Genomic DNA, 71,041 nt, shown 5'->3' on the forward strand with positions numbered 1-71,041 from the left:
TGATTGAATGACAAATTGCACATGGATCAAAAACATTAACACACATTTAAATATCTTGCAAACACAAAAGACAGTGTTGGGGTCACCACATTAGGCTTTATTTGGACTGTTAGAATGTTTACAGATTTAGTTTTTTTATGCCTGTCAATGTATATGTAATTAACTGTGTGTGTGTGTGTGTGTGTGTGTGTGTGTGTGTGTGTGTGTGTGTGTGTGTGTGTGTGTGTGATTCTTGTGTGGTTGAGTGTGGGGCATTTATGTGTGATTCTTTTGCTCTGGAAAAGATATGTCTGCTTGTATTTATCCCCTGAACACAGTAATTACAGCATAACATGATGTAAAAAACTTCTCCCAAACCACTCAGATGGCTTTGTCCTTTATTTCTACTTTAGCACCTTTAATGTAAATACTGACTTTGTGAAGACAGAGAGAGATAGAGAGAGAGAGACTGAAAATCAATAGAAAATAAAACAAAATAAAACCTACAATTTCTTTCGTAAATATTCAATAATCATACACCTCTCCTCTTGGACACTTATGGGTGTCTTTGGTTTGAATGAGAACTACTAGATCAATCAAATTACAAATGATATTGTATGTGTATTTATGTATATGTGTTTGTGTCAGCTGGTCCTACATGGATTGCTTTGGCTTTTGTAAAGGAATCTTCACCCTTAACAACCGGATATGTAGCCGTTTCAGTAGATCCAGTAATGATAATGACCACAGAGGTTTGATGATGCCTCTGTGTGTGTGTTTATGTGTACACTGAAGGCCCTTCTTTCATTCTGTGGATTCTAATTCTATGGTGTAGAGCGTTAAAGTTCCTCACTAGCATATCCAGCGGACAAAACGCTCAAAGAATGAGGGTTTGTTCAACATGGCGTAATCATCTCCTCTAAAGATGGCAGACGAGTCCCCTAGCGACACCTTCTGCAGCACCTCCTCATCTGTGTCTTTTCCCAGGGCAATCACTGTCGGAACGCCTTCTGCTCGCCTCATGGCAGACACGCCCTCTTCTAGCTGCTCGCTGGCTGTGATGCCATCAGTGATGAATACAAAGGTCAGCTCAGCGGTGGCACGAGCCTTTTTATCCTGCTACAAACACAACATGCAATGTTACACTTTTTTGCTCTCTTACCATCAGCTAGATGAGAGGATTGATAACTCACTCATATCTGTGTGTTGAAATGGAGATTGAGCCAGAAGGCAATTAGCTTAGCTTAGCATTAAGGCAGGAGGCAGGATAAAAAAATACCTAAATATTAAAATCACAAATTGACACTGTTATTTCTGTTTGTGTACAGATAAAACAAATGAGTTGATTAGAGGCGTATTTCTGAGAACCAGGCTATTTGTTTTCCCTGCTTCCAATCTTTATGATAAACAAAGCTCCTGGCTTCAGCTCCATACTTAAAGAAATAGTTCGACATTTTGGGATATACGCTTATTTTCTTTCTTGTCGATAGTTATGTAGATGAGAAGATTGATACAACTGGGCTAGCTTAAACAGCTAGCTTGACTCTGTCCAAAGGTAAAACTTCCACCAACTCATTAATTAACATGTTATATATCTCATTTGTTTAATCTGCATGAAAACAAAGTATATAATGTTGTGGTTTTTCGTGGTGGGTCATATGCTGGCCTAAATCTTGGTTGGTAGCTTTGAAGTCACTGCATCTGGTCCCACACATAACCCCTGTTTAAAAACATATTGATTTTACACTTCAGTTTTTGTACAAATTAAACAAACAAGAAACATGAAAGTGAGCATTTAAGTTGCTGGTAAATAGATTGTGTCACTTTTGGACAGAGCCTGGTTAGCTGTTTCCTCTTTCTTCCAGTCTTGATGCAAAGCGAAGCTTATTTTTCTGCTGGCTGTAGCTTAATTTTTTACAGTACAGACATTCAGTCGATCTTCTCATCTTATCAAGAAATCAAATTTCCAAAAATGTTGAATTATTCCTATACATGTTTCTGTTCCTGCCTACAAATCAAAAACAGGTGTATGTGTTTGTTACCTTTGGAATCACCAGATTGTTGACAGCATGGATGATGGCGCTGCCCAGAGCAGAAGAGGAATCCATATAGGACATAGATGCCAGCGAATCCGAGATCACTGTGAGATTGTGTGTGAGAGGGAACTCCACCTTCTGTTCTGTAGTGCTGCCATACTGCAGCAGAGCCAAGCGGGCATTCTTCTTGTCTGAATCGTTGTTTGCCAGGGTGAGGCGGCGAGCCACATTCTCAATGAACTCTTTGGCCCTGCGGTGGTTCTCCAGTCCCATCCTCTCAGAACCATCCAACAGGAACACCACATCCACTGGTCGCTGAACACAGCTAGCCACAGCAGGCTCTGGAACAGACACACACATACATAAAGTTGGTTAAACATGGTGTTCAGCAAGTTACAGCTGGAACACAGATGCTCAGAGGTCAAAGCCAAAAAAAGATATACAGTAACACTGTGTGCTTCAATACATGCTAGTTGCAATCCAATACAGCTGTCTGTCTTTAGTTTGCGCTAGTTTTATTATCTTGAGACATCATTAAAACATGAATACATTTTATACAAAACAACATAGTTCACATCAGCAAGTTGCAGTCAGATGCTAACATTTGGTTAAAACTGCTCCTTTTCCTCTAGTCATCCTACTTAACAAGCCAAGCCACATGCAAAAACATGCACCAATCAAGGGCGTTACATACACTAGTTCTTTCAAGTCAATTGACCAAACATCCACATATACCAACGTCTGACTCATATACAGTATACTGTGACATGTATAAAACCAGATATTTTCCACATGTAATGGCCTTTTCACCAACATGAGTCATTCACAGAGTACAAGAAAAAAAAGAACAGGCCGTAACCATGGATATGTGCAAAACAGCAAAAGAAACGTCATCAGAGTGATTTAGCGAGCTTGTGATTCACAGTGGAAATGAGGCCTCATCAAAGAGCCACTGTACACCAAACAGGAGCAACACGAATGGCTCTACAGACCAATCTGCCTCCAACAAATGGATGACATTTGCTTTCCATGTGAATGGAAAACATCCCTCCACTAACGTGGAAATGATATGTATCATAATGTCTAACAGACATACTTTTCTGAGAAATAGCTCCATGTACATTAATTCAGAAATATTCTACGAAGAGAGAGAGCATCCTGAATCAACATTTTGAATTTTGACCCATCACATATTGTAACCATACATAAGGCTGCACTGAACTGATAGCACAGGACCAGCTTGATATCATGCGATTCTTTTGCATTAGCCCAGGTGTATATTGCACCGGTAGAGTAAAAAATGCCCACAGTTTTAATGAAATCTGTTCTAATTCCAGCAGTAAGCTCATTAGTTATTGGCGTCCATAATGGCGAGGTAGCATGGTTAGCATATTAGCATTAGCAGAGTCCTAAGGCCTTCTCTGGGTCTCCCAGAATGTCTCCATAGACATATTTGAAGGAGTTGATGAATAGCTGGGTCCATTGCTGCCTGTCCGCTCCCTGGGCGAGTTTGGCTCTCTGGGCTGTGTACGCCATGGTTGCAACGCCAACTCCATACTGCTGCTCACTCAGGCCGTTCAGCAGGCTGGCCACACCCTCCAAAGAGGTGGGGACCAATGAGTGGCTGCCTTCCTCAGCCAGTGGCTTCCAGGGGGGAGGGGCTTGCCCCGCAGTTACGCCCCCTCCTGAAACAAGTGGGCGGAATAACATTGTGGGCAGGGCCCCCAGAAACGACGCATGAACACAGCCAACAAAAATGCCGGAGGTACACAAAGTTGCACTAAATTGCAACATGGGCTCATGTGTTGGGTTTACAGGCATATTAAATAATTGCACCATAGCTAAGTAAGTAAAATGATGCAACTGTAAAAAAGTATGTTTTACCTCAGTTTAAGCCACAACGCGTTTAATCCTTAACATAGCTTAAAGGCGTCATTATGCTTCAAACAAACCAGTTGGTACGAAGCTTTGCCCGAACAGAGTGCCAGAGTGTTAATGCCTGTTCTGAATGACCACACTCAAAACCAGTGCGAAAAGCCTGCTGTCATAGAGTCTGGTGCTTTTTTAGATTCTGTTTGAAAATTATACAAGCACTTCCTTTGAAGCATATTGACACCTTAATAATGCTGGTAACCTGGGCCTAACTGCTGAAAAAGCATGTAAAATCTAAAAATAAAAGAGGACACTAAGTGATACGTAACATTTTAAAATCTTACCTGATTTACAAGGGAGATCTGGGCATATGATGACAGGATCTATGCAAAGATAAAAAAAAATGTCAGAGAAAAAGGACCTAAACAGCTCCACATAGTTCCCTAGATGAACATACTCCCTTAAAAAGTGTACCTGGGCAGAGCACGGTTTCAATTTTGTCAATGAACTCCTCAGCTACCAGGTCTGCAAAGCGCCTCATGCCCAGCACCCTGCCATCCTTCTGGCAAGCAATGCTCTTCAGGCTCTCATTCTCCTCGATCTGGTCAAACATGTCTCCGATTCCAATGGCACTCACATCAACACTGGGATCACTGCTCACATGCACAAGTACACACAAATACAAGCAATGAGATAAAATACTTTTCTCCTCCACATATTCTAAATATCAAAAAATACAGTCCCATTGCCAGGCACCTGCAGAGGTAGGTGAGCAGCGAGTCATCATCTCTGGGGTCGAAGCGTCCGTCAGTGATGACAACTACAGTGACGTTGGCTTTGGCTCTGCGGCTGTCCCTGATCAGGTTGTCGTAGGCATACTTCAAAGCAGATGGAGTCCATGTTCCTCCAGCGATCCACTCCAAACGCTTCACTGCATCCTGTATAGTGGAGAAGACAATGATGTAGTACAGTAATAGATGATGTGAGGTACTGAGTGTAGCTTCTATAATTTTTTACAAAGGTCAGACTGCAGCCATTTTGAATATTTGGATTGGTTCTGTACAAAATAGTTATGGCTGTGGACGGTGCCAAAGTAACTTTAGAATATATCTTGTACTATATAATGTGTTTATAAGACTTGAACTCATGAATGGAGGCTTCAGGGAGACCCAGCATTTACCAGATTATGTAGTTAACTATGTTGTTATGAAGTTATTATGTATCTTTGAAATGTCAATAAATATCCTTCTGGAGTATTAGGATCCATCCATTTGGTTTCATAGGGAATCTATAAAAAGATAAATTTGTATACTGTGTCCAGCAGCAAGCTTATAGGTTATTGGCATCCATAAAGACATAAATGGCAACATAGCATGGTTAGCATATTAGCATTAGCAGAATTCTAGCTTCACAGCTACCGTTATTCTTTCCCCCACCTGTTTTGCGCTGGAAAAAAAAGCAGCTGTATGCTCTTTCAGGTTGTTTGCCATTTTGTTATGTTCAAAATGGCCGCTTCCTATTATGAGTTGGGTCAATATGAACTATCAGCTGTGGGTTAATACATATTTGGTGCTCTGTGGAGTATTTAAGGCAGTATGCGGGAGTGACTTAATGTGAGTTTTTTGTTTTTTTTGACAACATGGATTACATATATAATCTGCAGCCTTTTTCTTTAATGTGGTTCTACCATCTGTTGCATCCCAGACCATATGTATTTGTATGTCACAAAGATATAGACAGAGGGACATGTACACAAATGCAAGCATGAAGAGAATCATCTACCTCATATGTGACAACAGTACATCTGATCTAACAGCCCATCAGCCTCGATTAATTAAGAAAAATCTGGACAAAAGAACAGTCTGTGCTCACCCTAAAAATACACTTGAAAGTTGCAATGCACATGTGTTTGTGTCTGTCTGTGTGTGAGACCTTGAAAGCAGACATTGAATCAATCTTGGGGTCGTTGAGCCGGATGGCCTGGAAGGTTCCACTGTGACTGTACTGAACAACTCCCACTCTTGTGCCTGGGAACACAAGAGATCGTGTTTACACCAAGTTGGCAGTCATCTTGTAAAGTTGTTTCATTGCACAGACTAGCTGTTAAGTAATTAAAGAAGCAAGAGAACATGTGCATCAACAAATACATGTCTACCTGTATCTGACTGGGGGTCTTTGGCAAGGGAACCCAGTCTGTTGATGGTGTTGATGACAAAGTTCTTCTCCAGGGTGAAGTTAGTCAGACCCACTGACTCTGAGCTGTCAATCACAAACACAATGTCCAGGGCTCCGCAGCGTTTCTCACAGTCTGCACACAAAAACACACACTTTGAAAACCTGACAACCTATCAGAGCGTGTTAAGATCATAAATGGCAACACTGTGGTAGCTAAACTCACCGCAGCAGCCACACGTTTCCCTGATGTAGTTCATGACATCACATTCCTGCAAGAAGAAACATTATCGTTAATTCATCATAACATCACTGTTTTTCTGTTGATGTGTCAGTGATAAAAGAGTGGTTATATAAAATGTTCTCACAGTGAGGCCGGGATCTCCCTCAGGTCCAGGATCTCCCTGTAGAGGAAGAAAACACATAAAATCACATCGTGCCTCTCAGCTTTTGTCCGGTTTGGGACTGCCGTCAGATAATGCTAATTGGTAATAAGTAAACATGAAAACATCAGTTTAGGTTTGTTTTTCCTTGCCGGATGCAAATGGATGTTTACTTCTTCACTATGTCGGTGACTAGGAAAGCACCTGTATGTGGGATTTTCATTGCAGTATACTTACGTCACGTCCAGAGTCTCCTCTTGGTCCTCTTTGGCCAGGTTCCCCTTGAGTCCCTGGTTCACCCTGTTGTAAGCAGAAAAAAATTGCAGTGTGTTACTGCACTGTAAAAACACATTTTGCTCATGACAGCATGCATCCAGCTACGTTACTTACTCCCTCTCCCGGAGTTCCTTTATTTCCAGGGTCACCCTTTTGACCACAGTCTCCTCTGCCGCCACGAGGTCCACGGTTGCCCTTATTTCCTCTGTCACCCTGTACAACAGAGTAAAAGTCTTGTCAGCCAAGTGTTTCACTCTGGCTAGCAAATGGTACGGAGACGAATTTCATGTGTACGTTACCGATGGTCCTCTTGGCCCAGGATAACTAAAGCCAGGTCTTCCAGGATCACCCTGAATGGAGACAATAGAAACAGTCAAGACAAAGAACTGCAGCTAGATACCTGAAAAAAGTCCAAGGAAGAGGCTTACACACTAACACATACAAAGAGATACATACCTTTGGTCCAGGCTGTCCTGGTTCTCCTCTTGGTCCAGCATCACCAGGGTCTCCTCTGGTACCCTATAATACAAGCATTGTTAATGTAAGCTAGATGAGGTAATGTAGATGAGGCACTTTTTTATGCCCAAATGTGACCTACATTTTTCCCAGGCTCTCCTGCTGTCCCCGGTGGCCCCCTGGGCCCTGGCAGGCCATTATCTCCCTGATCAGAGAAGAGAAAGTTGACAGTAGGTGCAACAAAAGGGGGTGGATTAAATAGTTTAAGGGTGTATGGTGTTTATATAAACATATGCAAATTAAAAATAATAATACTCCTCACTTTTGCTCCTTTCTTTCCTTCTTCACCTGGAAGCCCTCTCAAGCCCTCTGGCCCCATTTCACCCTGAAACGTAAAATCAGCATTGAGCCCCCTAGTGGTGGAACAACGTATCTCAATGAAAGACACATTTCAAAGTTCATAAAACTTGAATGTTTCACACTTGCATGATTGCATACATTAACTCATACCTTTTCTCCCTTAACTCCATCTGGCCCTTGACCACCCTTTTGCCCAGGTTCTCCTCTTCTCCCCTAGAACACAAGAACAGTTAGAGAACCAACAAATCAAAGCCAATGGAGGTGAAGCATGTTGGGGAACATTAGGTAATGGGGGAATAAGGTGTTCTTACCGGCTCGCCTCTGCCTCCTGGAAGTCCTTGGGCTCCCTAAGAAAAGCATCACGCAGGTGAGCTACATGATGCATGAAATGAGTGTGTGTTTAAGTGTATTTCTGTCTGTGGCGACGAAACTTACTTTGTTTCCTTTTTGTCCAGGGAGGCCAGGTGATCCAGAACCTCCCCTCTCTCCCTGTGGAAGAAGCACAGCGTTTAGTCTTTCAACAATCCTCAAACCTAATCTTTGTCCCAGGAAAGAACAGCTATCCCAGTCCCTGTGTTCAGGTTCACCTTTGGTCCAGGCTCTCCAGACAGGCCAGGGGGGCCAGGTCTTCCAGGACGACCGGGATCACCCTGAAGGCAGGACACAAGCCCACACGCACAAACACATACACACACACACACACACACACACACAAATCAGGCAGAGTTTAATCACAGGTTTGAATGGCTGATGGATTTTAAAGACAAGACCATCTACCTTCTCTCCATCGGTTCCAGGAGGACCACGTTCACCGACGTCTCCGGGGTAGCCGTCAGGACCCTACAAAGCATCAAACATGCACCATGAATAGGCCATAACATAACGCAACATGGATGAACTGATCTTTTTAAATGTCATACTCTGTCGCCTGGGTCTCCTTTGCAGCCGGGAGCGCCAATTCGTCCAATTTTACCCTGGGAAAGAGAAGATAAAGGAAAAAATTGTATTACAAAAGAAAAACTACAGCTTCACTTCGAAATCATCGAAAGACATCCACTATTTTATAATACAGTCACTTTCAGTGAGTCAGTAATCATTCTAGAAATCATTTTGTTCCCTAACATGTACACCAAAACTTGCTTCTCAAAATTCTGCCTTAAACAGCACCCACCTTCTGTCCATCTGTCCCATTGCGTCCTGGGATGCCAGCCACGCCCTAATGACAAAGAGAAGAGACAATTAGAGTAGATAGACCAACCATTTAATAAAATGAATGATAATAGATCATTTCTAATTTGGTCAGACAAAAAAAGTCCTACCTTTTTCCCCTGAGTTCCTATCTCTCCCTGTAGGCGGATAGAACAACCATTTTATGTGTGATTATAATCTCAGCAATTTATTGAAATTGTCACTATTTAAGACAGTTTTAAGTCATGCAATGATGAAGTTGAGACACACAAAGGAAAGTAATGCCTCACCTTTTCGCCTGTTTGCCCTGGCTCTCCCTATAGAGAGAAAAGGAAGGTCATTTATTACAATATAGACACAAATTAAAATCATTTGTCATTCTGTAATTCAGTGAATAATGAATAATGTTGAGGTCGATATTCAGTGTCCTACTTTGGTACCAGGTTGACCAATGGGACCCTCGATACCGGGGTCTCCTGGGCGACCTCTTCCACCTTTCAGACCTGGTTCGCCGTTGTCTCCTTTAGCTCCCTGCAGTCAACGAGTTAAAAGGAGCAAATATCTGAGAGGATGAAAGTGACTAGGGTGCAAAATTCTGTTTCTGTATATGTGTGTGTGCCACTCACTTTTTGTCCTCGGTGGCCTTTTGGACCGGGAGGCCCATCCGTCTCCAGACAGTCCACACTGTAACACTGTGTAGTACAGGAAATTAAGACAAATAGTCAGTATTGGTACAATGGGTACAAATAGTATAATCTCTCCGATCATAAGTTGAGCGTGCATTCTTACCTCTACAAATGCCAAATGTTGCTGTGAAGACAAAAATAACAAGGTGTGAGCAGAAGAGGCATTGATCATCTTTTATGTTTCTCTGTGGGCGTGTTTGTGTGTTACCATTGTCTTGATGATGCGGTTAATGGTGTCTTCTTGTATGATGGCCCTGCCCTGGCTTAGATCCACAGCCATAAAGTCCCTCCTGTAGACCGTCGCAGGAGAGTTGGCGATCTCCCTGAGCCCCGTCTCTTCAATGTTCTTCGATGCCGCCACGACAAACATCCGGATGCCCTCGTCACGAGCTTTCTCTGCTGCCACTTTGATTCCCCCGCACGGTCTTCCGGTCACATGGCCGTCTGTGATGACCACAGCAAATCGGAGGGCCTTGGGGTATGTGGGTGAGCGCAGCATTTCCTGGGTCATGTTGGTGAGGGCGCAGTCGGTGTAGGTACCCTTACCCAGGTAACTGATCCCCTTGAGACCCTGGAAAGAATGTGATTTGTTAATTGGATAACCAATTAGGGAAAGAATGCAACTGCCCAGGGACCCTAGACCCTCAGGAGCCCTGAGGGTATCAGGCTCAATCTGTGTTTTTTAGTTAGTGCTAATTTAACTAATTGCTTATTATAAATTTAAACAATATAAGACTAGAGGTAGATTCTGCATTTTACCTTATCTTCAGTTGCTGCGTCTTAATCAAGTTTTAAAGGAACAGTTTACAGGCAAAGATTTAGCTAAGAAGATCGATACCACTTCTACGTCTGTGGTAAATATGCTTCAGGGTCTTGGCCAATCAGAAGACAGAATAACGTTTAATAGTACAAAGCTACCACACAGGAGTCACAGAACTACAATATAGGGCTTTAAATGCAATATAATAGGGCTCCTTTAACTGACTGAAATAACAGACATGCAATAAAGGTCCTAATTGAATCAAGATCCTTGCAATTGCACAGTACGCATCTTAAACCACCAAGCCACAATGACTATACATCTTGCAGTTACCTGCAGTTTTTTTGCTCTATAGTACACAAGAAACCACTTTTAATCTCTTTACGTTGTGGGGACCCAAAGGGAATTTTTGCCCCTGGGCCCCAAAGCAGATTAACACAGCCCTGCAAGACATTGGTGTTAGTGTTAGCTAAAAAAACACCCATGTCATCAGTGATCAGTGGGGCAGCCTTCTTCCATGTGAAACTTCCACTGGGCGTGGACCAGAACTTTACACATAATATCTAGGATAAATATCAAATACCTCTAATTCATAACTTGGTTAGGTACATAAAACACCCAAATGAAATCTTAACAAACTATTTAATCTCCAACTTGATGGTTACCTGTTAAATTTTTGTACGCGTGTGTGTGGGTGGACACTCACTGTGATGAAATCGTTCTTTGATGCAAGGCGACTGAACACTTGCTGTGTCTGGGAGAAGTGTAGTCCACCAATCTTCCAGTTGATCCGCACAGCACCTTTTAATTCAGCATCTTCTAATTTCTGTGCAAATTGCTCAGTGAATTCCTACAACAACAAGACACAACACATTATTTAACATTTCTAATAATCACTTCGAAATGATGACACTATAAAACAAGTCTATTCTGAGTTGAGGTATTAAAACTGCAGATAAACAGGGGAACCTTGATGCTCTCCACCAGCGACCCAGGGGGCGGCTCCTGCATGGCAATGGTCTCAGATGTATCTATGGTGAAGTACACATCTATGGGACATTCATGCTTCTCTGGAGGGAAAAGACACACACAACAAAAACACATATAAAACCTCCATGGAAAATTTCTATGCAATCAACTGTTCCATGTTATGTCACCAAAACTGTGTTCACATATTTACACAACATGTTACTGTGGCTGAGAAGCAACAAGGGTTCACTTTTATGGCACTCACTCTGGCACTCTGTTGTCTGTCCGTGAGTGAGGGCTCCAAAAAGAAGACAGAGCACGATGACCTCTAATCCCAGCATCTTTCTCTGCTCCTGTCTGACACATAAAGGCACAAGACACACAACTGAGCCCACAACATCTGTATGTTAATTTCTCACTTCGTCTCTCAAAATCAGTACAGTGAAAATAGAATTTGTGGTAAATCTACAAAACAAAAAATACAGGAAAATCACAGGAATGTAAACACGTACTGTACGTGCCGATTTTGGACCCTAAATCAAGAAACAAGGAAACTTTTTTGAATAACCAGCATTGTAATAACACTTTTCTGAGATGTAATCAACCTAATAATATATTGATTGATCATCATTCCACATTATATATGATTTTTGTCATGTAGTGTTGGCTGATGCTAAAATCTAGATGCACCTGGTATCAGTTAAAGGGAAATGTATGAAGAACAGTCTACTGATGAGAACAAAATGGCTGCCATAGTTATGTAATAGGTTTGAAAGCATGACATGAGTTGAACATGGCTCTTTTTTCTTGTGTTTGTGTTGGAAATGGAAACAACAGAAGCTAGAAAGAAATGACAAAATTCAACAAAGGCTGACATTTGCCTTTCTGTAGGTATGTAGTATTCATGCCCGGAAGCCGGCCTTAACATGCTGCCACACTACAGCCATCATCAATGGAAGTTCAGTCAGATTCACTAACAGGCTTGACTGAGTGTTTGAAGGACTCACTGTTTGACCAAATAAAACCTGCAAGTCCATGGCTGAAAAATGGAACCAATTATCTTATCTAAACGTAGCACATCGCAAACATTTCTTTGGGTGATGACAAACACATGAACAGAATCTGGTTGTATATGACAGTAGAAAGCATGCTGCTGATTGAATATAGCAAGGCTCACATTTCGTTTTAAACCACATGATTTCACAAGGCCTCAGTCTGCCGCCCTGCAGAGGCTTTCTTTTCCCTCACAGTGAACCTGGCTGTCATGGACAGATTAATTCGGTAGAGGGCACATTGACCTGTTGGAAATCTGGTGATGGAAATGTAAGTAAGAATACGCACCATGTACATTTTGACAAGGCAGGTAATCATGCAGGGTCTGTTTTAAGGCCCGTCTTATAATAGGTATGCATATTCCAAAACAAATGTGCAATTTTTAAAATGACCATAAACCAAGCAACAAACAGAATCTTATTTTGTGGCTTCAGGGCCCCTGAGGGTTGGGCACCAGTACAGTGCCCACTCTGCTTGATTAATAATCCAACCCTACCGGCTGTGCGAGAAGGCAAGGCCTCTGAAAGGCAGCGGATTACTCTCACATTCACTAAACACTCAGTCTGACCCTGTTAGCAACATGTCAACAAAGTCAGGTTTAGTGTCTATTCATCCCTCTACATCAACTCCAAACCTTAACCAGCAAGTGTCCACCACTTAACCATCTGCCAACTCACGTACACTGCAGCATACTGCATTTTTACACTGTGAAAATCTGCAAGTGGAAAAACAAAAGAAAACCTCTCCTTCTTGAGAAAAACAATTAAAAGAATGTCCAATAATAATAATTATATAGCACACTTCATGCAAAGATACAGCCTGAAGTGCTTTACAAAACAAGATCAGAATAAGGATAGGTAAAAAAAAAAATCAATATATATTTATAAATAATAAATAGCAAATACGTTAAAAGAAACAAAAAAATAAGCAAAAACCACATTCAAAATAAACAAATAAGGGAAGAGTACTTTTTGGGACATAAAATGAGAGGCAAATCAAATTTTCTGTAATCAAATGTCATCCTACCAGTGGAACAATTAGCCTTTAAATTATCCTTTTGTTTTCAAAAGAAATGAAAACTAATTTGGAGTAGCTAAAATCATCTCACACATGCTGGCAATAATAAAATACAACAATATTTTAACTTCTTTACAACATTTAAACTGCACACATCAACAGACTATCAGCCACGCGCTTTGCTGTGGCTCCCTCTAGCGGACAGACAGCTGTAAACTGCGGAGGATTCGCCCTTCTCACTCCTCTCACAGTACTGATTGCGAGTCCTCATAGCTTTTCATCGCTGCAGAGGTAAATATCGCGCAAAAAAATATGCAGCGATAACAGCATGACTGTTAGAGCCCGTGCTCTATTTAGGGTTATTTCTTGGGCAACTATTGTGTGGATTTTGAAGGGTTCATTGCTTGTTCGTGCAACAGTTTGGTGTAGCTAAGAAAAAGATCATTTCTGTTGATGAAGTTTTAAGACATGCAAAGAGATAGAGAGCGAGAGCGGGTGAGCGCGTGAGAGACAGAGACACACAAGGGGAAAGAGGGAGATAGAGAGAGGGAATGAGAGACTGGCACATTGTTGTGCGTAAAAGTGCAGCTTACCCAAACTCTTTCCAACAACTTCAAAACTTCGTGAGCAGCTGATCCTCTGTTGATTATCTCCTCATCTCAGCAGGAGGGAAAGCCGAGAAAGTAAATCGGGATAAGGGGGGACGAAAATGAGAAATAAAGCCCTGGATGCGCGTTTACTTCCCGCAGAAGAGCCCTCCGTTCGCTCTCCTGTCCCGGTCCAGCCCCAGCGACAAGATGTGTTCCCTCCTCCTGCAGCCCAGTGTGCACTGCAGGCCGCTTGGAGGCGCCATGGCTCCGCAGTAACCCGTGTGTGCGCGCATGCGCGTACCCGTTTGCCTGTAACAGCATTACTGCCATGCACCAGTGAAAGAGGATGCCAAAGTGCAGCTTTTGAACAGATCTCTCCTCCAAGACTACTTAAACTCCACAAACAAATAGTAATGTCTGTTTAGTATCAGAAGAAATTACAATTTTAGAGATGTGGCCCTTAGTGGAACACACCCTGGGGACATGCCGGGCTTTAAAGTTCCTGAGGTTTTAACAGTTTATCTCACACATGTTGCGAGAAAGAATGAAATAGAACAGGATAAAGAGCAGACTTACTCCCCCCCCCCCTCATAAACACACAGACATACAAAGGGCCCTCATTTGTGTCTGGTGGTCTGCTTGCAATTAGTAGGCCGAGTGAGAGGAGTTTATACTCCGTGTAAACACTGACAGACTATCCATGAGTGTGCTCACCATGTTTATACCCATGTAGGTGCTTCAGCCACCCGTTTGCCTATTTGTATGCATTAACCGCGGTGTGTCGACATGTTGGGAGGTCTCCCTTTTACAGGATTTACCATGTCTTTACACATCTGCACAGACACTTACTTTCACTGTGACTGTAAAACATGTTTCCTCATTGTTGCTGATCATGTGTTGGCTGCAACAACACCAAGTGCCAATTTGCTGCAGAGCTACCAATGCATTAATAACCGTGAACACTGCCGCTAACGTGTTATCCAGGCCAGAACACAGGCTTCTACATCCGTTACATGATAGACTGTCAGTTTGGAGAGGGAGATAAAGAGGTCATTAGGGTCACCTGAGTATGGAATCCATGTCTTTTCCACTGAAGTAGGGTATCTGGATCAGACCTGCTCAGTCATTAGACACTCTTGCACAATAACATATGCATACACGTTTTGACGTTTTAGTCTTGCATGCTTAATTTAACTTTATCTGAATCTATAGTGGGCTAGGCTCAGTTTAAAGGTGGTTGGAGGTGACACAGCAGTGAGCATTTTTGCCAAGGCGACGAAGTGCAGATGAGAGTAAAGAAGAGAAGGAGGACGAGGAGGAAGAGGAGGAGGAGAAGGGCAGCTGCTGACCAGAGTTATTACTCTCTGAATCTCTTCTCTCTGTCTTGGCCAGGGAAGGGTTTTTCCTTAAAAAGAGAAGAAGAGAGCAGTGGAACAGTGTGTGTGTGTGCGCGCATGTGATGGAGAGATGTGGGGGTGGGGGGGTCTGGTCTCTCTTAAAAGTGTGACTCATAGAATAGGAATGACCTCCCTACCAAATAGGAGTAAACCAGTCTCAGCCTCCCTCTCTCTCGCTCTCTCTCCCTCTCTCTCTCTCTCTCTCTGTTCCCCTCTTTCTCACACAGACTCTCTCTCAATCTTTAATTAGTTCTTTATTTCTTTCACATGGACTAAATGAATATTTCAGTCTGGGTGGATCTCTGCATAATCAGGTCCAAAATCATAAACAGCTCAACTCCCCCAACATCGCTACAGCTTTTTCACTCCCTGTTCCACAGAAAACACACAAGAGACGACTCAAATCACTTCACATGCAAACATGCACAAAGGCAAGGTGACAATAGACACATAAAGTGCAAGGATGTGAATGTAAATGCAAATCCATACAAACTTCAGATACATGCTCATGCTATCTGCAGATACAGATACAAAACGACTCTAAGCTCTAAAGGTTATTTACAGTTTGGTGCTAACCTCTGTAACTGTCTTTATATCTTTGGGCGTGATTCTTCCATTTTTCCAGATGTTTTGAAGTGCAGCTCCTGAATCTGAAATGCTATATTTAAGAACAAATAAACAGGGTATTACATTAAACTTATGATAAGCCAACCTTTATTCCCTTTCCTTTTGCTTCTTTTTGGAATCTTTCCCCCTCCTTTTCTCCAGATGTGTTTTCTGTTCAGACAAGGCAGCTGGGAGTTGTTACCTCAGTGCTTCATGAAATCGCACACACATACACGCACACAAAGTTGTGAACACATCATACACACATAAAGTCAAGTCCATGTCTGAAACTTATGTCACTACTAGCAAATTTCAGTGGAAAAAGGTTCTGCTGTGGTCTGAGAGTAAGATGGTAGTGATACGTCCAAATGCTTTGGCTTCAAAAGCAGGAGGAAATTGGGTCTCAGAAAAAAGAGCCAAGACAAAATTCTGAGGAACAGTCCACCACACACACAAACACATACACACAAATCACACATATGTACTGTATGTGCACAAATGCTGTAAATTATGTGCAGCAATGTGCATCACCATGCAAGTGGGCACACCAATGAACACAAACAAGCAAACACACATGCAGGGGCTTTGTGGAATGCTCTGATAAGTGCAGTTTTGGCTCAGGATCTGTAAAAATGACTTCGACGCAGGAAGAGATGTATCAAACAGTCCAGACACGTACAGTGCATGTACGTGCACACACACACGCACAAGAATGCACACAGAGAGGATCAAAACAGTGGCTAAAAATCAGACCACAGGAAAAAAAGCATGAAAGTCACTCAAACTGAGACAGTTCCACTGAAATTCTTCTGTAGTCTGAGTGTGAAGATTTAATATAAAACATGTGTTTCTTGTTGAGCCATACAGGAGAAGACAATTTAACATTTGCATGTCTATGTACTGCAGTCTATTTTCTGCACCTCCAGAGGTGTGACTATAACACAACAAAAAGATGTTTGTATTGATACACTCTTGACCCCTGAAGGAGGAATTCTTTATCATCTTGCCCCTCATCAACAGGGAGATCAGAGGTCAGGCTAAGCTGCAGCACAGCAGCCCTGGAGCTGGTGGATATGACTTGCTCAAGAGCACCTTAGCAAGCAGATACTCGCTGACACAATGGGATCGACTTGGGACTTGTATTAAGGTCACTTAGGTCACACTGTCACTCTTTTGCACCCAAAAATGTCACAGTTATCTTAGTTAGTCTATAAACAGATATCAGTGCAGCTAAAGCTGTCAGCCAGTGAGTTCAGAGATTGGTGTTTAGTTAAAGAAAAGATCTGCTTGTTTTTACAACCCTGGTCTTAATCTTTTAAAATTAAAATAATTGTGCATCTTTGTTATTGTAACATTTTACTCACTAAGTTAATTGTTGAGATTAATGAACATGACAACATCACAAAATGTCAACAGGGTAAGAAAATGACCAATCCAAGAAGTATACTCATTCTTTTGTAATTTTATCCAAACCACTGTTAATGGTTTTGAGAGGCACTACTTAGGCACAGAGGCGCTTGAACTAACTGCTAACGTCTGCATACTAGCATGCTAGCAACAAGGCTGTAGGTAGAGTTTTAGAAATACAGGGTCCAAAGGTCCAAAAACTGCATTTTAAGACATGTGGAAAGCAATGGCCAGAAAACCATAGTTTTAAAATCATGTCGGTGGGCAGTAGCATGAGAATCAGGTTTAATGTTGTACTGAATGATCCACACTACAATCTGCAAATACAGAACAGGCTAAAATGATCACCAAACAACTGAATGATGACAATAGTGTTCAAGTAAAAGCAAAGTCACACAAAGACAGATCCACTCTTTGTCGTCTCTCACCCTCTGTGTTCACTGACTGTCTGTTTCTCTGTGACTCCTCACTTGTCTGTCCTGCCATTTCATCTCTGTGTTTGCATCAATTTGGATTTGAATTACAGAAATGTGTCTCGAACAGTATATCGGTGTTATCAAAATGTGTGTTATACGATAATATATTTCTACAATAATACTATATTATTATGCCATAATCATGCTTTGTGTTTATGTTGTTGTTGAATTAAGCCTATAGATTCCACTGAAATAGATATATCTGTCACAGTTTGTGACACAGGCAGGCAGAGAGAGAGCAGGGGAAAACAGAGAGAGGCAGACAGGCAGAGACAGCAAAGGGGAACAAAGAGGCAGGCAGACAGAGATAACTGGGGGAACAGACGGAACATTGACAGGCGACATGGGGCAAAATAACCAAACAGACAGAACACATGTAACAAAATACCAGACAAGAATCTAACTCAGACAACAGAAACCCATGTAAACAGACAAACACAGACCAACTATAACCCAGGGATCATAACAGACAAAACCTAAACGAGAACACAGAACTAGAACACAGAGTACTGAGCAGACTAAACCAAAATGATGCAGAGAAAGAACTAGAAGCAAATACTACGACATGAACTAAGGCACAGGACTGGGAACAAAGACATGGAACCAAAACAGACTAAATAACAGATACTGAACCGACAAAACAATAACTCAGAGAAACTCAGGACAGGATCGTGACAATATCTCTGTGGTTATTACATTATTTGCATTGCATCAAGTCACTTTTTGTTTGTTTTGGACAGCATGGGGACATAATGCTAATTGATCAGATGAGCAAGTCTTGGCTTAAATTTTGTTGTTGTACAATATCTTTGCTGCACCAATTTAAAGTTATTTTAAGGAAATTATTGCATGACTTTTTTTATACAGTATACACCTCTGAAGAAATACAGAGGTCCGGACCGCGGTGACCTCAGTGGTGGGTATGGCCATGATAGTCATAACAATGCTCAAATGCTGAGGAGGTAATGTTGACCATGGTCACCATCATAATCAAAAGTACCAATCTAACCCATAGTTATAGAGACACTTAAAATTCATGTCAATGCCATAGTGGTGCTTAAAGCGTCGTTAGGGGAGCACCAAAGTCATAGGATTCATCCTCTGGGGAACATTACAGTTTGCACACATTTTCACAATAATTCTTTGAATAGTTGTTGAGCTATTTTACTCACTTTCACAAATATGTTGGCCCTCTCAACCGATCAACACTGCCCTAAAGTCAGAGTGTAAGCATGGATAAAAACAGTGCACACTGCTACACAAAATACAGGAGGTCAAAAGGGAGCGTATGTATGTTCTCAGGGTCCTAGGCTCCTCAGTTCTATATCCTCCTAATTTAAGGAGACCTTTCAAACGGTTTATTTCAAACGGTTCTCAACAGATTTTTTTCCCCCTAGGACAAATGTTCAGTGAATGTTTCCCTGGTTCAATATGTTGAAATCACCCACCTACAGCTTATAGCCTACTGATGTTATACTCCTTGAAACCTACACCATCAAATTTGCCAGTTTTCTTGAACTTTGGTATCTCTGTAGTGGCAGAACAGATTTTTACCACCAAACTGCATTTTGTTCTTTCACCCATCAGTCCTATCCATGTCACTATTTAGTCACTATGTCGCTAAAATCACATTATTTTTCTTTGAGATACAAGTCGTGTTTAATCATCAGGTGTTTAAAGAGTGAATTTACGTTAATAAATGTATCTTTAGAGTTATAATTATGGATGAACATATGAAAATGTGTCTTTGTATACTGACTTTAGAAGTATGTTTGTGTATGGACAAAAGTGAGCATGAGACACTTTGGTGTAGCAACCTTTATTGAAGGAGCTCTTACAACACTGCTGAGATTTTGTAAAAATATCTTCTTTAACAACATGGTTAGAGGCTGTTACACTGAGACTGATAATAGCACCACAGTAACAACAACAGTACGGTGACTCTGGGCCACTGAAGACAACAGAACTGCAGGTGTGGAGCTTACAGGTGAGGGGAACTAAAAGTGTGTGTGTGGGGAAGGGAGGTTTCTCTTCTTACCTCACTGATGAAGTACGGAGGTATGTATGTGTGTACATGTGTGTGTTTGACGGATGCCTCTCTGCTGCACATCAAAAAGGGAACAGGGTTCTGTCATTTGAAGCAGTGACCTTAGAACAACTGTTTATGGAATATAACACATTTATGGATCGCCCAAGGCTACTCTACTAAAAAAAAAACCTTCACACACACGTGTATGTAATTGATATACACACACAGAGGTGCTCACACATACAGATACACACAAAGATTGAATCACACATGTTGAGTCCAGCTGTTCCTCATTAATACCAGGTGAGGTGCTGATTGGTTTGTTTAATATTGTCATGTTCTGTTTTCCCTGTCAGTTTGGTTACCTAACAGCTTTCAAGTGATGTCGGGTGTGAGTTTTCACCAAGTTGGAAATATGTCATAACTTTTCATACTGACCTTTTCAATATGCTTTATAGGGATAAAACCTAAAATAAAGTTGACTGGGTAATCATAAGCCGGCCAGGTTAACAATCATTCAGCAAGCACCCGCCAAAGAATTTGTACGTTGCTGCGGTTGGTTCACTTATGTTCCTTTTATGTAAGATTGTGACTCCACACATCCGACAACACTTGAGTGGTAAGAGCCACAAAAATTAGTCCACATTAAACCCTTAACACAAATCTTTCAAATGGCCGGAGATCCGGTCCTGGAGAGACAGGAGACTGTAGCCTTGATGAGCTGTTTTCAACCTACACTGGTATGCTGCAGGGATGCAGAGAATCCGAGTACAAATCAGCCCAAAGTATTTAAATCTTAGGAATAGGTTTAGTTGCGGCCATTACTGATGCCTCTCCAGGACCAAAACAACCCCTTTATGTGGGACTTTTTTACCCTGATCCTTGCCTTCCAGGCAGTAATTCCTTCCAGTTGTGTGCTGTCCCAACACACTCTAAAACCCTAAAAAGCTTTAGGTGAGCACCATTTCTTGGGTTATGGTCTAAGCATAGGAGGTGGAAATTATACACAGCTTGAGACGGTCTGCCTTGGAGGATAAACCCAGGGTAAAAAAGTTCCCTGAGAATTTCATGAATACATTTCCATTTGTCTGCTACACAATCATCAGTCGTTTTCTGACATTTCTTTTTTTCTGTTGAAGTATTCAAACACAGTGTATGGTAAATGAGTGAGACTGAATATTCATAATGGGACTACAAATCTAAAGTGTGTTGGTCCTGTTGATCTGTGCCCTGCACTCAGGGCATGGACACCCTGCGGGAGACGGTTTGGTAGAAGACCCCGCGGAGCAGAGAGGGGTAGTCTGGGACACGGAACAGGTGGCGCTGGGCATAGGTGATGTCGTCCTGCCGACCCCTGCTCACCAGTGTGCGCAAGTTGACTTCATTGACTTGGTTGCCAACAGCAATGACAAAGAGCTCAACCCCGGCTTCCGCCACCTCACGGACCCGCTTCTGCAGCAAAGCCTCTGTGACGGTTTGAGACCTGCCGTCGGAGAACATCACCAGCTTCTTAATGCCTCCTGATGCATCCCCACGGCCGCGTAAATTCCTGACGGAAAAATCCAAGGCCTCTACCAGGTTGGTGCCGTCATTCTGGAAGACCGCTTCTTCAGCGTGATAACTCAGCAGGGTCAAATTGGTAGTCAGCGCCTGTTCCATGCGGGCGCTTCTGCTGTACTGGCCCAGACCCACTCTCACAGTGGTATCCCTCTTCTTCCTGGCAGTCAGGAAACGCTCGGCCAACTTGCGGACGAAAGCCTTGCTTGTCTCAAAGTTCTTGTGGCCCACACTGGCAGAACTATCCATCATCATCAGTATATCAGCACTATCAGAGAAAGAGACTGCAACACACACAAACACATATAAAATGTACCAGTGAATTTCTAAAGTTTTAATCATAAATTGTACTTCTTTGTTGTATCTCATCATTTCACTGTATATAAAAAATTGTATAGTAAAATAAGAAATCCACAGTCCACAATCAAAATCTAAAACTATAAGTAGATTATTAAAAAAGAAAAACAGACTTACTGGAACATTTGTAGTCTGGGCATTTCTTTTCTGGATGAGAGAACAACAGGGGTTAAGTCAGTTTTTTGAAGTTCGTTCAAAATAATCAATTGATGGAAATTACCAATATTACTTGTGTGTACTCGTGTGTGCATGTTTACCTTGGCAGATTCTGGTTGTGAGGTTCTGCAGGAAAGTGTCATCTAGCAGCTCGGCATAGTTGTCCAGGACAAAGGAAAAGCCTGGTTTGGGGTCACTCTCACAAACCATTTCCATAACCTGCTCATGGTTGGGTGGAGTGCCTGAGTAGTCCTTCACTCCTACACCACCCACCTGGAGAAAGGGAAGAGGTGTTCATGTTAGCAGGTAATATTTCAGTTAAAGGATCTTTGAGTGTGGAAGAAACATTTACTGTGTCTATCTACAGTAGGTGTATTGTACTCACCACGATGTCTTTACCACAGAGGACGTTGAGGGGAACCGTGTCCCTGAGAGTATCAGAACGTCCATCGGTGAGAACGAGAACGACTCGATTCTCTTGCGTCATCTGGTTGATGGTGTTGTTCAGAGCGTATTCAAGGGCTTCGCCTGTGTACGTGGCCTCTGCCAACCATTGCAAGTCTCTCACTGCCCTGTACAACAAAAATCAATAGCTGTAAAAACATTCACAACATATGTAAATACACTTATTTCCTGCTTTTCCGAAAATTAAACGAGAGGACTGATATCTATTACATCAGTCATTAGTGTTACAAATGTCTGGATTGTGTTTAGGCTTAGCTTAGCTCAGCACAAAGACTGAGCAATGCCTGCCCCCTTGTTAGCAAAATGACCCAAATGAATCCATCTTGTTAACATGCGATCTCCACTCTCTGTCCCCTAGTGGCAGAGAGAGAGCAGCGGCGGAGGGGTTGTTTAATTGAATATGTCAGTCAAGTCTGCCTGACTCATTGATCCTTTATCTGACTGAAGTTTGTGCAAGTTAGATTCTATGGCCCCGAACATGGCTCTGAAATATCATTAGCTGTGCATTAATAAATCCATGGCGCTGTCCGTGGTGCTGAAGTACCAGACAATTTGAATGTAATTGCACCATTTTCTGTCAGTTTAGTCCTGGATTTATAATATTCTCTAAATTATATACTACAAACACTCAATTCTATACTACATTGAAGCCGCCTTATTGATCAAAGTGACATGTAGCAACGTGTAGCCGTGGGGTGCTCCCATTGGGCCATGACCCGTTAAACATAAAAAATCACAGACTGGAGCTGAGGGAACCGTGTTCCTCTGACAAGAAAATTACCCAACTGAACTTTGAACTTTGTAGTACATTCAGGATGCCTCCCTCTTTCTCACTGTTAATCTCTATGTGGCCCAATGTTTTGTTTTAACATTTATATCAACTTTGTGTACAGATAAAACAAATGGCATGTCAATTTTTATTTTTAGAGATGTAGTAGCCATAGACCACTTTTTAACTTTAAGGAGAGGCAAGCAAGCTGTTCCTCCCTGCTTATTCTAACTCAAGCTAATCGTCTCCGTACTCAGACTGAACATGTTGCGGGGCAATTTCTGAATTTACGTGCAAAGATGTGATATGATACTTGATCTCCTCACTCACTAAAAGCAAACAAAACAAGATACTGTTGAAAATGAGTCTTGGAGACGATTATGGGCTTATTGCAAACCTAAAACACTGCAGACTTTCTTCCAAATACCGTCTGACTGATGTAAAGTTGAGACATGGGGAGGATGCAGCCAGAAACAGAACCAGTGAATTCAGACAGCAGCAGTGGTGATGCTGAATCACTACTGAATCATCATCACGGTACACAAAGAACAAGTCAGAGTGAAAACCAAGGCAGGCACGGCTCAGGTTGCATGCATGTGAACTCACTGTTTAAATTCGGTGAGGCCCCCAATTCTATTGCCCAGTTGGACAGCTTCTTGAGCTCGCGATCCACTGTACTGGACTACGCTCACCTTGGACTCATTTGCTGCAAACTGGAAAGAAAAGCATCGCATAGTGACCGTGTGTTATGTCTACAAGCATGTGTTTTCCTCTGTCAACATTTCTGGGTCCCACCCATCCTGACTAATTATATCCAAAGTGGAAGAGGAGAGTCATTGGAGAGACATAAAAGCAAGTTCCAAAACCACACACAATATCTTTCATTCACACTTTCTATTTTGAGATCTGTTTTTATGGCAGCATTTCCGAACATCTCTGAAAACACTTTTGCGCAACACTTTTGGTATCATTTTAAATCAACAACACAATCCACAAAGGTCAAATGTCGGTTATCCTACAGAAGCTGGGCAAAGATGGATGAATATGAACTATAGTGTAGTCAAATTTCAAAACCCAAGATAAATTCAGAGAAGGACATTACCTTTACTTGCTGGTCTTTGGCCAGTCTGTCTATGACTGTGATGATAAAGTCTTTGGCAAGTTCAAAGTTTCGGTCACCGATACTCTCTGAGCTGTCCACAATGAACGCCAGGTCCAGATTTGCACACTTACACTCTGGAGACAGACATAAACAAAATCCAAAAGGATCACAATGGCCATAGAGTGGCAGAAACAATCATGATGGTGACTGTGTCTTAGATTTCGCATAAACTTACCACAACAAGCTGTGAAGTGATTTGGAGAGGATGGGGGGGGGGAAAAAATCACAAAGTTAAGCAACTGAGCAGAAAAAACTTAACACAACATAACCTGCGTAACCCTCACATTCTTAACTTCTGGAATGCACATTTGGCTAATCAGGCACTGACTTGAAAAGGGTTAAGTGTAGTAGTGTTTAGCAAAGAGCACATGTGGCTTCACTTCTGTGAGTGCGCGTTCAGATGTGCCCAAAGCTGAGCTTTTAACTTACAACAAAGCTTCATGATGATATCCAGAATTTCACACTCCTGAAAGGGAGAGATGAAGTACATATTAGAGTACAGCAATGCACTGTTAAATCACATTACATAACACAACACAACACACACAACCAGGCCCTAGACTGCTTCAAGCGGCACCAAAATAAAAAAGAGAACATGACAATGGATATGTTTTACTTAGAGGACTGAAAGTCTACAGATTTTTTGTGTTCAGGAAATTGAATGTGTGGCTTTGGACTGAACATACAGTATCAATTTCAGTTCAAGACTAATGTAGTCTCAAGGGGGAATAAAGTCTGTGGTGCTTTACCGTCCAGGTCCTGTGGCGAAAAAGAGGGCGAGGGTTCAGATTAAATGGACTGATTATATTTATTTTATACTCACATCACTTCCTGGTGGTCCAGGAGGCCCAGGAGGTCCCTGAAGAGAAAGGGAGAATGAGTGAGAAAAGAAGATATTGGGATTGAGTGATTCATCCCCCTGATAGATGTGTTTATCTGTTTAAAAGAAGAAACCGGCCAGACAAAAGTTTATCTGGTCTGACTTTAAGATGACACAGCTAGTACCGGAAGACTCCTTTTATTTGAACTGGAATAAAAATATGGTGATTCTATGGAAAACCATTACTTCTTTGACTGCAAACCAGATTCCCTCAGTCACAGAACCCACATCCACACCCACACACTTGGGTGCGCTGCTATCTTTCTGCAAAAACATGTGAATCTTTCAAAAGTTCATTGCCACAGCATTTTGTTTTTTCGCTCAGGAGAACCATCTGTTTTCTTTTAACAGTCATTAAACCAAGTTTAAGAGCATTCTTTTCTGTGACAAAGATGCCAGAGTAACTTGCATGTGTGCACACAAGCAAAAACATACACACAAGATAGAGGGAGGGAGAGAGAGAGAGGGAGGAAGAGAATGAGTGAGAGACGTTAATTGTAGACAAGAGAAACTGTTCCCGAGAACACATGACGCAAACTGTTCTTACAGAAATATGCAGCAGAGACATACAGACAGAGAAGGGGCAGAATGAGAGAGCAGGAAAGGGAGGAGGAGAGACAGAAAGTGGGAATAATAGTGTGAAAGGGTAGAATTGGAGGACTCTGCCATGTCTTCATGCACAGTGTTATATTTAGATAACTCTTTGTTCACCTTTTAACATGATCCAATACCACAAGCTTTCACTTGGCAGTTGGTAAAAGGAATTACACAATCTTTCCCACATAATGTGAGCCAAACCAGGGAATACCATATTTAATGTCTTAACATGCGGTTTGATGTTATGTTGAGTGGTGAGATAAGCTAACTTTAGCTCAATTACTGGATGTCTATGGGATCGGTAGCAACCTCTGCCCACAGGTAGGAACAAACACAGTGCTGGGGGTTTGCTTTGTTATTGTTACCACTGGGTGATATGTTCCTTCATATTCATGAGCACAGGCTCTGTAAGTTTATTTTATTTACCCTTCCTAATGGTGTAACTACTTACTATAGCACCAAATGTGTCTTAGTTCGCAGCTAAACATAGTTCCCCAAAAATACACTGTTTTCTCCTGCTACATTTGCAGAAATCAACTGTAAATTAACTGTATGTAATTATGAGGGAGAGGTCTACTTTGCATGCATGGACAGCCGCCCCTCCAATGTCTCAACTTGCAGATGTGCTGACAAAGCTACAACGCCCCCCCCCCCCCCCAGATTTACACAGACACACACACACACACGCGCGCGCGCGCACACACACACACACACACATACACACACGCACACACACAGTCCACTTAAGCCTTGGCTGCATGGTATTCTTTTCTTACCGGTTTGCCCTCAGGTCCTCTGTGACCTTTGGCCCCTTTAGGCCCTGGAGGCCCTGGTTTGTTGTTCTGTGAAAAGAGAAAATTAGTGGAGATTAAGAGGAGGCCCATACATGTTTAGAGTTTCTTTTTTTCTTTTTAACAATGTTTATTTTTTCTAGACAACCAGGATGTAAATACACATTATAGTAGATACACTACAATGTTTTATACAGTATCCATACTGAATGAGTACTGCTGCTAGATGATAAGATGACAGCTTTGTGTCCTGTAGGTGCGTTTGACAGATGAGGAAGCCTTCATATGACAGCAGGGGGACGACCCAGTTATATGCATGTGCTGCTTGTCTTCTTTAGGACCATGTGCATGTGAGTGTATCTGTACATATCACATCCAGGGATCAACTAACTAATACTGGTACTTCAGTACTTCCAGTCTGTTCAGTTGTGGGAGACTTCATGTGGTACTAATATAAACTACTTTCCAGAGTGGAATATTGTGCCCCTTTAAATTAACTGCATTTACCTGGTGGCTGTAGTTACCAAGTCACTTTGCAGATAAAGATGTTCCTGCCTTCTTGACTTGTTTCAAGTTCATTTCTCCTTTACTCCTTTCTTTCCTTTTGCATTGCTCCTTTCCTTACTTATTCCTTTTCTCCTTTCATACTTTCCCTCACTTAAGCTTTGACTGTACTTTTACACATTCATGTCACACCCATGGGTGTTTTCACTTAATGTGCCTGATTAGACCTCTTCTCAGGACTATGTGTAGGGACTGTCAATATTATAATATATTTCATATAGGCCCATCTAAAATTGCCTTTTACAAATGGAATAAACATATCAACACTTACAAAGGGTACAGTCAATCTGAGAAAAGTCTCAAAAATCATTTCAAATCTTAGTTGCGGCCAGGCTGGCCTGAAGAGAGAGCAGCAAAAGGCCCTGCAGCTGCTGCACTCTGGCCCACTGCTGATTGCTGCAACATTAGAACCCAAGATGTAGACGTGTGGAGAGAAAAGAGCTTAAAAATGTAAATCAATTTTGGAAAATGGTCCTGTCTTTATGTTCCATGTTCTCACGGTTACTGTTACGCTCTTTAAAGCAGTGTGGTCATCTTGGTTTGAGGAAGACTGCGGACAGCTGCAGAGAATTTCAGACGAATGAAAAATTGAAAATTGAGAGCGGATACCATGCTTAATGGAGTTATGTTCCAGAAACAGCTTTCAAACCGGCTTGCAAGCACATGGAGATTCAAGGGCAGTGGCTGTTTTAAAGACTGTACAGTATTTACTCATGTACAATACTGAACCTTTTAAACATTTACTTTTATCCAAAGCGACTTACAATTGCTATTGCTATTGCTATAATTGCTATACATGTCAGAGGTCGCATGCCTCTGGAGCAACTAGGGGTTAAGTGTCTTACTCAGGGACACATTGGTGGATTTGTCACAGTGAGGAATTGAACCCGGGTCTCTCACACCAAAGGCAAGGTGTCTTATCCACTGTTTCATCACCACCCCAAACAGGCTTATTTCTGGAAAGAGCATGATGTGCTCTCTTCATCAACAAAATTACACTGTAACAGAAATGTGAGTCAATGGCCTATCTTAAAGATAATCAACGGGGTCATAATCAAAATTTTATTTAAAATTCAAATACCATAGATCCGTTAGTCTGTAAGCTAGCTGGCTGCCCCTGCCTTGTATCACTATAGGCTTGTATAAACAAATCACAAATTTGCTTTGTACGTTACATAATTTCTTGCAGACGGCATTTCGTTAGCTTTGGTGTTGTCGCTGTTGTAGGCAAGAGGCTCGGGAGTGCGCATGCAGAGAACCCGACCCGATTCCTTCGCATAAGAAACAGAATAGTGGCTGTTCCAAGCAACAGAGAAAACAGGCGTGTGGTTCATTTCTATGTGAAGTTACAGCCTGTTGACAAATAGGCAGTAAAAAGGGATTTAATTGAAAGAATGCATATACTTAACAGACAAACTTTAACCAGTTTTGTCCACACATAGTTTATCTCCTCTCTGCTCCAAATGCATTTTGATTGGTAATTGCACAGTTAATTATTTCCAGCTCAACATGCCAGACAGAAATTAGATGCAGTGATGGCCACAAGGTAGGCTGGCATCATAAAGTCAAAAATCATCACAGTCGACACAAAGCCAACTCAAATCAGCAGATCTGCAATGCTGCTATACAACTATCTACCTACAGCTAACAGATATGAACGAGAAAGACAGGAAGAGAGGGAAGGTAATGCCAACCACCTGGCTTTTAAACACACGCATAGTTCCTGTCAGTCTTGAATAAGAACACACACATGTGCGCATACATACACTCGGTTCCAATTACTTCACATTCTAAACTTCAAACTCTCTGATGTATAGAGCAAGGGCCACACCATCCACACACACACACATCCTGACCTTGATTTTATGGCGTCATATCTGGCCACAGAAAGCCAGATGTGACTGCTTGTCAAACCTTGTCGAATATGTATATTATCATTCCAGTGTCAGTTGGCTAAAAAAGTTAGGTAGAAAAGTCAAAAGGTCTGTCTCCGCCTTTATCTGCTTTGACACACCCCTGTCTATACCCTCCTGTCCCCTCTGGCCAGAGAAAGTGGAGGCAGCAAAGGACATGCCTGTGCAGTGTGAAGATATTTAAACAATTTAAATTAGAAATCCAGTTGCTCAAAAATCACTATGAAGCCATTGGCGTTACATTCTCTGAAAATGTCAGTTTGATGTGTCATGGTTTCAAGTCAAAGTGGTGACTGTTTCCTCCACAGTACTGTCCAAAATAGTGAACGGCTGAATGTAAAACTAGTGGAAACAAACAAGTGACTGTTCAGAGAAACAGATATAACGGCCAGTTGAAAAGAGAAAAAAAGTGTTGGATGAATGCTTCTGTGAATAAGCAGAATGTGATGGATTCATTTTTTCCACTCAGATAGACATAATATGGCATCTAACTATGTATTTTTATTATGAACTTGGTCATGTACTGACCGATGGAACAGCAGCAGAGGGAAGATTAGTGATATTTTGTTTGAGGCAATACCTCAACGTTTTGGGAAATACACTTATTTCTTGCAAAGAGCTAGGTAGGCGAATTTCGGACAGAGCCAAGCTAGTTGGTTCCCCCAGTCTTTATGCTAATCTAAGATAACCAGCTGCTGGCTGTAGCTGCATTGGATGAGAGCGGCATCAATCTCTTGATAAACAAGAAAATGCAGAGCTCATTATCGGACCAAATTGGTGATTTTATACAGCCCATTTACTTTACATTCCTGGCAACCATTTTCAAAAGACGTACCATTATTTGCTAAACAGATTGATTCATGGTCTTGATATTTTATATTGTTAAGATAAGCAGTCTAGAAAAAGCCAGTGGAGCAAAACAAACTTCAAGTTGCACATCCTTGCATTCCTCTAATGAGTTGGTACTTCATAATCATACTGAGGTTTATGGTCCATTAACACAGCTGTAGAATCAGATACCGAGGTTATGTCGTGTTTCCGGTATGCTGCTGTTGCTAGGAAAAGGCAAAAAACACAAAAGGGAAATATTGGGTCAACTGGGTGAGTCATACATCTGCATCTGATCCTGCCCTGTGCTATGGTACCTGTAATCTTGATGAGTGGTAAACTTATCTGACATTGTAAATCCAGAGCTTACAAAGGGTTACTCCTTTTGAAGAAAGAGGTCAGGGTGCACCGATGAACGGATGAGAGAAAAGTACAAACGTGCAGAAATGTTTACGCCGTGAAACGTGAACCTTGGAAATGCAATAATTTCAATGTAAACACGACCAAGTTTAACCAGGGGTTAAATCTGGCACGCTCTATGGACACGGGTGATCACACACATTATACCATTGACACACACACACACACACACACACAGATTGTAAAAGAGACGAAAAGAGTAATGCAGTCCCTTCATCGTTTCTGCTCATTTCCTGGTATCCTTGACAACGACATACACACAGCTGCATCAGCTCAAAGCTCTCTTCCCTTAAGACACACACACATAAAATGTGTTCAGATCTAAGCATGTCCAGCTGCAGAACAGAAGGAGAGTGTGAGAGTGAGATGGATGAAGAATGGAGAAAAATAAAAGTATTAAAGTGTGTGAGCGGCTAATGCAGAAAAACAAAATGAAAGACAGAAATTTAAAAAATACATTATAATATATTATGTGATAAAAGTGACCGATAAAAAAGAAATATGTAAACGTCCCCATAAATCCAGACACGTGACTCACATCCTGTCAGCGCTCTCTGCCAAGTACGGATTAAGGAAAGATAAAATGAGATCAAGAGCGAGGAGGAACTCCAAAATGGAGAAAAGTCAGAGGCAGACTCACATCGGGGCCTGGATCTCCAGGATCGCCGTCATCTCCTTTGGGTCCAGGGGTTCCCTTGCTACCCTAGAGGTCACACAGCAAATGGCAGAGGTCAAAATGGCGCATGAGCAGGTCTATTGATTTTACATGGATGTCAGTGAACTTCAAACATGGCCACTTCTGCCACTTTCTGCTACACATTCAGTGTTGGTGTGTAAAATACAGAGTACTAGGTATGGTAGTCTTATTCAGTATAGTTTAAAACTTCACACACACACACACACACACACACACACACACACACACACACACACACATACAAACACACACACGCCCAACATCTGATTCCTAATAAAAGTTCAAATAGAAATTTGAAAGATAACTTACAGGCTCCCCAGAGTCTCCACGGGGCCCAGGATAACCCTAAAAAGACATAAATGTTCATAATATGCACATTTACATGGAGCACAAGTGTGTAATACATTACATGCATGAACTACGATTTACACATACCTGAAAACCTGGACAACCTACGGTGCCATTTCCTGGGACACCTTCTTCTCCCTGAAATTAAGAAGAAAGAGATACACTTACAGATCCAATACACACACACACACACACACACACACACAAACCTCATGCTGGGGAATATGATGGATGGCACACATCTGTCTCTCCCCCCTTTGTCTCCCACACTCACCCTTTCCCCCATCTGGCCTCTGTCTCCCGGAGCTCCTTTGATTCCTCTCGGTCCTTTGGGTCCCTGGGAGATGACAGGAATGATAAGATTAGAAACATATGAAATGTGACATGACACATGTTTGTTGGAAACATTTGGATGTGAGAGAGAAAGAAAAAGAGAGTGTGTATGTGAAAGTCTACATGTAGCAGAATGACTTTTGACTATTTACGTAACACTCAGTTACCGCAATCTATTTCAGTTTATTACAAGTTGATTGCCTAGATTGTGTGATAATGAGTGTCCAGTTACTTAGTGTTTAAAAACATGACTGATGATAAAAACAGCTTTCCGACTGCAGTTACAGCTTAAAGTGGAGTAAAATAGTTATCTGTAATGTCACAGCCATGACTAAATAAGGTAATAAAAGTGTTGAAATGGCTGATTTTGTCCCCACGACTTTTTTGTTAAAATGTTCTGAAAAATAGTGTGTACCAAAAGATTTTATCTAACAAATGAAAATACTTTGAGAAAGGTTTATTTACATAATAAGAAAAAATACAATGAAATTTAAATATAGAAGAAACTAATGTGCATTGTCCAAAAAAAGTAACTTAAGCTAAATAAAACAAGCAGCTGATTACAGTATTATATTGTGTTATATTTTTGTATTTATGAATTGTCACCTGCCAGCTGAATTTTGCGTTTGCCTTTATATAAAAACAGGCATTTCCACCATAAATTGGAGCAGAAAATGTCTCCAGAATGCAGAAAATTAAGTGTTAAATACTCCAATTTTCTCGGGGAGAACCCTGTTTTTGCCACATCTCATTACCCAAGTGTATCATCATACCCCTAATCTGGGCCTTTATGTCTCCAACACTTTTCAATATAAAGTGATGCCCTTGAACCCACCGACTGTCATCAGATTCTAATTGGAAAATCCTTATTGGTGGAAAGAAGTTTGTGACTTTTTCCTGAGGTCAGACAAATACACCACTACAGAAATCCTTCATATATAATAACCAGAGCTGCTCTAACGTTGGCAGATAATTATGTGTTCAAGTAGGATCCTAGCACTAATAGTAAGAAGCTGATTGCGTACATTTTAAGCATATATTTATCAATAATCTGTGTGTATATGTGTGGGGTGTCGTGTTGGACTTACTTCTGGTCCAGGTGGGCCTTCATCTCCTCTGTAGCCAGGAGGCCCGACTCTGCCAGGCTCACCCTGGAAAACAACAACAGTTAATGAGACACTGTTAAAAGACTTATCCAATAAAAACAAGCACATAAAGCAACGGCCATTTTGAACCAGCACGGCCCACATTTTCTACATTTCTTTATTGACTGTATTATGTTCAGATTCTCATCTAATGGGTATCCACTGCTGTACTTGCGGGTACATTTTGAAACTGTGTTTATAAAAAGAAAGATGACAAGTCATCATTCTACAACTACAGCTCTCATGAGTCTTTGACATTTAGGAAAACTGTTAAAAATGCAATGGCCAGTGAAACAGAAGCTAGCCCGAAATTGTCTCAACTATTTAATGGTGAAAATAAGTTTTTTCTGTCATATTTGGTTGACAGTTTCAAGGACTGTTGGATCATCAGAGGTCCAACAGACCTGAAAGGTGCAAGTGTGTTCTCTGTGCACTTGTAACCACACCCAACAATGATGTCACACTGTCCTGCAGGACATTTCTACAGCACTGCAGCAAAGTGAAAAGTCATAACAGTAATACCTATGGAGGTCAGCAAAATAACTTTCAGCCTCTGTTAAGTGACTCTTTCAAGAAAGATTCTTTCACTTATCATAACTTGGGTCTTATGGTTAGGATAAGGGTACGGGGCTTCAGGCTGATGTCAATGCCTTTAACAGTAACATGGTTAATTAGGGCTAATGGTACAGTGAGGCTACATTAAACGCTACAAAATGTTACATAAACTGCAAAGCTTCTATTACAAACTGGATGTCTAAAAATTCCCCTCGCTAGCAGCATCAAGACTGCCTCCAAGAATCTAGGTAGGTTCTTATCTGAACTTTGAACCTGATAACATTAAGCTCATTCAGTCTTGTTTCTTTCACAAATTTGCGTGTCATCCTATGTTTCTGTCCCTATCTCTGTATAAAATCCAAATTATTAGATGTGCTGCCTGAGCAAGCATTTCTTGTTTCTTTCAGTTGTTATGGCGTTATGCAGTCCTCTCTAGCTCATTTTATATTTACATTATTCCCAGTGGCCACTTGTAGTATTGCAACAAGATATTCCCCTGGGGCCAAAAATAAAAAGCACTTCCCCATATGCCAACATTAAACAAGTGTTCACCGGACACCTCAAAGTGCAAACAAGGTCAGTTATGACTTTTTCTATTATGAATTGTTGATTCATGGAAGTTTTATATTTTTAAAACTTCCCTTTAGTCGAGAAAAGCGATTTTAAAATCTGTGATGTCATCAAAATGATAAGTCTATGGGCTGAGGCCTTTTGGTGTATGTGCCAGCAAGCAATTCTCATTGGACTGAATAGGTGCCATCTTTGGGTCTGGTACCGATTCTATAAGTAGTTCCATGACATAAACCCCTCAGTTCGCGCTCGTAGCCGTGCCATGATTTGTTGCGCAAGCATAAACAAAGCTTAAAAGCCTACGGACAATGTAATTCAGGACTGTTCCTGGCTATTCATTTTGAAGGAACAACAGCCAATGGGGAAAGTCCAGTACTTGACCGACCAATGGTGTAACTTCATCACTCTCACTCAGTAAGGCAGGGACAGACTTTTGTTTATAGGGCTGGCCCTGCTTTGCTGTGGTCCTGCCAAAATACTTCTTCCAAACCTCCAAAGCTGTCTCATTTACACATTGTATCTTGTGCATTTGACACATAATTTATAGACATAGAAAACCAAGTGTTGTAGTTTATAGAATGAGCGTTTAAATTGGTGTTGTTTCCTGGCAAACAGCAGCTTGGTCCAACTCCTGTGTGCAGCACCTCTATCCTGCCAATTGCATGTATTGATTGGTATGTAAATGGTTCAGTTTTAGTGTTCCTGGAAAGCTGTTTTTAATTTAGTTTCTTTCCTTACTTTTGTTCAAGGATAACTGTACGCCCCTATTTCTAGTCTCTGCTAAGCTAAGCTAAATCAGAACCAGACTTATATGTACTGAATGCACAGAGTTGAAATGAATATTGCTCATCTCATCTGACTCCAGGTAAGACAGAAGATAAGAATTTCAAGTTAACATTGACAATAAATATACTAAAAACACTGTTAATATGTTAATATGTTATGTGCGGTACACATGTAATACTATAAACTGCTAGCTTGACAGATAATGCAGATGATGTCCAGCACATTACGGGATTTAAGGATGCAGTTTTGTCCTGAGTGTATGAGGTATTGCCAAAAATGTCAGTTATTCCATGTTTTCTGTACTATTCAGTTCAGTTACTATTCGTTCAGCTCTGATGAGGAAAGGGGAAACAGCAAAAAGCACAAAAGAGCCATTGAAAGTTCTGACATCACGGAGGTTACCACAACTAACACTTGTAACGTATTATTATTATTACATCGCCTGGTGCCTTATTAAGAAAACCATACTGAGGCTTTGGCTGGAGCAGACGGAGAGAAGAACTGAGTCACATGGGAAAGAGTGAATGTTGATGTTCCCTGGAAGAGTAAATGAGAATGAGAAAGGGGGAGATGGAGCATGCATGAGTGGGCAGCACTCTGGGGCACCAGCCAGGATTGCATCTGTTTAAGCTTCTGCATAGGGTACTCCCTCTCTCAGCATGAACTATGGATGCACAAGTGCTCACATGTGCATGCACACTATTAAGCATGCATGCACTCAGATACATGTTCCCCTCTCCAACTGGAAGAAAAAGGATTCTGCCAGAGAAAAAAGTGAGCGGTACAGACTGTGCCACCTCCTGAAACTCTACACAACACGGGAACAGTGGTACTGCTTGTACTGTAGCTCCTGTGCATGTGTTTCTAAGTAAATGTGTGTGAAAATATATTTGAGTGTATCTTACAGGGTCTCCATTAGGGCCAGCTGAGCCCTCCCTCCCCTGCTCTCCACGGGGTCCTGGCTCCCCCTGGCAAGGAAAAGAACAAATGTAAAAAGCGGACTAAATGTCTTCGAGACTGTAACAATGGACAAGTAAAGTAGACAGAGCCAAGTTTTAAACAAAGTTAGATCAGTAGGAGTAAATGGGGAAAATATCAGTGTGAGTTCCATTAAGGTCAGTGCGGTTGCAGTTCACTCAATACAAGTGCCAAACAGCATTTCCCATGAATTTCTAAGGAAGGGGGTGCTGAAATCAGGCAGACCCAGAGGGACTGGGGATCTGCTCTTCATCCCTCTTCATCGTCACTTACCGCTTCTCCTCTCGGACCTCTGTTTCCACGGGAGCCTTGCTCCCCCTTCTCTCCGTTTGGTCCCTACAAGGGATTTTAAAGACGTTAAAATGTATTTTGGCAGCTGTCACACACAAACATGGCCATTTAAGTCAATATTAATCCTATTTACGTTGTCCCCGCGGGTTCCATCTGGTCCTGGTGGGCCCTGAAACAAACACACACACAGCAGAAAATTAGACAAGCCATTAAATATCACCAAGTTAATGTTTCTAACATTGTCAGGAGCTTCATCACTTACATCATCACCGCGCTCTCCTTTGTCCCCATCGGCTCCGCGAGGACCTTCATCACCCTGTCAAAAAAGAGACATTTACACGTTTATCATATCTCCTGCTTCCTGTGGTGCTCTTCATACAGATCTGTCTTTTGTCATAGTTCTTTGTGTCAATTTGCACTGAATTACCTTAGGTCCCAGTGGGCCATAGTTTCCAGGCCTTCCTGGTTCGCCATCTCTTCCAGGATCTCCCTGAAATAAGCAAAGTCTTAATGCAGAACACCGAAAGGCTATTTGAAATCTTCAACAGCACATGGATTATTATTTTTTATATCTTACTTTTGCTCCTTTTTGTCCATAAGGACCTGAGTCTCCCTTTGGTCCAGGCTCTCCCTGTTGGCCCTGGAAGCAGAAAACACAAAGACAGTTTCGGTATGTGATCATAAACAGCTGAAGCCACGACAGGCCGCTGTGTGTATTCGTGTTTGTTTACAGTATGACTATATGGCTTTATTTAAACAATCTGACAGCAGAGAATGTAAACAAAGCTTTGATTAAGAACCAAGGGCCTCAGTCCCCCTGCCCTGGGGGGATCCAGACGCAGGGCGTGGTGTTGATCAGGGCCGTTCCGACAGTGACTTTACTAACACGCAACTGTGGCTAATGGCTTATCTCTAAACAATATGGCCGAACCTCATGCAGACACGGAAGTGGCCTGTCTCAGTGTGTGTGTCTGTTCAAGAGAGAATTTAAGACACCAAAATAGAAACATACATTGTCTATGTGTGTCCTAACACCTACACATCTGATTGACTACATATTTGCAGCCCTCAATCCTGACGTCATTGTCAGACTGTGTTAATATCTAGTAATTGGTGTCCATCTGGCTGTGATTTAAACTGTCTGCAATGTGTGTAAGTGGGACTCCAGTCAATGTCGAAATGCAAGACCATATCAGTGGGATTATTCTGAGATTGAGATATACAACTCACGTCTGATCCAGGAGATCCTTTACAGCCGGCAAGGCCAGGGAAACCAGGTTCACCCTAATGAGGAAAACCAGAGAATCGGATCTTCTTAAAAACTTCAACAAAAGAATGACAGCCAGATGGCCAGAGCTGTACTGTTTGCATGTTCGGGTATGTAACTCACCTTGCGCCCATCAATTCCATCATTTCCCCTATGACCTTTGTCTCCCTGAGAGTTAGAAAGAGATACAGATAGAGAGAGTGGGTGAAAGAGAATAAGAGGAATTTAACCATAAGACTTCAGAGCAACCACAGATTGGACAGATCAGACAGGTGTTTGCGGAGCTCACCTTGTAGCCTTTGTGTCCTCTTTCACCCTGCAGAAAACACACACAGCATTAGCCAGCCATGTCAATGGATTACATAATACCGAAATCCCAGAACACATATGAATATTGTTTAAATTTATACTTTTTAAATTTCTTTTTTGTATTTGTGCGTACCTTTTCTCCTCTGCCACCACGGTCTCCCTGGAAACAAAAAAACACATCAGAATTATCACCAACCACGCAGCAAAGTGATCAGTGAGAAGGTTGGTAAAGTCTGACCTAGAGCCAGTGATCTTGGTAAAACACCTAAACAATAATAAATACGTTCAGACTCAATGTTTGCAAATGTTTCCTTGCTTACATTAGCTTGTTTCTGGGTGATAAACATTTATGTGAAGCTAAAAAGGTGGACATGGCTTTGTCCTTTATTTTTTTCATATTGGAAAGAGATTGATAAAAATAGAAGTTAATTTCTCTTATATAACTTTGTACCAGGGACAAAATCCTAGATAAACTTAAGGGCATGATAAGAATCTCTTTTAAATGTTATTGGCTGTTAGGAAGAAAGCCATCACACAGAAATGGCTGCAGACAAACCAACAAAAGACAACTGGACTACTATTGTCAATGTATTAAACTGCATGGAGAAACTGACCTTTATCTTAAGACTACAGTATGAATACAGTATAAGATGTAACCCATTTCACATGCCACTGAAAGATCGGGTTCCTTGGTGGAACTTAGTGGGGGTTTGTTAAGGGTCCATTTAATTCCAATGTAACACAATGTAATGGTGTTGTATCATCCATCACTGCCAGCTTTCTTATGCATCAATGCTGCTACTGCTAAACCTCTTTAGCATCTACTGGTTCACATCTACAAAGTATCAATTTGGTCGATGCTCCAGTATAAAGAATATCACTTAAGCTAAAACCTAAGTGCGCTTTACCTTCATTCCACTGTAACCAACAGGACCAGGATCTCCAATGTTGCCCTGCAACATAGAGACGGAAATATTAGATAATCTGAATGACACTTCAAACAAGCCAGCATGACAAATCTAAAGAGATGTGACGATTGGTTTGTATTTTTCTACATGTCGGTATTGCATGACGGTGGAAGTCACTTACCATGGCACCAACATCTCCTTTCTCTCCTGGCATCCCTGGTCTGCCTGTTTCTCCCTGTAGAGAGGTAAAAAAAATAAATAAAAAGATAAGACAATGTAGAGTCATATATATTTGTGCATTTGGTGTGCACTGGGTTTCTGACATAAGCTGTTTTCATATTATATCACACCTTTGCGCCAATGTCTCCGTCTGGTCCTTTAGGCCCTCCTTTAGCCTGCAGACAAAACAATAAAACACAAACAGTGACATAATTGCTCAAGAAACTAAGCCCATAAAGAATTTAAGTTGGCAACATGATAAAATATGTCTTACTTACATTGCAGTCGAAAGAGCAACACTGTAAAAAAAAGAAAAAAAGAAAAAGAAAATAAATATTATGAACGCCTTAAAGCAGGAAAAGTGACTCTACCTCTATATATGTTTAGATATGTAGATTATAGTAGACATGGTGTGACCCTCTGTTTTCTGATCTGACCCCAAGTGAAGTACCTAAATAACAATGTTTATCAGAGTCAACTGAACTGAACATCATTATGTTTAACTGTCTGATGACAGAAGGGCAGTGAAATATGTTAAATATTTAAGATTTAACCGCAGTGATTTTTTTATCACTTGAATCTCAGTTGGCTTTTTATGTACTAATTTCAGCTTCCTGTAGCTGCCCTCCCTGCCCCCTCCTTGTTTCCTGAGTAGGAGAGAGTTTACATGGCAGTTGAGTCCCATTCTAACTACATCTCAGCAAGATTTACTGCACTAAATAAATAACTCTAGTAGCCATAAGTAATGTTTAGTGGAGACATTAGGTTCGTAAACTTTTAAAGCCATGGCATTTAGCCAGTATACAAAACATCTTTTAATTCTAGTTGCATCAACAAAACTCATCATAAACAAATCTGCTGTTTGGATGTTTCAGTAAAAAAAATAGAATAATCTCTCATTTAAAACAATTCATGAAGAATGGAATTAATCAAGATACAAACTGCCAAACAGCTTAAACTTATTGATAAAATGTTTTAGCCCTACATCAGAGCAAATCCAATCTTTTGGATCTGCAATACAGTCGTGCTTGCCCAATTACTGTGTAACTACTCCTTTAAATCCAATGCCGTAAGCGCACACACGACTAACTAATTTCCTTTTTTAAAAATATCTTAAGAAGACTTACTGTGTCCTTTGTCTCATTTGTCTGAAAAGATGGAAAGAACAGAGATGTTAGTTCAAAATCTATGTTTCATTATGTTTATGCAGAAGAGAAGATGGGAGGAGAGAATACATACAATCATATCAATGATGGTCCTAATGGTTCCCATCTTGGTTGATCTGGAGTCATCTGCAGCAGTGAAGTTCTGCCTGTAGCTCTGATCTGTGGCAATGAGTGACAGCCTGGTATCCTGGTAGGAGACAAAATACAAACTGTATCATCACATGCCTAAAAGTAGTAGTCTCGATAAGCTGCGACATCTTGTCACATTGTGATTTTTGTTAATCGGATCCCAGTTAGCTTTTGCCAATGTTGTCGCTAAAGCCTTCCTTGTTTTAGACATAACAGACATTAAATAATGTTAGATTTCCAAGTAGTTTACGTCAAGGCCACCCTAATTTGTACAGACACAAGGCTTAGTATAGGCCTATCAGTCACCCTATGAGCTGATTTATATTACCTCACAGTGAAATATGGGTCACCTTTTTGTCAGACCACAGAGTTTATACAGTGTGAAAAATTACTCTTGCCTCTTGACAGCAATCCCCACAAACATAAGACCAAGATCAAAAATGAAGAGTTAGTGGGCATGTCTACACATCTGTGTGTGGTCACGCACTCTTCTATCTTCATGAGGACCATTTTTAGTTTTAGACCTTGAATGTATTGACATTTCTGAAAAGTGAAGATTTTTCACAAGCCCCTTCACTTCATTTTTACTTTATTATAAATTACTTCTCTTTACTTCACTTCACTTTACTTTAAGTTACAGCAATTTTCTTATCATTACTTTACATCACGCATCTTCTTTTTATTTTACTCCATTTCACTTTACTTACTAGGTTTTACCTTATTTCACTCTGAGTGACTTCACTTTCACATCTAGTCGGTGAAGTTTGGTAACAAGCCTCAGTTCACAGTGTCAGCAGCATTGGCACTGCACTGCACATCTTCGCTTGTTCAAAAGACTGTTTAATGGTTAAGAGTTGATTTTAGGGTTGATGTCAGAATTAGGTTATGGTTAAAAGATTTTTTTCCAAGTTTCAGCTGTAGCTAATATTACATTTTTGGGAAAAATATATATTTATATATATAAAATATATATATCAAAAAAAATATATATTTATATAAATATTTTTCCCAAAGATATAGTGTTTTAAGAGGAATTCCCTCTTTGTGTTTCTTAACTTGGAATGCACTGGACAACAATTTGGAATTTTGTTCCTCGTGTCTTAAATTTGCTTCGCTTTCACTTCACAGCCATTATGGACAGAGACCAATATGTAGTTCATTGTACAGTAAGTAAATATTATATTAAGATTTATTGAAAAAGTCTTAAAGCCCCAAAAATCACTCATGGTAAGAAGCTGATTGAGGAAAATAGTTTGTGTCTTTAACTTTTATTCGTATAATACTGGGGTAAGGATTATGGTTATGCATTTAGTTGTGGTGATTAAGCTTTGAGTTAGGGGCTGGGAAATGTGTTATGCTAATGAGGGTCCTCACCAGTACAAGTATGTGTGTGTGTGTGTGTGTGTGTGTGTGTGTGTTGTACCTCCTGGTCAGGTGAGATGGCAACAGCAAAAACTTTGACTCCATGTTGCTTGGCTTCATTAGCAGCCTCCTGCACGCCTCCACATGGCTCTTTGTAACCAGTGATGGGATGGCCATCAGTCACTACCACGATGTACTTGTTCTCATGGTAGTGGGAACCCCTGAATGCAGGCAGACATCACAAACACACACTCTGAAATTATATCTCTTCTTCTCTTATTTTCACACAGTCTGTTAAATGTGTATGTGTGGGTGTTATTATTACCCAATGAGCAGCTCAGCAAGCCCCCTCTTGATGGCACAGTCAGTATATGTGCCCTTGCCGATGTATTTGATGGTATTGATGTCATTCTTCAGGGCCTGGCGTTCAGTGCTCATGTCACTCAGCTCTCGCACAAGGATGATTTCGTCACTGTAGTGCAGTGCTCCTGAGTTCCATGTCAGCATGCGGTCACATCGTTGACGCCTAGATAAATAGGCAGTGGTGTAATGTAAGTAACTACACTCACCTAAGTACTGCTCTTAAGTACAGATTTGAGGTACTTTACTTGAGTATTTCCATGTTATGCTACTTTATATTTCTACTCCACTACATTATATGACAAATATTGTCAATATATCAGACAGCTTCAGTTACAAGTTCACTTGCTGACTTTGCACAAATAAACCTGTGACGACCACTTAAAAAATGATGCATTAGTATAGATGAAACTACCAAGTATATAAAGTAGTCATAGCAGCAGTTGTAGTAGTAGTAGCACTAGCGTCATAATATTGTGTCACTGACAGGAGCGGCTCTGCTGACTATCAAAAACTTTTGATACTTTAAAATTTTGCTTATCATACTTCTGCACTTTTACTAAAAGAGTAACTTGAAGTTTCCATCAGTGATGGGTATGATTGGGTGTGGTCAAAAGTGTGCTGTATTACACATGTAACCCCAAATAGTGATGTCACAGTGTCCTAGAGTACACCTTTACATCACCACAGCAAGGTGAGAAGTTAAACCACTGGGGGTGTTACTCTTTAAATAAGATGTTGAATGCAGGACTTAGAGAATGGAGTATCTTTACCCTGTGCTATTGCTGCTTTTACAAGTAAAGGATGTGAATGCTTCTTCCATTACAGCAGAAACGGTGTGTGTGTGTGTGTGTGTGTGTGTGTGTGTGTGTGTGTGTCTTACATATCCTTGAGTTCATCTATGAAGCGATTGGTGAATTCTTTGATCTGGTCAATATAAAAGTTGGGAGGTTTCTGTCTGAGGGCGACACTCTCCGATGTATCGAGTACAAAGAAAAGGTCAACAGGGCAATCTGCTCAAAAAAAACAAAACAAAGATGGCTGTCAGCGAATATCTTCCACTAAACAACCATAAAACAGCCAAATGGCACATTCAAATGTATATGTTCAGGAACTAGTAAATCCAAAATGCATTTACGATCATTCACCCATCAGTTCAAATGATGTCAGCACTACTGCAGCACTGGGGGCCTACATCAGGCCAAGATGATGCTGCACCCTGCATCACAGTGGGTGTCATGGGGCTGATCTAACTGATATATCCATCTTTACACAGTTAGATTTATGACAGGTGCAGGTCTGTACTGACTGTCTGCACCCATAACAGGGCTCTATATATACACCTGTATCACTGTTGTACAGCACCTTGGCAGGGAAGCAGGCCTGAGGTGCCATCACCTGCTTTGGTTCTTCTCATGTTATCACTCTGGCATCTAAAGCAGATCTAATGTTTGCATTACACCCAACGTCTACTTAGGCCCACTAAGACAACTGTGGCACCAAACAAGGGCCTGCTCAAAATGGGCTAGGCTACTGTTATCCTCTGATCTTCCTTTCAGTTGCTATTCCATGTCTACTGCTGATTTGTAAGGCTTCTCAGACTGATGGGAAATATGTAGTCCAAAGACATTGAACATCTGGACTAGCTCTTGCAGGAAAAATCACTTCGGTGTATGACACACTAGATTATAACACAGAAAGACCACTTTTTATGCAACATAGCGCCATACACACCAGAAATTACAACATTTAATTGGAAAGTACAACGCATTTCAGTAAACTTACCCGCCAGTCTGTTTCTTTGGATCTGCGTTTGCGCTCCGGCCAGAAAAACGCACAGCAACGCAAGGAGACCTCTAAGAATCTCCATGGTTAAACTGCAAAAAAATTAAAAACTAAAAAAGACAAAACCTCAATCCCCCGACAAAAAACAAACACCGAATCACTCCTGCCCCGAGCCGAACCACTAAACCGATCCGGCGAACTTTTGGTGATCCAGCGCTCCGCCACAGTTTGTCCGAGGCGAAACCCAGAGCGCGCTGAGGAGGACCATGCGCACGACGAGGGAGGAGGAGGAGGAGGAGGAGGAGGAAGCGCTCACGCGCTTTCTCTGTGGACGATTGATAGTCTTGAACGCGCACGGGCCTTAAGTTTACACAAAATCCCAGATATGGCTGCTTCCTTAAAAGGGGCCCCGAGGGACACAGAATAAACAATAAACGTGCTGACTGTGAAGGAGGATCCGAAGAGCACAGCTTTCGTATTTTTTATTTTGCAGGAAAGAGTGCATGGGTGTTAATTGATTTGTTATGTTGTAATGGTTTCAGAACATGTATAATGAAAAATCAAAAAGAGCTTTTTAGCTTTCCTTTCCACTATTACAGATATAGGACCCTATCTAACTAATGCCATTTAGAAAGTCAAGAAATGTAACCGCGAATAGATGTACACTGGAATAATTTCATCAAACTTAATGAAAAGCAGCTGATGCACATCTTGGACAAATTTTCTATTCTCTTTCAGTAAAATTTCTGTGGAAGATGGGGGTGGGAGGATTTCGCCTACATCTGGTTCACTTAGGCGTCCAGACCTGACCTGAACATAAAAGCAAGAGGAGGGGGAGATCTTTACTCCCCTTTTTCCTCTGAGGCAGGCAGAGACACAGTGCCATCTAGTGCTGCAAAGTGCTCCTTGTGGACAGATGTTGGGGAGGACTTTGGAAAGAGTTTCAGGGTGCAGTGAGGCACTTCCTTGGAAGGAGGCAGAGAGGTGTAGGCGTGGAGTGTTCATCTGGCAAGGTGTTGATGGGGTGGATGGTGCACGGTTGCTGTGGACACACGTGTTTGTGTGTGTGTGTGTGTGTGTGTGTGTGTGTATGCGCAAACCGTGGGACTGCAAGGAAGGTCTGGCCTGGACTCAGATTTTCCACTGAGATCACTCTTCCAGGGAGAAAAAGTTGCGTGGAGAAGCAGGGAGGGAAGGAAGGAAAGGAAAGAAGGAAGAAAGGGAGGGCGAGGAGAGGGGATCATCTGGTAATGATCTGTGTTTATTAGCAGGCTCTCATAGTAAATCTGTTGGATTTTTGACAGCTGTGGGTGTGTGTATAAATTGTAATGCATGCATTTCAAGATGTCTCAATACCAGCCTTCTTCAGGAATACATTATCCTATAAAAGTCTTGAGGAATTCATTAGGCAAGCAGTTAGGGGTGTTTTCAGTTTTCTTTTGTTTTTTGTCTTTTTACGGTAATGAAACCGACTTGTGGGACTGAGTTAACTTAATTATCTCAGGTCACTAACCATACGAAACAAAGACAGGGTATGACCTCAAAAGGTCAAGATAAAGCTCCATTACATGCAGAAAGAAATGCAAAAACACACATGCTTCCTAATGCTGAAAGCTTCTGCATAATGTCTTGGGCACAGCCTGTTGGCAGACAGGATGTAGCACGAGTTTCCACAGGATCCTGATGTTCAGTGGGGAAGATTAGTAGCATTTCTGAGTCAGAGAGAAAGAAGGAATAGTGCTGAGTAGGGCCAGTGTCTCCAGCCATCTTGCAACGTTTAACACACTACCACATTCATCTTTGGGGCTGATCTTCCTGTGAATTGCAGAGATTGGTTGTTTGAGAGATATAAATCAAAGGCTAATTATAATAAAAAAGTAACCACAGATCAGATGAAACATAAGCATGGAACAAGGGAGAAATTCAGAGGAAAAATAACATCTCTTTTCAAGGAAAAAACATAAAATCAGTGTGCACACATGGAAGATATTATCACAGCGTGCCTGTTACAATACAAGACGTAATCTGCTTGAGGTCCAAGTTAACATACAAGGTACTGGGAAGAGCGGAGATCCAGATCATGCTTTACTGTTAACTTAATTGGGCTAAAGTGGCTACATAGAAACCAAACTAACAGTGAGCAACTCTCCATATCATGGTTTAAACCACTTCAGATACTATTAGGTGACAGTCAAAACATCAGGAAATTGCAGGCTAATAACCACGCCAAACAGAGTTAATGACAATGGCAAGTGGGCCTGATGAACTTCTGCTGCATTAGTACAATAAGTCTTCTCAACATTTGATTAGTTTCCAGTTACTTCAGTCTGCAATAAAGCACATAATATCTGATCGACTCCATATTAATTTGAATACCTCTGGTCACGAGGGTGGGTGGGAGTGTGTGTGTGTGTGGTGTTAATGGTCACCTGCTGCCATCTAGTGAAACCTTTTTTTATTCTCAGCAAATGTAACTTTCAATACCATCTACACTTTTTCTGAGAACAGATACAGATGTTTTTCTCTGCTAAATAAATTCAATCAACGTGCACAAGGTATAACGAAGGTAATTTAATTGGAAATTCAGAAACTTTACAATCCATAGTGGGGCATAGAAAAGGCCAAGAGGAATAATGTTGAAATAAACTGTCATAATTTTAACTTTGCACTCTCACAATATTTGTCTTTCAGCATATTTACAGAGAGTCTATTCGTTTTGAGGCCTTTCCAAAAATATATTTTCACAAATATTACTGCTTCTGAACATCGTTGTCTTACCCAAATAATATTCAGAATAACATCCAAACATATTCATGCATAAGAAACTGAAAAGCTGGAAGAAAAAAAAGCTCAAGGAATAGACAAGTCAGAAATGAGGAAATGAGAAAAGAATGGACCATTTGCGTGTGGAGATGTTAAAGGAATGGTTACACATTTTGTGCAATTCGGTTTCTTGCTGAGAATTAAATGAGAAGGTTTATTACAGGTTTCATTTCAGTCTGTTTAACATGAAGCTGCAGCCAACAACCAATTAGCTTAGCTTAATGTAAAGAGTTGAAGCAAAAAAAAAGAAAAATTACACCTACTAGCACCTCTTAAGATCAATAATTAACATGTTTTGTTTAATCCATACAAAAGCTATAGTGTAAAAACAACTTGTTATATTTGTACCAGCCCTGGCACTAGGCTAGGTCAGCTTCCAGTCTTTGTGCTAAGCTAACCGTCTCCTCGTTCCTGCTTATTCACAGGCAGAAATTAGAGTGGTATCAATTCCCAAAATGTCAAACCATTCCTTTAAATGTACACATAGTCCTTGACAAACTGCTAATGTGACTACATTTACTTTACAGTCAAGAGGAAATTGAACTTTTACCTCAATTTCAACAGCTACTGTACAACATCATCCAATATTCCTTCACATATTGCTTGTTTTAATTGGCCCATTGCAATTTTAGTAACTATTCTGCTAAACGCAGTGTCTCAGTATATGTGTAAAATGTTATTCAAGATTCTGCTCCAGTTTGCCTTCAAGCCTGACTCAGTTCATGTTGGAGTGGCTTTTCAGGTGCCTCCTCAGGTGGTTCAGACAGGTGTAGGTCTTGGGACAGATTTGGCAGTGGTACGGTCTCACCCCTGAGTGGTTCAGCATGTGCTGCTTCAGCACACTTCCATCTGAGAAGGCTTTCCCACACTGAGTGCACACGTATGGCCGCTCTCCTGTGTGCACACGCATGTGAACAGTTACCTTGTGTGCCATTGTAAAACCTTTTCCACACACTGTGCACTTGAATGGCCTTTCTCCTGTGTGGGTGAGCCTGTGGGTGCGCATGGCGCCCATCTGGGAGAAAGCCTTGCCGCAATCTGGGCAAACATGCGGCTTCTCGCCGGTGTGAACCCTGGTGTGACTCCTCAGTCCTCCTGCTGTGGAGAAACACTGTGAACAGTGAGTGCACTGGTAAGGTCGTTCTCCTGTGTGAGTGCGCATGTGCTGCTTCAAGTCGTAGCGGTTCCTGAAGCCGCGACCACAGACGAGACAGCTCTCTGGTCGGTCATCGTTGTGTCGCAGCTCGTGATTGGCCAGGCATTTTTCAGACAGGAAACACTTGCCACATTCCTGACACTGATAAGGTTTCTCATGGTCAACTCTCTGATGGTACTTCAGTTCGCTGATGCCAGGGAAAGTCTCATCACAGTATCTGCACCTGAAGCGATGGTTGGGGCTGTATGGGAGCTGGTGGTCACTCATTTGATGGTTCCTTAGCAGGTGGGCCATCTTGAAGGTCTTTCCACAATGAGAACACTCATATTTTGTCAGCAGCTGGACACACTGATGCCTGACCCGCTCATGTAGAGACCTGAACTGACACCCACACTTGGTGCAAATGTGTGCAGCGTTTTTACACTTTCTCTTCCTGTGGCCGGACAGGTGAGCTTCTGTGCGGAAGGCTTTACCACACTGGGAGCATTTGTAAGGCTTCACCGCAGTGTGGAACCGCTGGTGTTCAAGGAATTCAAACCGATACTTAAAGCTCCTACCACACAGTGGACAGTTGTGTGTGACGCGTCCTCGTGGGTAGAGACTTTTGACAGATGTTTTCCTGGAGGACAACGATGTCGAGGACGTCCGATGAGCGGAGCCACTCTTCCTGTGTTTACCTCCACTCATTACTTTGGCAGACTCCATTTCAACGACCTCTTCGTGCCGTTGTTGATGTTTGGCCAGACACTTGGAGGAGATGAAGCTCTTTCCACATTGCTTACACTGATGAGGCTTATCATGATCTACCTGCTGATGATACTTCAGGTCACCAATTCCTGAAAAACCTACCCCGCAATGACTGCACTTGAAAAGGCGGCTTTGGACATGAGTTAGCAGGTGTTCCTTTAAGCTACTGGACTTTTGAAAACTCTTTCCGCAGTGCCCACAATCATAGTTACGGCCCCGTTTTGGGCAGTGGTGTCTAAATTTGTCCAGCGAGGTTGGAAAACTGTTCCCACATTTAATGCACAGATATGCAGCATTTTTGCATTTCCGTAGCCTGTGACCGGCCAGCAGAGTGGCTGTTCTGAAAGCCCTCCCACACTCAGAGCAGTTGTAAGGCAGCAGCCCACTGTGGACTCTCTGGTGTTCGATGAGGACAGAGTGATGCTTGAAACACTTGTCACACTCCGGGCATTTATGCACCCCTGACTGCTGCCTCCTGCGAGGAGATGACGAGATGTCTGTCCTTTTTGGTGATTCAGGAAAGTCGGTTGAGGTGGAAGGGTTTGTAGACAGCTCTTCGTCGAACATGACAATCTGAGGAACGTCATTATTTTCATCACAAGCACTCGGGTGGGACGCGATGGCCACTTCCAGCGATGGAGGGAGACACAGAGAGGGAATGAGAAGATCGTCTGAGTGAAATGGAGCTACAGGGAAAATATGAAGAGAACATTATTATAACAACAATGTGTAAATACAACAGTCTCCCTCTTCTACAACTAATACATTATAGGTTAACTAGTCTGTAGCAAATGTAAATTGTGCACATACCAACACTACTCTTAGCCAATTTCCCGTGGCACTGTTTGCTTTGAAGAAGAAATTTAAGGTCATCTCCGTTTGAGACACACTGCATGTACTCCTCTAGGACAGAGGGGGCAGCACTGATCCAGGATGCAGTCTACACAAAAGGCACAAAAAAGTAGACATTTTGAACTTCAAGTTGAAAGTGCTCTTATTAATTGACTTTATATTCTAATCTTTCAGAAACCCTCTGCGCACCTGTTTGAAATCTGGTATTGGCAGCAGCTCCTCCAGTCTGGTGAAGAATTCACAAACCAGCGTCTCCAGTGCTGTGTCGAAGTCCGGGCCATACTCCACCGGAAACACATTCTGCCGGAGAGGAAAAATAAAAACAACCACACATCTTCAGCACATGGAGTCATCCTTAATGATAAGTCAATGTCAACAAAAAGTGAGAAATTAAATGTAAAGTAAAATTGTGAGGAAGAAATATTAATTTAATATTTAACATCTGAAATGTGGCAGATCATATTATTTACTGCAACATATACACGGCATTAAATATTAATTTTACCTTGAGGAAGTGTTCTCTGCCGTCTGTGTCTTCAATGAGGCCTTGCACCAGCTTCATAAAGTTTGCCTCTGGTGCTTCAATCACGGGATCATTTGTCTGGGTCAGAAAACAAAAACACAGCCGTCACATGATTTTAGGCAAATTAGATATCATGAATAAAATAAAAAACAACCAATCTGCTGATTATTTTCTTGTTTAATAAAATGTGCTTTGTCAAGAAAATAGTAAAATATGTACATTTACCTGAGCCCCCGTTTTAATAATTATCATCCAAAACGACTTACAATTGCTATATTTGTCAGAGGTCTCTGGAGCAACTAGGGGTTAAGTGTCTTGCTCAGGGACACATTGGTAGATGTCACTACCACACTTATCAGCCAGGAGCGACTAATATTTACCTTTGGAGGATAATGCAACTTACATTACTGTCAACCTGTGCTACCATGTGATGTGAGTCGGGGGTGGGGTGTTTACAACGCTGACGCAACATAACCGTGCAATCTAATGTTAAAATAATTTTCCAGGACATTTAACTCAAGTGTTTTCCCATGACTGGAAAATTGGTCAACTGTTTTCCAGGACACGTGGGAACATTTTTAGACAACTATTTAACAATTAAAAACTGTGTTCATTTTGCATTTAATGGAATACTATCAAAACACAACAAGAGTATATGCAACAAATACTTAAAAACTTTTTTAAACTACATTTAGTGATTTCAGCTGCACCACAATCAGTGGTGGAATGTAACCAAGTACATTTACTCAAGTACTGTACCTAAGTACATATTTGAGGTACTTGTACTTTACTTGAGTACTTTCATTTTGTTACTTTATACTTCGACTCCACTACATCTTAGAATATTTTACTTTTTACTCCAGTACATTTGTCTGACAGCTTTATCTGCTAGTTACTTTATAGATTTCAATCTTTCATACCTTTCCTGTATAGTGGAAACCATTTATCTGCAAACATGATGATTTTAAATTAAGAGTTTTTCTGATAAACTGAAGGATGAAGCCTTGAAAACTATCCAACTTGTTAATCTAAATAAACTATTAAAAACAACCTTAGATCAGCTGGAAACAGGACTGTTCTAAACTCATAAAAAGTTGACTTTTTAGAGACACAATATGTGGTTCTCAAAGGACAGCGAAGCAAAACATGAAGACCTTATAGAATATGATCTGAATACTTCTTCCTGATCACAATCATCCTCACTCAGAAATATTCGCATCATGATAACTATGATAGGAATGTTCCATCAGTGCGACTAATCACAATATGACAGATGACTGTTTATTGATCAGTTACAGCTTCATACAGATTAGTTTGATTTAAACAGGGATTGCTGCAGTAATGTAGAGCACGGTAAATGTTTCAGTGCAACTGTTGCCAAGCTGACAGCTGTTTTAATGTCCACAGAGTCAGAGTTATAAAGAGGCACAGTGCAGCCTACAGATTTTATTCTGAGCTGAGGATGAATCCAAGATGTCGGGAGATCTTACTCTATCCTTTTAAATTTTATTTCATTTATTCATTAACAATATAAATATTATTTTCAGATGTCCAGAGATTGCTGTCTCTGTCCTTATCGATGACAGATTGATCATAGAAGCATGTCATGTTAAAGATCATGTTTGGCTAACGAACTAATATCCAACTGGGATTTTGATAGGCTTGATGTTTTTAAAGATGTAAACATCTGCAAATGAATGTGTTCAGTATGTGGTTTGATACTGATTGTATAAATGAGGAAATGAAACGGTGTGTCAGACAGCTGCTCAGGCTGCACAGGGTGGGAGGAGTCAGAGAAAACCACCTCCTGAGGAGGTTAAGTTCACAGCTTAAGTTACCTTAAGTTAAGTTAAGTTAAGTTAAGGTTCCTCTGATTTCAGTCTCTGAAACAGATAATCCAGAGATTTCTTCATCTCATTCTTAATATACTCAGAGTTTTCACTAATCCTGCTTTCTGAAATGGGGCCCTGGTCTTCAGATTTCTTGTTTTGTCCAAACAACAACCAAGAACTCAATTAGATACAATTTACTATCACATAAGACAAAAAGAAGCAGCAAAGAGAGGTTGGAACTAGGACTGAATAATTTTGAAAAAATATCTAATTGCGATTATTTTGACTGATATGATTTGCTATATTCGAGGGAATGATAATTTTTACATCATTATTCTCATTTTCATTAAAAAACCCTATTCAGATCATTATGGAGTGATTTGTACCAGACAAATGTGTTGTCCTAAGTCAGACATGTAGGCCAGGACATCTCTGCAGCACAACAATATTTAATATTTGATCGATAAGATATCGATTCATTGTAAATCTCTATGAACTGGTATTTATTGCTTTACAATTTAGCTGCTGATCAATTAAAAGGTTAGTGGATCATTTCAGTTCTAAAACCAATTACTAAAATTACTCACCTCCTCAATGCAAGATCGGATTCGGTTGAGGTGGGTCTCAACAGCCTTGAGATCTTCAGGGTGTTCAGAACGCAACAGTTCAAGAGTTGTCTAGAGGAAATTTAATTCATGAGTTTAATGTTTCCATGAAACCTTTTCTGTTGGGTCTCTTACTTGAGCTCTCATTATACACATGACGGACCTCGACAGTGTCTAAACACTTACCCTTGCTCTCAGCCCCAGTGAGAGCAGCCTCCCTTCTCTTTTGCTCATCAGTTCAGGCACTGCATCTGTTACCATAGACACAAACTCCTCCAGTTTCCCATAGTGCTTTATGTTTCGCTGGCGTACCACTTCCCACATCACTGCCGACATCAGCCTTAGTGGTGGGACCAGGAGTGCCAGCGAGGACAGGGGCACGCTGAATTCTTCAAAGAGAAATGAGACTGGGTCAAACACACTTAAGAGTAAAATGGAAACTTTGTACACTGTAAACAGGGTTAGTGAATGCTCAAGTGTACCAGCCACTCAACAGATTACCATTGTTTTTTTCTGTCTGATGAGTGAAATAAATCTACCATCCATTTGCATATTTTACCAGAATTGTTTTAACCCTGTAACCATTGTGACATTATACCCAGAGTTCACTTATAATGTTAATATGCTGAGATGTTTTAGAGATTGCATTTAATGCAAATAGTTATTTATGATAGGTCTTTAACAAATATGATTTATTTTTAGGAGGAAGGGGAACATTGTTAATGGGAGATTGAAAACGCGTTTGCTCATCAGTAACTACAAAGCATCTCAGCACGGTTACTTTACGTTTTCCTCTAGTGTCCATCCCTACAATTGACACTATCTACGGTGTGAAGCAGCACTGTAGGGTGCAGTTATCTCAAGACTTGTGTGCATTCTCACTGCATGTTTACAGCTCTAAATGTTGCAATAGTCCTGTAATGTTAAACACACATTCAATGTTTTCATAATGCAGTGAGTAGCCATTTTACTGATGGTGCGTTGACGTTCACAAACACATAACGTTAACTAAACGTTGTCTTTAGTCGCTATGTTTCTAATTAACCGGTTTCTTTTTGCTATAAGTTAACTGTCAGTAAAAAAAAACGTGCAGTTGTGTAGCGTTAGAAACATGTTAAAAACGTTTCAGACCGTAGAAAAACCAGCAATTGTTTCTGTTTGTGCTCAAGGTAAAGCGTTGGCTTTAACGTTACCAGACTAGCCACAGGGCCGCTGATGTTGCCAGGTAAAACCGGTCTATTATTGTGGGGAAACAATTCTTGTTCCAGGGATTAGTCGAGGCCTGTTGAGCCTCGGCTAATCCTTAGCTTGAGCTATCCGACTAGCCGCTTAAGAACCGAAAAATACACCGTTAGCCGAGGTTTGCGAGCGTATACATACCCATGTCGTTCATTGTGGAATTATTTAATAATGACGAGAAGGTAAAAGCATTACAGTGAAAACGCTTTCATACTTTCGGTTAGCGGGCTAGCTAACCGCATACGGGGCCTCAGGCGCCAACTTCTTCCTGAAACACGTTGTTCATTCTGGGGAGCGTTGGTTGGCCCAGTCAGTGCCAGTTTGTAACAGCGAGGTTCGTTTTGCTTTACGGGGCAGCCCGGATGCGGCGATTCCCATTCACTCGACTTTCTTAAATGATTAGCACCGCCTCTCCGAACAATCAAATAACCAAATCTTAAAAAGCAACGTTTACACTTCATGAACTATATTTTCTTACTTTCTTTCGCGATTTTGAATGTCTAAAAAGTTAACCAGATATTTTATGGTACATGTTTTGAATAACTATTTGTTTAAACTACATTTAAAAATATGAGTAACTGAAACTATTTTGCTTTGAATAAAGTCTATACAGAAACCCTATCAGAAGCTTGATTTCTAAGTGCATTTCTTTTAGTTTTCCAATTTGTTATGTTTAGAGATCACAAACAGAATATTGTGGAAAACCAAAGCAGGATGTTTCATGTTAGATTCAAGCATAACTTCAACTGTGTACACTGCACTAATTCTTTATTGCTAATATATTGTGAATTCCTTGTTAATTACCCTGTTTGTGTGTGTGTGTATAGCATTTAACTATTAGTATTATAGTTTTATTTTGTATACTTGCACATTTTTGATCTCTTTTTCTATATTTATATTTACGTGTACTGGCACCATTATATACCAAGGCAAATTCCTCATTTGTGAAAATGTACGTGGCAATAAACCTGATTCTGAACAAACAAATAAGACACTTCCATAGACCAGTTGGGATTTATTGTATTTTTGAATGCCTTCTTGGAGACCTTTGAAAATATGTTTTATGGTTGAAGAGAACAAAAGTTATACACTTAAATATCAGGCCCAAAAACTGCACTTCTAGGATTTTAGAGGATACAATCAGAACAGATCTGACAACGCAGGATACATAGTGAAAGTTAACTTTTGCAACCTAGTCCTTACAAAACAGGGTGAGTGTGAAACCTATTACACAGTGAACAAAGACAACACCACAATCAGTACAGGCTAGCTGCATGAATACAATGTTTCTTTTGGAAAAAATTACAAGCCATACATTAATTGATGGAATTAGACCGACTGGTTTTGGATTACACTGTGAGTTTTCAAGTGTCTCTTCAGGTGATTGAGGCATGTGTAAGTCTTTGCACACAGCTGACAAGCGTAGGGTCGAACCCCCGTGTGGTTCATGCTATGTTTTTTCAATTCGCTGCCACGTGAAAAACCCTTTCCACACTCAGGGCAGACATAAGGGCGCTCCCCGGTGTGAACGCGCATATGAAGTGTCACCTTGCTCGCCATGGTGAAACCTCTCCCACATACAGTGCACTTGTATGGCTTCTCCCCCGTGTGGGTGCGTCTGTGTATCTGCAGCTCGCCGGCTGAAATAAAAGCCTTGCCGCAGTCAGAGCACAGATAAGGTTTCTCTCCGGTGTGGGTTCTTACGTGTATGTTCAGGTTTCCTGACACAGAGAAACGTTTCCCGCAGTATGTGCACTGAAACGGCCTCTCGCCTGTGTGACTGCGCATGTGAAGGTTCAGGTCATGTTTGTTCTTGAAGGCTTTGCCGCAACGGGCACAGATCTGTGTTCTCTGTTGCCTGTGGCGCACCTCATGGGCGGTCAAGCAGGCAGAAGAGCTGAAAAATTTCCCACACTGCATGCACTGATTGGACAGTTCAGGGGGATGAATCTTCTGGTGGGATCTCAGCTCACTCATACCGGGGTACACCTTCCCACACTGTCTGCATGTGAAGATACGGTTCTGGGTGTGAGTCAGCTCGTGCTTGCCCAGCAAGTGCATTTTCTTAAAGCTTTTTCCACACTGAGAACAGTCAAACTTCTGGACACTGTGAACACACTGGTGTCTAAATTTCTCCTGTATTGACTGAAAGCTATTCCCACATTTGATGCAAATATAAGCTGCTTTTATGCACTGTGTCCTCCTGTGAGACGACAGGTCAGAGGTCCTCCTAAAAGCCTTTCCGCACTGAGAGCACCTGTAAGGGTTTTCTCCGGTGTGCAGCCTCTGATGCTCCAGGAGTTCGTAGCGGTAAATGAAGCACTTTCCACACTGAGTGCATTTGTGTGCAACTCTCTGCCGTGGAGGGCAAATCATAGAGCTGGACAGTACAGGAGTGTCAGTAGATGTAGACGGAGCTCGGCAGGTGGCCGGAGCTCGATCATCATATTCCTCCACAATGTGAACATCAGGAGTGCTGTCACTGCATTTCTCTCCTCTTGTTTGTTCTGCACTGCTGCTGTCCAGAAGGTGTGTTTCCTCATCCTCAGATGGCCATCTTGCATCCTGTATCCCCATATCTCCCACCTCCTGATGAGAAAGCCCCTCAGGTAGGTTTTCAATTGTTTGTGCGTTATATTCCACATCTTTGCTGCCAGTCTCTCGCAGTGAAGCAGGGAGAGATAACGATGAGAAGAGCCGCTGCTCTGAGTGAGAAGGCACTGTTTGAAAAGAGACAACAAGGTGAGAGAATTACCCATTTAAATTTTGTCCATTTACTGGTGCTGCTTTCAAAGTGGTCGTAATATATCTGCACTGGGGCTGCAAATAATATTTGTTATCATTAACAATTAATCTGTCAATATTATTTAAATTATTGATAGCAAATGCTTTTGCGTTTGATAAATCACTTTACAATTAATTGACTCATCAGTTAATTGACCGATTGTTTCAGCACACCTGGCTCGTATCCCAGGCAGAGAGACTTACCACTGGTATCCATCTTAGTCATTTTACCACAGTTAGCCCTGCTTCTGAGCAGTACTTTGAGGTCATCTGCGCTGGATACACACCACATGTACTCTTCTAGCACAGAGGGTGTATCACTGATCCATACTTCCGTCTTTATCAAACAAACAAACAAAAAGAATATTATTTTGATGGACTGAAACCAGACAACCAACCTCTGGAAATGCACAGTAAATTGCAATTTTATGTCATAGGTTGCTGTCTTCACCTGCTTAAAGTCTGGTATAAGCAGCAACTCTTCCAGTCTGGTGAAGAACTCACAAACCAGTGTCTCCAGAGCTGCATCAAAGTCAGGCCCGTACTCCACAGGAAACACATTCTGTGAAGTGGACAATTTCAACCAAAGCATAGCTTTAAAACCTCACGTTACTACATAATTTAACAATCAAACAAACAGCTCCTTTTCATGTCTAAACAAGCAATGAAAAGCAGAGACACACCTTCAGGAAGTGCTCTCTCCCTTTTGGGTCCTCCAAGAGTCTTTGAACAAGCTTGACAAAGTTGTCTTCAAGAGCTTCACTTCTGGGATGAGCCTGTCAAAGGGAATATACAAATCAAAAATAAGCAGAAGGCTTCTTAACAGCACAAACATTTAATATCCATTACTCAATAGGTCACACACCTGTTTTGAGCTAGGTGGCAGGAGGCTGCTCAAGTGCATTTTTACATCTCTGAGATCCTCTGACTGTTCAGAACGTAACATCTGTAATGTCATCTGGAAAAGCCATTAAGCAAAAGTCACTGACAAGTAAGAAAACTCTTATCACTACTGGATGTGCCAATAAATTGCACTGAAGGGAGCAACATTGTGCAGAGTCCTTTTCATGTTTTCAAGTAAGAAAACTCAACAATTGGCAAGAACTGCAAACAATATAATCAAACAGCAAGCTAGGCCTGTATGATGTAACTGTTCAATATCGTGATTTTGATATGACTAGCAATACATAAACAAATACTGAAGCGTCCATATTAGCTGCCTGGTTGTTTTTATATTCAGTAAAGGATTAGAATTAAATATTTTAAATATCGTTAAATGTTGTTTCTAGAGCAGCAACAGTAAAGTTTACAACAGCAAAGTCACTATATAAACTCAATAATCTTTCACTGGAAACAAATGTAAAATGTCAAAATAGATCAAATACCTGACATCAAAATACTGAGTGAAGTTTAGAAAGAATGAAGACGGCTTTAAACACCACTTCTGATACATTTTCCCAGATGAAGTAGTCTCTACCAATGTGACACAAGATGCTCCATTATCTTTGCTTTAAGTCTGAATGTGCAGAAAGTCAGTGATTTCAGTTTTTAGTTGCTTTAAGTTATAGCAGGTCAAGGAAGTATTTTATCCACGTGATAAAGTCGAATGAATTATGGATAATATCTTCAAGACAAAGCAAAAGTGTATTGTAAGAAAGAAGTACTGTAAAACCTAAATACCCAATTTGTGTTATGACGCAGAGAACAGGCATTCACCCCTTACGAAAAAAAAAAAAATTATATCTGGTTAAGCTTTAAATACATGTATGCTTTAAATACATATTATGATGTGTAAGTGTTTTTATCCAGTGAGATAATAAACTTGCTGTGTGCAATGACAATACAGTTGAATCTTCAGTACACACTTCTACAATCGGACAAATATCAGCAATAAAAATAGGTTTGACATGATACAAATATCACTTTTTAAAGCTTATATCTGCAGACAACAGTGTTTTTATATATAGTGCATCTGTATCTTTTACCTTTGCTCTTAAACCCAAAGTGAGCAGTCTCATCTGTTTCTCTGTCAAGATGTCAGGGATGGCTTCAGTTACCAGAGACAAAAACTCCTCCACTTTCCCATAAAGCTTGATGTTCCTCAGACGAACCACCTTCCACATCACAGCTGACATCACCCGCAGAGGTGGAACCAGGAGCCTCAGCGAAGACAGGGGCAGGGCACTGTCTGTGAGGGGAAAGAGATGACTGTAACATTATTATTCTCACACTAAAAACATAAAGCAGCTATACTCTAATGTACTACATTCTCCACATTATTTGCAGAGAGGTGTAATAACAGAACAAGTGATGAAAACACAGGCTCTGTTCAGCAGACAGGTCATTCAATAACCCTTCACACTGGGGCTGGGCGATATGGCCAAATATGTTATCATGATAAGATTCTTCATATCATTCGATATCAATAATTATAATAATAAATGTCAAATCATTATTTCTGTCAAGTTTAAAGGCTGATTTTTTGCTCCTGAGTGAAAGTTAAAGAAACCAGGTGGTTTTGAACTATTCTTTATGGGCAGAACATGACAAACACTTCATGCCAAACAGTGGATCACTTCACAAATCTGAGGTAGAACAAACAACTATGATAAATCTTTTTTCAAAAAATATGCATAAGCATAAGCAAGCATATCTTTTTTTCAGTCCCCTTTCCTCAACAAAATAAATATCTGAATAGAAAAGTGCTAATTTGTTCGTTATATTATTGAGGAAAATTATATTGCAATATTTGTCATCATTGTTTTATTGCCCAGCCCAACAAATTGCCCTCTTCATCTTTTTGCACACAAATATATGCTATATGACCAGGCAGCAGTTGGATAAACCACATAAGGTGTAACAAAGGACTGCATGTAGCATTCGTTTTGTATTGTTATTTTATTGTTATTTTGTGTGCTATATATTGAATATAGTCTTAGCCAGGTCATGTGTTTTAATGCTGCCTTCTAGGCATTGTCTCCCTTGAAAAAGAGATGTTAACCTCAGTGTGACTTTTACATGATTAATAAAAAAGAAGAACAAAAGAAGCTCATTAAATGAAGCCCTTTAAGGGCCCAAGAAAGTACTGATTATGTTCATTAATTTTCTTTTCGACTGTTCGTATTATGTATGATTAACGTTATATAAAGTCTAATATTCATAGGCTTGGCTTGGGCTAGAGAAAATTCTCAACGTGGAAAACCCAAAATTAAATAAATATAGTATAATGCAATGGCTTCTCCCCCTCTTATATAGACCTCTAGGAATTATTGTGATTGTTATATCAGTTTGATAAGTCAAAGCTAAAGAGGTTGCTGTTAGCAGGCAAGCTAACAACATCTAAACAAACTGACATGACCGCAGAAAAAATACAAAACGTTACCCATGTTATTCCCCCGAAGAGCTAAGATAGTTGAATTGACAGAGAGGAATGATGCCTAATTAAAATGTCTTCCTTCTGCAGTGAAAATTTGCTTCAAAATCCCAAAACCTCGCTTCTTGCTTCTCGCTGTCAAATGCAGCTGAACCAGCTGAACACCACTTCCTGGCTGTTCTTCTTCGTCTCCTTCTTTTGTGTTCACTGGCGGTTGCTAAAGCAGTTTAATAGTGCATTACCGCCACCAACTGGACTGGAGTGTGGAACGAGCGATTTAGCAGGGAAATAAATAAACTAAACAAACGAAAAACAAACAAAAAACTAAACAAAGCAAAAATTAAATTATTTTATCTAAATCAGTTTCTTTAAGAAGCTTCAATATAACAATACATCTTGCCTGCGTTTCTCCCCAATAGACCTGACAATGAGACATCATGATGTTTTGCCTTCTGTAATGACTGAAAGAGGCGATCCCTCTTGATAGTGTATCTCCTACTCTGAAGGAGAACATGTTCAGCTGTTTCTGGTTGGTTGCAATATATTTCCCAGTTGGGTGCTTGCCTATTTTATATAACGAAAGGTTGAGACCTGCATGTTCTATTCTCAGACGAGTGATTCAATTTTATTCCCTACGTTTCCAGCCCACCGTCCTCCCAGCACCAACATGTCCCTGTACCTTATATAGATGCCTTCCAGTTACAATGTTGTCCCAGTGCTCCTGCCATACTGACAGTGCATACGTCCTGATTAATGTCTTGGCTTCATCTTTAGTTAATGGGGCCTTTAGGTTTGTTATCTTTGATTTTGAGTGTTCTTTTGGCCAGAATATCCAAACGTTTATTTCCCTCAACACCGACATGAGCAGGAACCCAAAGAAAGCTTGTAGATAAACCCTTTAGCTCCATCCTGTACAATAAAATGAATATGTCATCGATGAGATTGGATTTAATGATGATTTGCCAGATTTAATACTCATCAGATGCAACAACAGTATTAATTGTTTCCCTCTCCTCTATCCACTGCAGAACCAGTAATATTGCCGTCAATTGTGTGGTATACACTGATACATGTTCCGATGTTCTTTTCTTAGTACATGACTCACTTGCTGGAATATAAACTGCTGCACCTGCATGCCCTGTATCAGGATCTTTGTAGCCATCTGTGAATAGTAACACCGAGTCTGAATAATGCAGATCAAAATAGTTCTGAACTGTGGTGCTTTCTGGAAGTTGCTTAGACATATCCTTCAATTTCTGCTGTATGTTTAAGTCTACACTTGGCGTTGGGAATAACCAGGGAGGAATGGAAGACTATGACACTGTAGGACTGTAATCTAATTGTCGTAATCCTATGATTTCTACCTTTGCATCGCCAATCCACCCAAAACTTGTGAAATTTGTCTCATTGTGTTCCCAGCAGTCTGTTAAAAAGTCTCTTGGCAGGATGAGAATCACATTGCCACTGGGGAAAAAATCATAAAAACACAATAGGCCTAAATCAACAAATATAGACTACTGTCCCCCCCCCCCCCCCCCCCCCCCCCAGTAATTTAAGCGAAAAAGCCAAACTTTCATACATTATAGATTAATTACATATAAAGTGAAATATTTCAGGCGCTTTTTTTATTTAATCTTGATGGAATAAATTCCACATCTCAAAATATTAGAATATTACAATAAAGAATGCATATACAGTAATGTGAGAAGAGCCTTCAATCTCTCCGTCTGGTTCAGAATACATAACCACAATAAAGTGGAAGATGTCTGACTGATGTCTGATGAGCCCGTGTGTCAGATGTGTCTTACATAAGGAGAAACAGAACTGGACCATTGCTCAGTGCCACAGAATCCAAGTTGCTTGAAGTCCAGTGTGACGTTTCCACAGTCAGTGATGCTTTGGTTTGTTGACCATGGCAATACTGTGCTTGACTGGCCAGCCAACTGGCCTCACCCGAATCCCATGCCACGCCGCATCTATGCAGTAATTCATGCAAAAGGAGACCTGACCAAGTACTGAGTGCCTAAATGAACATTTTTCACAACTTTTCAACATTTCAGCAGGTCGACATTTGTGTATTATAAATTCTTTATTCTAAAATTTGAATGCATTTTGAGATATGGATTTTTGATTTCCATGAGCTGTAAGCCGTAATCATCAAGATTGAAACAATAAATAGCCTGAAATATTTCACTTTATGTGTAATGAATCTAGAATATTCTAATTTTATGAGATGCACCTTTTAAAAGTAAACTTTACTCTTAATATCAAGATTGGCCACTGAAATTTCTACCACATGTTCTCCAATGTCATGTTTTTTTGGCCTATTGTTGTGCTTTTTCAGCCTTTTGTCTCTCTCCAATTTTACACATCTGGCAGAGCATCACCTGTAGTTGCCAACAACTAAACCTAGTCCCCCTTCAAACTGATCTGTAAATGCATGTATCACCTGGTGGTGGCAGTGACGGCTTTCTGACATGGAGGGGCCACTGAGTATTTATCAGAAATAGAGGAACCACGGGAAAAGTAATTAGTTCAGACCTCATCAGGCCATCTGGTCAGTGTTAGTCACCATGACACCAAGTAAATCCCTGCAGTGCACGGTGACTGCCAGAAGGACCTTCTTGTACCTAAAAAGGCTAGTTTCTCCACTCTTGGACGTTTTGATTCTCATCTCTTTTAGTCATGCCAAACTTGATTTTTACTTTGTCACAACCAACAGTGACACAGGGGTAATAACTCGCAGCCACAGCTAATATATAGGATAAGTGTAGCTTTAAATTAGAATTTTAGTAGAAGTTGTAACTTTATATCTAGTGTCCCCCATGAAATTTCAGCCTAGTGAAGGGGAAAGTGGTGAGCAGGGCTGTATCTGCCACGGGAGGATAACAAAGTTATGTCCTCTGAAGTGCTGTTTACATTCTTTACACATCATGAGTTTTTCTTAAGGCTCTAAAAGTTCTTAAGACAAGTTATTTTTGGCCAAGAAAATATGCATTACATTAAAAATATAGGCTATATTAATAAAAAATGACTGTTGGTATAATGCCATTTGTTTTAGCACTTACCATGACCTCAGTATTTCTGAAATCCTGGCTACAGTTTAATGGGTGAGTAAAAGGAAATGTAACAAAAAGCAGTAGTTTACAGTCTATTACCATTGCAGCAAATTCTAAATAAACCCCTTTTCAAAAGGAAAAAAAAGAAAATACAAGTAGTAGTAAAAGCAGTTACGCATGATAAAGTAAAAATATACTACTCAAGTTAAGTCAAAATTTTGAGTTATTGTGTCAGCAAAAATGTGGACTAAAAATAATATTTTATAACAACTAATGAAATGACAGATAATTTTCACCTTACTCTGCAGTTCCCATTAGCTCTATGGAGCAATAAAGCCTCTTTCAGCTCATTATGTTATTATTTTCGTTTTACAGCCACAACTTCGTTGTTTTGGCTCCCTCTAACCAGTCTTAAAAATCAGTTTCTTTTCCAGCAGCAGCAGGCAGCTGATTTAAAAAACCCACTGCACCTGCTCAGTCAGCACCAAACTGCAGACAGAGAAAGTCAACAACTAGCACGTAAATAGAGTGGACAGTTAGCAGCTAATAGCAGCAGATATTTATCTCAGGGGTTAGTAGAAACCAAAAACAGAGCTAAAAGAAATGTGAAAATTGGACTTAAATTGCCAGGTGACTCCAAATGAACACTAATGTGGCTCTGTATCTGCAGGATGTTTCTGGGCAATGGTTTGCCAACAAGTTTACCATGTCAAAATTACTTGATAAATAAATAATCAAATAAATCAATTTGACAATTTATTTTTATTTTATTTTATCACACCTCATTTTTGGTATATTTTTTTATTGTTTTCTTGGCAGAAACTGGCTTCCATAAAAACCACCACCAAGAGTTAGAGATCCATAAATGAACACAACGAGTCCTGATTCCCCTTGAAACACTACAAAGTGGTTTTGTACTGGTCATTTTCTTACTAATCAAGCCTTCAAGTAACAATAATAATAACCCAAAATACCAGGACTGAGTTTGAGTAGTTTACACATATTTCACATGTTTAAGTTCATACTAGCTATGGACAGCTTTAAAGACAGGTACACTATGTTGGTACCACTGATCTCTTTGACTCATGATGACAAGACTCGATGTGACTTATGAACTTGCTTTACTGTACTTTACTTTATATAAATAATAGCACACAAAGAACATGCAATTCGTCAAATATTTTTTGTGTTACAATTTAGCATGTCAACATTATATGTAGACGGTTTGTAATGTGTTACGTTGACATTGCTGTGTTTTACTGTGTGCGGGTGCATTTTGTAATTAGACATAGTGCCTTTTTAATCTTTTTAAAAATGTTTGCTCTCTCTGATGAAGCTTTAATCTCCGCCACATGGCCAAACGCTTAAAAATCAGATCAATTACCAAGTCACATTCAGTCAAGTCACATTTTTCTGGCACTTAATGCACAAACCTAAATTAAATTCAAAGTAAGCATCTGTCTATTATGAGGATGGATGGCAAAAGTATTGTGGGTGTGTGTGTGTGTGTGTGTGTGTGTGTGTGTGTGGTAGTAGTATTATTGCATGTATGTCCGCTGGTGTACTGTATGTCTGTGTGTGTGTGAATGAGAGAGAGTGCGTGCATTTGTGTGTCTGTGAGTGTGTAATTAAAACAAGTGATTTTTTTTTTACACACAGATTATCCTTCTATCCCAGCTGGTCAGAGTTGGATTTGACCACCCTGACAACCAGAGAGAGGAAATCTCTTTGGGGCTAAATCCAAATTGGCACCCTTGATGATTTTTTTTTCAAATTGCAAATGTGGCAGTGCTCGACTATTAACTTGAATTTGGCACTGAAATCTAAACATAACAAAACATTTTCGCAATACAAACTTGCTGATGTCTTGAAAGAAATGTCCAAAAAAATAAATATATATATATATTTTTGGATGGCTGTGCATTATTTAATATTTAATTTTTCCGCAACTACAGTTGATTTCTTGGTGGTACACCATGCAACAGCATTACTGTGTAGTATTTCTTTGTGTGTAAGTCTCTACACTCTAACATACTTCAATTATTCAATTATTCAAAATATATTAAATCATTAATTGGCACAGATAATTTCAGCTACATTGTTGAGGGGGTTTATGTGATTGTGCTGCATTTGTGGAAGCATTATAAACAATTTCAAGCTCTAAAGGGCAATACACTCAAAGGGACAGACATAGAGATCCAGAGGTTTGTGCACATCTGTCCTGTTTTTTATACTCATGGACTCAGAGAGAGAGATTTAACAGCGCCCTGCTTTGTAATGAGGTCAAATCAGCTGGTTCCTCATGTGAACATGGAGAGGCATTGGATAGTTTGGAATTTTGCTTTTGTTTTTCAGGACATCAAGGTATTTTCAAAAACTTATCTTTAAAAGTTAAATGTTAAAATATGTGGAAAAGTGTTAACGATGATAAAGCCTTGCTTAAGTTTACAGAGTAATCCAAAACATGTGTCATCCAACTATTTGAACCGTATGGAGAGTTGGAAAACCAAAAAATATGGAAAAGAGTTTTATTACCATTTAATAAAACAATCCATGAAATGATCAACCTAAATGCAATACAATCAGGTTTTCAAGGAAAGTCTTTTATATAAAAATGAACACAGTATATTTATGTAATTTGATCATATCTTGTTATGGCCGTCATGAGAGTCACTGAAATGGTCTTTCAATATAAATACATTACAAAAAAATAGGTACAAATTAGCTTTACATACATTACACAGCCTCAAAGTTGCTTACACAGTTAACTACAAAATGAGCTTCCAGTGCATTAATGCTCTTCCAATCCACATCCATCAAATCAAATTAAATGGTCTAAAGAGATTCAGAGAATTGTGCGGACAACAATCAAAATCAGGCACATAATTCAGGGATTATTAGTACACACAGGCCTTATGTAATCAATATGTGTTATACTTGTAATGTGCTATATTTGACAAAATAATTAGAAATTGTTTCCACAAGTTTTTCACATAAGAAACATAATAGCGTATTTATCTATATTAGCAGTAGTATATACTAAATAACATGAAATTGTGCTTTTCTTCATGTGTTTATGTCTGAATGCACTTGATGCCATTCTAACCAGGGGCCATGTCTCTATCACCTCATATAGTATAAAGCAACTCAAATCAAAGTGCACATCAAGTAATAATTTCATTGATCACACAATTAAACATTAGAAATGAATATTAATTCAAATACATGTGGCTTACAATGGTTGGTTAAAATCATAATATGCCTAATTTCCAATGCATGGTACGGCACGGCTCGACTCGGCTCACCTAGAACTGTTCTTTTTTTGGTTTTCCGTACGCAAAAGTTGTGGACTGTACCTGGAACTTTTTTTTGGGTATTTGTAAATGTTCCAAGTGAGCTAAGTTAATACTAAATGGTGGAGTTAAAACACTCAAGACCACTGATTGGTCAGAGAGAATCGTCACTTGAAAAACACAGGACACCCTGCACAGCTATTTAGCCAAGCTACCATCAATAGCGACCACAGTTTTTTTATTCACTCGACCTAGATTGTAAAAAACTAAACTGAGTAAAGTACCTGGTACAAAAAGCGAGTTGAGTCGAATCAAGCCGAGCTGTACTGTGCAGTGGAAATTAGGCTTTAGTAACACCTGAATAAGAGCTTCATAGCAGCTACAGTCGTGAAAGCAAATTCATTCCTCATCGTTAAATGTCTGCTAGCGGTATAGTAGCTGACTGGAAAATGTTTAGTCAGAAGTGTGCGCTGCTCAATATTCTCAATCTGTGTTTAGCTTGCCATCGTGTTGGTTTATGGGCTGCATGGCGATGGTAGATGCAGGGCTGTCAGGTTTTTCAAAACCTCTTAGCACTTGTAGAGTGGAATTTGTGTCAAAATACAAACATAGGTTAGAAATTTCTTTAATTTTTTTGTTTGCAGGTGATTGTTTATGTCTATGCCCCCTTCTGTTGTCTTGGTCAATTAGGTGAACCAGATTTTTAATGTCCCTATAGTGTTTCTCCCGTCCTGGGTCTTGTTATATTTCGCTCCCGATACAAATTTCACTGTACAAATGCTGAGGAGTTGTTGCCACGAAAACAGTATTAACTAATGTCAACTGCTGTAACATCATTTTGGTAGTCTGTTAGCTAGCTATTGACCTAACAACAATCAGCATTTCTAGGAGTGGCGAAATGACCAAATACAACAGGTTCAAGAAGACTTCTTTGGCCATTTTGCCTATGAAATACTTTGCAAATGTTTGTTGTACAATTGTATAACTTCTGAAAAAAACATTCCATGTTTTACTTATTATAAAATTATAAATAAGAATTTAATATTCATAAAAATGTGTGAAGTTGTTGTTCATTGTTTATGGATATGAAAAAATTGAAAAAACAAAACTGTAGATAATGTGGCATTTTAAATAAATGTAGTACTAATTCATGTGTTATTTATGTTTAATATAGTATACAATCAAAACAGCTCTTTTTGAAAATCTTACCTGCCAAATGTTAAATTACAAGACTTACAATTAGTTGTGACTATGTAACAAAATTTACTTTGGGGGTTTTCAATTTACTGCGATGGACTGGCGACCTGTCCAGGGTGTACCCCGCCTTTCGCCCAATGTAAGCTGGGATTGGCTGTAGCCCCCCGCGACCCTGTACGCAGGATAAGCAGTTGACGATGGACGGATGGATGATTTTCAATTTAAACAGAGGCTGTGAGTTACTTGAAAATATTGCATATTTCCTCGGTATCTGCTAATACATAAAAAAGTTAATCTCTTTGACCATGAGTTATTTTGAGCTATATTTTCTGCTGTAAACAAAACAGACAAAAAACACACAAACACTCTCCACACAATCGAGTCTCAAAGAAACGTTTCCTCATAGTTTTCACCAGGCTCCCCGAGTTTAGAGTCTCTGGATATCGGTCTGACGACCTCAGAGAGGTCACTGGCTGCCCTGGTTACACTTTCATAAGATGGTGGTGAGGACATTAGAGTTTCCTCTGTTTCCTCTGTCTGTACAACCTCCACCCCCACAGGTCCATAGTGCTCTATCATGGAGGCTATCAGCCCCTCCCTCTCTGGAGCATTCTCCACATCCACTACAGTCTCGTAGTTTATTTGTCTGTAGAGGTAAGATGCCTGCTTCATCTGGCGGCGTACCAGATGCCTCCTGTAACACCTCTGGATGATGATCGCGGACACCTCCTCCAGTTTGCGGCGCAGTGTGGAAGTGATGGGCTCGTGGGAGATCTTGGAGGGATTTGTCATCATGAACTTCTCCTCCATTTGCTGCTTGAGAGCGTCCATCTCACCCGACTCTCCCAGGACACGCTTTGTGAAGGCAAACAGGATGTCCAGGCAGTGGATCCTATCCCCACTGACCATGGGAAGGTCCATGGCGATCAGCTTTATCCTGTTGGGCTTGGCTATGCGCAGTGGCTCCGACAAAGTGTCAGCAAAGATCGACAGCATGGAAAACTCAATGAACTGTGTGGCTTCAGAGTCAAACTTCTCCCAAACCTCATAAAACATTTCAAAGTCGTCCTCGCTCAGTGGCTCTGTACTCTCCTCTGTGGCAACACTGAAGTTCTCCAGAATGATAGCTATATACATATTTACCACAATGAGGAAAGAAATGATTATGTAACTGACAAAGAAAGCTATGCCCATTGAGGGGCTGCCACAGTTTCCCCGGGTGTTAGTGCCAGTGTTAACAAAATTAACGTCGCACTCTTCTGGGGAGCTGGCCATTATAGGGCTCAGGAGGTTGTCCCAACCTGCCGAGGTACTGATCTGAAAAAGGCAGATCATACTATTCCCAAAGGTCTCAAAGTTAAACATGTCGTCAATCCCATCTTGTTTTTTCACGTAGGCAAAGTTTGCCATACCGAAGATAGCATAGATGAACATGACGAGGAAAAGCAGGAGGCCAATGTTGAACAGTGCTGGCATGGACATCATTAAGGCAAACAGTAAAGTCCGTATTCCTTTGGCTGCACGTATAAGTCGAAGTACACGTCCTATCCTTGCCAGTCTGATGACTCGAAACAGGGTCGGAGATACAAAGTACTTCTCAATGATGTCTGCAAGAACAATCCCTGGAAAGACAGAGAAAAACAAGGCAGGAGTAGGTTTGTGTCACAATTATGCACTTAAATATACTTAAAATTGCACTAATCAAAATGCTTAATGATCAAATCATGATGTCAAGGGGTCGCTCGCAATGACAAATCATACACTTTCGCCGGATGAATGGCAGACAAAGCTTCTACCTGATGAACACAGTGAGCACTGAAAAGCAAGATATTTCCATCTGGAGTCGGTGGAGACCAAAACAGAGCTAAATGGAGAGTGAATATTGGACGTACATTCATCATGTGGACACAAACACAACAACCAATAAATGCTAATGTTGCTCCACGTCTACTGGGTGTGTAAGAAAACTGTTTGCTACCATGTTCAGCTCTTTTTTTGAGGTGTGTCTCTACTTACCCACAATAGAGAGAATTATCACCACAAAATCAAAGATGTTCCACGCAACTGTAAAAAAATAGCAACGGAGGGCAAAGATCTTGATCAGGCATTCAGTGGTGAAGATCACGATGAAGACCAGGTTGATCTTGTTGAGGATGGACTCCATGCGCTCTGACTGCTCATCGGTTTCCACCATCATGGTCACCATGTTGACGATGATGAGCATCATGATCATGATGTCAAAGGCTTGCTTGGACACGAGATCGAAGAAAAAGGCTTGGATAATGTTCTGCGATTGAGAAATACATATGGTAAATCAGCCAATGAATATAACATTATTAGTCCAATATTATCAAGAATGTTAGCAGACAGGACGATATGCAGGATTAGGGATTATTAAGATGACATGAAATATGTAAGAAAAAGTACATATACAAATAAAATGATGAATTTACAAAAACTCAACGTCTGAAAAATGTTTTACATCGAGAATTATATTATTTTACCCCAGGCCTTGGTATTGGCTTTTGAGGCTTTTTAGATCCTAACTTCTTCATAGCGTTATAATACTTCTTCTGTTCTTCAGTCATGAAGATATCCTGTCCACCTAAGTACAGGCAAAAACACCTAACATTATCTTTTACAGAAAAAAATGTTAAAAGTACAGTGACCAACAGAAGGTGGCAAGATCAAGCTGTTTGTTTCCTTGTTTCCTTCACGAGTCAGTTAGTATTTGCACACAATTCTTCATATTTGGTTTTCCCTGGAGAATGAAATTTGCATATTTGAAATTCATGACTTTGTAATTGAGTCAGAGTGGCCGATTACTTGCAAATACCACATGATCCAGACCAGACATCAGTGTTATCAATACTCATCTTTCTTTTCTGCTGATTGAAATTGTCAATAATGACACCGATGAAGAGATTGAGGGTGAAGAAGGAGCCGAATATGATGAAGACGACGAAGTATAGGTACATGTAGAGGTTGATTTCTCTGATGGGTTGTTCCTCCACCTGAAATCAAACAGTTTTATAAGTCAGATGGTTACCGTAATATGTTTATGATATAGGTCCTGGAAGTAGACAGAGATACTTACTCCTCTTGAATCAATAGCTGCATGCATTATTTCCATCCATCCTTTGAATGTAGCCTATAATACAATATTACACAACATTACTGTATTGTGAATAATGTATATCTATTAGAAAACTAATATTATGATCACATATATATTATTCATGACACAAGTACAAACGTTATTCCTAAAATGAAAGTGTGTCTGAGAGATTTGACAAACTCCAAACAGTGCAGCAGAAAAAAACTCACCACTTGCAGAAGGGAAAGGTAGCCGAGTCCCACGTTGTCAAAGTTGACCTTCACTTTTGTCCAGTAGAACTGGGTGTCGTTCATAGCGAGGCACTCTGACTTGTTGTTGACTACAGAGACACTGTGGATGAAACCCGTTCTGTTCACACACTTCCCGAACTTGCCGGCGAACAGGTTCACCCCCATGATGCTAAAGATGAGCCAGAAGATAAGACACACGAGCAGCACATTCATAATGGAGGGGATGGCTCCTATAAGAGCGTTCACGACCACCTGAAGAGCAACAGGTAAGATACAGGTTAGTCTCACAGCACAGAGGTTCTCTGTTAGCCTGGTCTCAGATCACTGAATCACTGCCCACATCTTTGATCTTTTAAGCCACGGTTTTTATGTCTGATTATGAAGCTATTTCATATTCAGCTCGTGATCTGATAGTTGATTAACTAATAATTTAGTTATATAAATGTTAACTTAAAGCCAAACAAGCACCAGATTTAAACATCAGTGTATGTTTGTGTTGACTGTGTGCCTTCATGTTGAAAACTCATCTTTTCTCAAACTTCCTAAAGAAGGGTAAATCTAATTATGTGGACATGTGCCTGTATGTTTTGCTACTGAGCTATATCTGTACTGTAAGTTTCATAGTTACTGAACCAGACAACCTACAGCTCCATGACACTATACAGCGATGGTATAAGCTAAATGCTAACATTAGCATGTTCACAATGACAACAAAGGTGTAATGTTAACATATTCACCATCTTAGTTCAGAGTGTTAGCACACTGTCTAGCACTAAACACAACTGAGGCTGATGGAAATGTTAATAGTTTTTAAGGAATTTGGTCATAAAC

The 71,041-nt window shown here is 40.6% G+C and overlaps 5 protein-coding genes across 9 annotated transcripts in view; all 5 read right to left on the bottom strand.

The window, feature by feature from the left end:
- Nucleotides 1-76: 76 nt before the first annotated feature.
- Nucleotides 77-13,988, bottom strand: LOC123972167 (collagen alpha-2(VI) chain-like). 5 transcript variants are annotated; one of them, XM_046051458.1, is made up of 32 exons: nt 13,801-13,985; nt 11,403-11,494; nt 11,138-11,238; nt 10,875-11,018; nt 9,617-9,979; nt 9,512-9,532; nt 9,349-9,414; nt 9,155-9,253; nt 9,013-9,039; nt 8,854-8,880; nt 8,706-8,750; nt 8,455-8,508; nt 8,312-8,374; nt 8,122-8,184; nt 7,970-8,023; nt 7,846-7,881; nt 7,685-7,747; nt 7,497-7,559; nt 7,317-7,379; nt 7,175-7,237; nt 7,018-7,068; nt 6,833-6,931; nt 6,680-6,742; nt 6,428-6,463; nt 6,286-6,331; nt 6,043-6,195; nt 5,820-5,914; nt 4,644-4,825; nt 4,362-4,540; nt 4,232-4,270; nt 2,022-2,356; nt 77-1,095 (listed from the first exon to the last, which is right to left on the bottom strand). In XM_046051458.1, the coding sequence occupies exons 2-32, from the start codon at nt 11,476-11,478 to the stop codon at nt 832-834; spliced, it is 3,033 nt and encodes a 1,010-aa protein (XP_045907414.1). In that variant the 5' UTR covers nt 11,479-11,494; nt 13,801-13,985; the 3' UTR covers nt 77-831. The 5 variants fall into 5 exon arrangements, with proteins under 5 accessions (XP_045907414.1, XP_045907413.1, XP_045907412.1 ...); XM_046051457.1 differs by having other exon boundaries at nt 77-1,098; nt 11,403-11,490; nt 13,801-13,984; XM_046051456.1 differs by having other exon boundaries at nt 77-1,098; nt 13,801-13,984.
- A 5,498-nt stretch (nt 13,989-19,486) lies between these two features.
- On the bottom strand, nt 19,487-43,648 carry col6a1 (collagen, type VI, alpha 1). The gene is made up of 35 exons (XM_046051455.1): nt 43,380-43,648; nt 42,478-42,607; nt 41,560-41,760; nt 41,296-41,455; nt 39,817-39,930; nt 39,705-39,725; nt 38,856-38,876; nt 38,709-38,753; nt 38,540-38,593; nt 38,359-38,403; nt 37,584-37,610; nt 37,431-37,457; nt 37,265-37,309; nt 37,105-37,158; nt 36,452-36,514; nt 36,302-36,364; nt 36,137-36,190; nt 36,008-36,043; nt 35,857-35,919; nt 35,511-35,573; nt 32,638-32,700; nt 31,491-31,553; nt 31,304-31,354; nt 31,178-31,213; nt 30,812-30,874; nt 26,432-26,497; nt 25,002-25,037; nt 24,608-24,644; nt 24,354-24,362; nt 24,119-24,252; nt 23,623-23,729; nt 22,168-22,354; nt 21,884-22,055; nt 21,744-21,773; nt 19,487-21,553 (listed from the first exon to the last, which is right to left on the bottom strand). The coding sequence occupies exons 1-35, from the start codon at nt 43,462-43,464 to the stop codon at nt 20,949-20,951; spliced, it is 3,030 nt and encodes a 1,009-aa protein (XP_045907411.1). The 5' UTR covers nt 43,465-43,648; the 3' UTR covers nt 19,487-20,948.
- Nucleotides 43,649-45,935: 2,287 nt separating this feature from the next.
- LOC123972953 (zinc finger protein 420-like) lies at nt 45,936-53,496 on the bottom strand. The gene is made up of 7 exons (XM_046052730.1): nt 53,298-53,496; nt 52,104-52,306; nt 51,900-51,989; nt 49,463-49,558; nt 49,147-49,257; nt 48,916-49,045; nt 45,936-48,791 (listed from the first exon to the last, which is right to left on the bottom strand). Exons 1-7 carry the CDS (start codon nt 53,308-53,310, stop codon nt 46,918-46,920), a joined length of 2,517 nt encoding a protein of 838 aa, XP_045908686.1. The 5' UTR covers nt 53,311-53,496; the 3' UTR covers nt 45,936-46,917.
- A 660-nt stretch (nt 53,497-54,156) lies between these two features.
- Nucleotides 54,157-59,481, bottom strand: LOC123973092 (zinc finger protein ZFMSA12A). Its single transcript, XM_046052962.1, has 7 exons — nt 59,323-59,481; nt 57,926-58,128; nt 56,806-56,898; nt 56,624-56,716; nt 56,392-56,502; nt 56,145-56,277; nt 54,157-55,876 (listed from the first exon to the last, which is right to left on the bottom strand). Exons 1-7 carry the CDS (start codon nt 59,324-59,326, stop codon nt 54,486-54,488), a joined length of 2,028 nt encoding a protein of 675 aa, XP_045908918.1. The 5' UTR covers nt 59,327-59,481; the 3' UTR covers nt 54,157-54,485.
- Nucleotides 59,482-67,246: 7,765 nt separating this feature from the next.
- LOC123972353 (sodium channel protein type 4 subunit alpha B-like) overlaps nt 67,247-71,041 on the bottom strand; it is a 34,656-nt gene continuing 30,861 nt past the window's right edge. Inside the window, exons 21-26 of the mRNA XM_046051810.1 lie at nt 70,190-70,462; nt 69,960-70,013; nt 69,735-69,876; nt 69,367-69,467; nt 68,879-69,149; nt 67,247-68,484 (exon numbers count right to left, since the gene is read on the bottom strand). Of these exons, the coding sequence (XP_045907766.1) occupies nt 67,247-68,484; nt 68,879-69,149; nt 69,367-69,467; nt 69,735-69,876; nt 69,960-70,013; nt 70,190-70,462 (2,079 nt within the window). The remainder of the gene's footprint in view (nt 68,485-68,878; nt 69,150-69,366; nt 69,468-69,734; nt 69,877-69,959; nt 70,014-70,189; nt 70,463-71,041) is intronic.

Source organism: Micropterus dolomieu, linkage group LG06 (assembly GCF_021292245.1).
Source record: "Micropterus dolomieu isolate WLL.071019.BEF.003 ecotype Adirondacks linkage group LG06, ASM2129224v1, whole genome shotgun sequence".
In the NCBI taxonomy this organism is placed as follows: Eukaryota; Metazoa; Chordata; class Actinopteri; order Centrarchiformes; family Centrarchidae; genus Micropterus; species Micropterus dolomieu.

Coding starts and splice junctions, on each gene's coding strand:
- LOC123973092 (XM_046052962.1), bottom strand. Junction 56,899..57,925: donor CTTTGGGTTTAAGAGCAAAG/GTAAAAGATACA, acceptor TGGCTTTTCCAG/ATGACATTACAGATGTTACG. Junction 55,877..56,144: donor GACTAAGATGGATACCAGTG/GTAAGTCTCTCT, acceptor CTTTTCAAACAG/TGCCTTCTCACTCAGAGCAG.
- col6a1 (XM_046051455.1), bottom strand. CDS start 43,464: ATGGAGATTCTTAGAGGTCTCCTTGCGTTGCTGTGCGTTTTTCTGGCC. Junction 38,877..39,704: donor CAAATGAGACAAAGGACACA/GTAAGTCTTCTT, acceptor TTTTTTTTACAG/TGTTGCTCTTTCGACTGCAA. Junction 22,355..23,622: donor GGCCTCACCGAATTTAAACA/GTGAGTTCACAT, acceptor TTTGTTGTACAG/GGCAGTGAGAGACTTGCAAT.
- LOC123972953 (XM_046052730.1), bottom strand. Junction 51,990..52,103: donor CACTGGGGCTGAGAGCAAGG/GTAAGTGTTTAG, acceptor AATTTCCTCTAG/ACAACTCTTGAACTGTTGCG. Junction 48,792..48,915: donor ATTGGCTAAGAGTAGTGTTG/GTATGTGCACAA, acceptor TTTTCCCTGTAG/CTCCATTTCACTCAGACGAT.
- LOC123972167 (XM_046051457.1), bottom strand. CDS start 11,478: ATGCTGGGATTAGAGGTCATCGTGCTCTGTCTTCTTTTTGGAGCCCTC. Junction 8,375..8,454: donor AAGGAGACCCAGGCGACAGA/GTATGACATTTA, acceptor GATGCTTTGTAG/GGTCCTGACGGCTACCCCGG. Junction 7,882..7,969: donor CTGGACAAAAAGGAAACAAA/GTAAGTTTCGTC, acceptor TGCTTTTCTTAG/GGAGCCCAAGGACTTCCAGG.